The sequence below is a fragment of the Lactuca sativa genome, chromosome 8 (assembly GCF_002870075.4).
Source record: "Lactuca sativa cultivar Salinas chromosome 8, Lsat_Salinas_v11, whole genome shotgun sequence".
Taxonomy (NCBI): domain Eukaryota; kingdom Viridiplantae; phylum Streptophyta; class Magnoliopsida; order Asterales; family Asteraceae; genus Lactuca; species Lactuca sativa.
In genome coordinates, this window is record NC_056630.2 from 292,401,207 (window position 1) to 292,473,295 (window position 72,089).

Consider the following 72,089-nt stretch of genomic DNA (forward strand, 5'->3'; position numbering starts at 1 on the left):
TCTTAAACTATATTTTGTTGTATTAAACAAACTACAAAATTTGATTATTTACTAAAAATAATTTCTACTAGTAAAATAGTCGTAATATGATGCCACCATTTTAATTGTATAAAAACATAGAGGATTAGACTATATATACAACATATATTAAAATAGACGAGTCCATTAATGATTATTTATAAAAAGTGTTATAAATATTATAACCTAAACGGTATACAAAATAGAATTATACGACAGAAAATTTTGTGTCTCATAACCTGTCCATCATAAAGCTTTTAAAAGTACAAGTTATAAGTTGTATGTCATAAAGTTGTAAAATGCATGTCATAAAACTTTAGTCATAAACTTACACTAGTAATGTCGTTTTCATTATTCCACGAGTGGAGTCAAAGTTTGCGTAAATTAGTTAATTCTCTTTTGAGAATTTTTCTTCGTCGTACCTACCTAGCATAGACCGTAAGTCCTGCGCCATAACCAGAGTCTCCTGGAGGGAGAGCGAGACCATTGTGTATATTTCTATACGGGATTGATAACCCGACATGTTAGTTGTTCGCTACAGTTAGACCGGCGTGTCTAGGGTAACAAGGGTCCCCGCAACTCTGACGATTAAAGAACGTCGTGTTTAGACATATCAGTCACATTAGTTTGGTTATAAGAACTCACACAGGGATTAACATATTATTTCGGTTTATGCGCAGCTTACACTTCATTGGTTTTATTAAACTATAAAGCATCGAATCATTTTCGAGTATTCAGTCTCATACACTTCTAGTCTTAGGGTTTAAGACTACAGTTTTTCATGCATCGGAAAATATGGGGTTTTCTTGGAACAAACTCCTTACAATCGCAAACAAAAGAAAAACAAAGGCTTTTCTGAAATTATAAACTATTTTCTGTACGTTATTCACTTCCATCGTGGTCTTAGGGTTTAAAACCACAGTTCACCTTTAAGAAAATATTGCATTTTTCTGGAGTTATTCATTATTACTTCACAAGGAAAAGATACAAAGGAATTACCTTCAAATTAAGTTCATACTAATGAAAATATTGGATTTTCTGGGAACGCACTCTTTACAAATATAAACAAAAGAAAATAAAGTACACGCATGCATATATTCACAGTTTTAGAACGAGACTTACAAATCATTTTCATGGAAAATATCAGATTTTCTAAAAGTACTACGAGAACTATTCCAATCAACTGCAAGACAATGTTTTTACGAAAATGCTTATGAACTCACCAACTTTTTAGTTGACGCTTTTCAAACGAGATCAAGTGATGCAAACTTATGAAATTTTGCAGGCAATCAGCTCTGCTACGAGATCCAGTAACAGGCGATCAGCTCTTCAGCTCGTTTGTTAGCAGATTTTTTGGGATTTTGACTAGAATTGGGTTGGGATAATTACCATAAACGTTTTTTTATAGATAAAATACAATTTTTTCAATATTGTGTTGGTTATCCTCATCCAATTAGAAGATAGTTATTAAATAATTTGATAATCACTTGTTTATATGATAAAAATACATTATTTGTATTATTTAAAATGAATTATCTTACCATAAATTGAATTAGGTCAAATTTAGATAATCACTAATTATTTGATTAATTAAATTATTTGAGATTTGATCTAGAAGGTTTTGAAAAGTTTCAAAACTTGCCCACAAGTTTTGGAATTTAAATTTTTTATTAATGTTTTAATTTTGAAATACTTAAATTCTAAATGCTAGAAGTTTACAAGTTTAAAATTCAACCCTTATACTATTATAATATTATAAGATTAATAATTATATATATATGTATAAGATAAGATACTCTTACCATTACTAGGCCTCATTCGCGAAGCTGGTCTATAATGGGTATTTAAGGAAGCAAGCTATAAAATGACCGCCATTGGGTATCCACTCTTACCCACTGCACTCTTGACTAGTGGAGGGTCGTTAACCGAACGGGTAGGATAGGGCAAATAATTCCTCATTAATAAGTATAATGATCTATAAAGTAACTAAATGTTTTTTTATAAATTCCCAATCTTAGTTACTTTAGGAAAAATGTGAAAATGATGCTATTCCATGAAATTACACTTTGCACCTTGCCAATTCATTAGTGGAGAGTGTGTGGTTAACTGGTACAATAATTTGGGACTAGAAACGGTGGAAAATGGTGGCTCAATGTTTATCATAGATCAATGGAGCGTGTGTGGTTAACCGTCACATTGTTTAGGTTGTAAATGTCATCAAGAGTACCAAGTACATTTGCATGGTCATTCACACCTTGTTTGTGATCCTCGGTATCCTAGTCACAAACTTGAAGGGCTTATCAAGATTTAAACAAGCCATTGAAAAGTCCAATGAATCTCAAAAGAATTTGTAACATCCATAAAATTCACACCAAATTTAAACTTTTTCAATCATAAATAAAAACCACATAGAATTATTTACAAAATGTTTCCAAATCATTTTCCATCAGAGTGTCCCAAAAATCATAACATAAGGATGAGGAGCGATACGGTCACGCCTTTGCCTTTCCACGATTTCCTGAAGTACCTGAAACAGTAAACTGAAAACTGTTAGCCCAAGGGCTTAGTGAGCTACCGCCAAAAAACAAACACCACACTGACAATACCAAAAAGTAATAATCAATCAATCAACATGCATACTGGGCCATCGGCCTGACTGGACCGCCCTGCCGGGCCTATAGTCTGTCTGAATCTATCCCGAGCCTTCGTCATGATTGGTCTGCCATGTGGGTCGACAGTCTTCCCGGACCGCTCATAGGGTATATTCTCCTTTAGCACAAAGCAGGACCGCCTCAACCCAACCACAAGCAAATAACCATGTGCACGTATAACAGGTAATCACATAACAATCCATAGACAAACCAATCGATCTAGCATATCATAAGGCATAGCAACATCCTAACCAGGATACCGACCTAACCGGTCAATAACATTGTATCATCTTATAGACCAAGACAACGACTTAAACCAGGTCACTAACAAAATACTGTCCTAATTACCAGGAAGCCGATCTAATCATATCAATAAGCACATCAACCCGTACATGTACAAATATTATGTATGACTATCTCACAGATCGTCGATCATTGTAATCTCTCATAACCAAAACACCGACCTAACCAGGTCATTAACATAATAATCCTAACGGATCCTAAGAGCATGACAGCATACTATCTATCTGGATACCGATCTAACATATCATAACCACGTGTAGCATACCATAACAATAACAACTAAAGGTCAGCCTTGGTGTTGTAGACCCTATTGATATAGTGAGGATAACTCACCTCGCACATGTCGACTATGAAGGTAAACTCCAACTCTCGGATTACTCAACACAGCCCCCACCACCTATAACCATAGTTCAATATACGCATAAGTCTTTAACCTTATAAGGTACTCCATAACCCAATAGTCAACCCCTGATCAAGGTCAAAGTCCTCAGTCAAGGTCAACAGTCCATGTTGACCTCAACTCGCTGAGTACACCTAGCTACTCGCCGAGTCCCTTGAAGCACAATCCAACTCGCCGAGTCATCGAGGTGACTCATCGAGTTCCTTCAAATTCCGATCAGACGTTAAGGCCACCCATCGAGTTCCCTCCCTGCGACTTCGATGGATATAATCACGATCATATTCTTGGTTAAAACTCATTCGACTCGTCGAGTTGTTCTTCAACTCATCGAGTCTCATGACAATCTTCATCGGACTCGCCGAGTTGTTCAACCAACTCGTAGAGTTCAATGGCCATCTTCATGCGAGTCGCCGAGTCCAATCAGTCCTCTTTCCATACAGATCCATTTTGAGCCATGCAGTGGCTCCAAGTCACAGATCCAAGCTTGTAGGGCATTCTTATCACATAAAGTTGCAAACTTTACGTGCATGCATGGCTTTAAAGGCTCAAAATGCCAAATCTAAGCTATTGATGGGTCTTTATGCACAAAGGGGAACTCAATCATAACTAACGCTGCCACTTTATGCTTCTAGAATCCAAAGAGAGTCCAGATCTAATGTTACAACTTCAGATCTAACCCATAGCTCATCATACCAACTTGATATTCCATGAAAACCCTAAAACTCACCCAATAAAGGATATCTATAAGGAGAATGATGGTTTGGGTACCTTTTGAAGTTAATATCTGAGATGAGTGTTGATTCCCACACTCCAATTGCTTCAATATCCTTCTCCTCCAAGTCTTCTCCCTCCAAGGACTCTCTTTCAAGCGTCGAACACACACACAAGGCACACAAACACGAATAAGGCTCTCAAGGGTTCTTTGGAACTGTATGGAGGTCCAAGGGAGGCTAAGGTCCCTTTAAATAGGGGTGCAAACCCCGGGAATTAGGGTTTTACTTGCCAGCTCCTACTCGCCAAGTCCCATATGGACTCGTCGAGTAGGTCACTTAACCCGCGATCCTTCTTGCTGTTACTCGACGAGTAGGTAAACCAACTCGTCGAGTATGGCCTAATCCAAAAACTCATATTAACAATACCTAAGAATCGGAGCATTACAACTCTCCCCCACTGGAACTAGACTTCACCCTCGAAGTCCACTAGAATAAACAATGTCGAGTAATGCTTGCGCATCTCCGCCTCCGGCTCCCATGGCCCCCGAGTGAATCGAAAAACAAGACTTATGAGCCTCCTCCATCACTGTATGCCGGACCCCTTCGGACATCGGAACCCAAACCCGACCGTAACGGGTCAAAAATCCACGGCTATCCTAAACAAACAGGGCGCTTTCACCCTTAATCCTCTTCAACTTCCAATTCTCTGGCCTCATGCCCTCAATCTGAGCATCTCTGATCAAACCCACCAGTGAGGAATCCACTGCTATCCTCATACACTTGGCTGGGGTCGAGGACCCAGCTGACTTGCGGCTAAGGGAATCCGCAACCATATTCTCTTTACCAGGTTGGTAAAGGATCTTGCAATCATAGTCCTTGACCACATCCAGCCACCTACGCTGCCTCATGTTCAGGTTCGGCTGATCCATGATGTGTCTCAAACTTTTGTGATCCGTGTATATAGTACAATGGTATCTCATCTCATGCTGCTTCAGCTGCCGCGATGCGTAGGCTACCACTCGTCCCCTCTGCACGAGGACTGCCCCCAAGCCTGTGATGGATGCATCACAAAATCCTCCACTCCCTCGGGGAGTGTCAACACCGGCGCCTCGCATAAACACTGTCAGAAGGTCTCAAACGCCCCCTGCTGCTCAGGGCCCCACCTGAAATACACCCCCTTCCTCGTTAGACGAGTGAGGGGTACGGCAATCTTGGAGAAATCATGTATGAATCTCAGATAATACCCTGCTAAACCCAAGAAACTCCTGATGTCTGAGGGAGATTTTGGAGTCTCCCACTGCATTACCGCCTCCACCTTGGCTGGATCGACCAAAATCCCCTCCTGTTTAATGAGATGTCCGAGGAACTAGACCTCTCGTAACCAAAACTCGCATTTCAAGAACTTGGCATATAGCCGTTCTCGCCTTAGAATCCCTAGCATCTCCCTAAGATGCTCCTCATGCTGCTCTCGAGTCTTGGAATACACCAAGATATCATCTATGAACACAATGACTGAACGGTCGAGCATCGGTCTACAGACTCGGTTCATCAGATCCATGAACACCACTAGTGCATTGGTGAGCCCAAACGGCATCACCAAAAACTCGTAATGACCATAACGAGTCCGAAACACGGACTTTTCCACATCCTCCTCCCTAACCTGACCCGGTGATATCCTGATCTCAAATCAATCTTGGAAATCCAAGACGCACCCTACAGCTGATCAAACAGATCATCTATCCTCGGGAGTGGATAACGGTTCTTCACCGTTAACTTGTTCAGCTCCCTATAGTCAATGCACATCCTGTGCGAACCGTCCTTCTTCCTGATGAAAAGGATTGGTGCTCCCCAGGGTGAACTACTCGGATAAATAAACTACTTGCCTAGCAGCTCCTGCAACTAAGACGATAGCTCCTGCATCTCAGGCGATGCCAGTCGGTACGGCGCCTTGGCGATAGGGGCCGCACCTGGCACTAAGTCGATCCTGAACTCAACCTGCCTCTCCGGAGGCACTCCGGGTAACTCCTTCGGAAACACATCAGCAAATTCCCTCACCACCGGGTCCTCAGAAAGTGAGAGCTGCTCTCTAACCCATGTATCTACCACATACGCCAAATAACCGGCACACCTGTGCTGAATGTACTACCGAGCCCTGGCTGCTAAACAAAACTCTGATCCCAACTTGGTGCCCTGACCATATACTACAAGTTCTCCCCCACTTGGGGTTCAAACTACCACCCGTTGTCCCTCACAGTCGATCATGGCACCAAACGGCTAAGCCAATCCATCCCTACAAACACGCATACATCCCCCATGAGGATAGGAATCAAATCTATCGAGAAGGACACCCTGAAAATCTCTAACTCGCATCCCTGGTAGACCGAAGAAGCAGAAACCCCATGCTCGTTGGTGATCAAAACTTGCAACGGATACTCAAGATCATCTATCGGCACACTGAACCCTCTAGAGAAGGACTGAGATACAAACGACCGACTCGCCCCCGAGTCAAATAATACCAAAGTGGGCAAAGAATTTACTAAAAACGTACCTAATCACAGGTACAATCAATAAGCATAACACAAATACAATAACTGAGATAGAGAATAGTAATGTACCAGCAACCACATCTGGTGCTGACTTAGCCTCCTCGACCGTGAGCTGGAAGGCGCGACCCTGAGCCTTCGGAGACTCCACCTTGATTGGCCTCCCATCTCCAATCCTCGCAGCAGCTGGCGTGGAACCCTGCATCGGCTTGGCGACGAGCTGCGGACAGTTGGTCTTCACATGACCAACCTGATGACAATGGTAACAAATCCTCATATCTGCGGGAGGGGCGGACTGACGAAAGTCCCTGGCATAGTGACACTCCTTGCTGCATTTGTGGCACCCACCTCCTGCTCTACAAACTCCCGAATGAACCCTGCCACACTTTCCACAAGTGCGGGTTTGCTGACCCCCAGACCGTGTATCAGTAGTCTTAGACCGATTAGGTGTCGGCTGAGATAGTGTCAGTGCCTGACGCTGCTCCTTCAGCTGCAGCTCTATCTCCAACTCACACCGCCTCGCGGCTTCCTAAAGGTCCAGGAGGGTATCACGTCGTTGTGTAGACACGAACTGTCGAATATCAGTCTTGAGCATACTCGGATAATGAGTCATCTGATACTGCTCTGAAGCGAACTCCGGGCAAAACATAGCCCTATCCGTGAACATATGGGTAATCTCCAACACAGATTCCCCATCCTGTCTCAAGGTCAGAAACTCATGCGTAACCCGCTCCCGCTCAACGCGTGGAACGTAGCGGGTGAGGAACATATCTCTGAACTGCTCCCAAGTAACAGCAGCCCGCTGATCATCAGTATACAACCCAGTCGCCAGTCTCCACCAGTCCTTTGCCCCAATCCTCAGTAGGTTCAGAGCACACCTGACTTTTTGGTCAGCAGGACATGAGCACGTGAAAAACAGCCCTCCACGTCAGATAACCACCTCATAGCCCTAATCGCATCCTGTGTACCATCAAACGTCGGGGACTTTGTATTATCGAACTCCCGGTACTGGAAAGCCCTGCCGCCTCTTCCTCCAACCCTTGCCGCAGTTACAGCCGAAGTGGCTGCAGCGGCAGCTATCTTTGCTAGAGCTACATATCGCTCATCTAAATACTCAACAATCGCGGTCTTAATCGGCCCAAACATCTCTGGCAGCTACGCTCGGAACGCAGCCGCAATCTCGTCGTGCATGATCTCCCGGATCCTGGCTTCTAACTCCTCTGTCCCTATTTGAACCACGGTCTCGAGTACTACCGTCACCTCCAACCCTCCATCTCCCGACCCTGATCCTGATCCTAATACGGATTTCAAAGCAACACGTCTCGTCACCACCATACTAAAATATATACAAGTCATCAGATACATAACATAATGTTAGGAGACCAAAACCCAAAAAGCCTAGGGGTTGTGACTTCCTTGGTACGCGTATGGGTCCTATGCTTTCAGTAGTATGGGCCAATACTACCTTCCACACCTACCCATATTTGTCTCAAGTATCACCACAACGCCCTAACAATATCATCAAGATAGGAAATGCGCTCAAGCCTCATTCTAAGGGAATACCAAATACCTCGCATCTAAACTTACCACATAACACGACTCTCACATCCATGAAACTTCCATCATCCCCTGCAGTGCTAATGCACGCTAGCTACACATAACGTTGGACCCTTATAGACTTTCGAATATCCGATCCTACCCGAAGGCCGAATCAACATTCTCAGGCTATAAGGTCTTTATTATGCACAGCCGTGATGCATACACTAAACATCTACAGTTATGATGTCAATTCCACATACAAGAAACCCTAGGCTAATAGGCATCATGCAATCAGGCAAATCTATCATGTGATTCCTGAAGATCCCTAGCCTAGCACTAGCATGTTGTTCTAACATAACAAAATATCAAATAACTGCAAGGTAATTTTGGGGTTTACTTACAGGCTTTGGCTGATCGCACCGTCTACATCCTCCATCCTTTATTTTGAAAACCATTTTAAAACTTATTTCTGAAAATCTCCTTGATTTGAGACTGGATTCACACAAGTGTTCCTCCAATTCACTCAAACCAAGGCTCTGATACCAACTTGTAACATCCATAAAATTCACACCAAATTTAAAGTTTTTCAATCATAAATAAAAACCACATAGCATCATTTACAAAATGTTTCCAAATCATTTTCAATCAGAGTGTCCCAAAAATCATAACATAAGGATGAGGAGCGATACGGTCACGCCTTTGCCTTTCCACGATTTCCTGAAGTACCTGAAACAGTAAAATGAAAACTGTTACCCCGAGGGCTTAGTGAGCTACCGCCAAAATACCAACACCACACTGACAATACCATAAAGTAATAATCAATCAATCAACATGCATACTGGGCCATCGGCCTGACTGGACCGCCTTGTCGGGCCTATAGTCTGTCTGAATCTATCCCGAGCCTTCGTCATGACTGGTATGCCAAGTGGGTCTACAGTCTTCCCGGACCGCTCATAGGGTATATTCTCCTTTAGCACAAAGCAGGACCGCCTCAACCACAAGAAAATAACCATGTGCACGTATAACAGGTAATCACATAACAATCCATAGACAAACCAATCGATCTAGCATATCATAAGGCATAGCAACATCCTAACCAGGATACCGACCTAACCGGTCAATAACATTGCATCATCTTATATACCAGGACACCGACTTAAACCAGGTCACTAACATAATATTGTCCTAATTACCAGGATGCCGATCTAATCATATCAATAAGCGCATCAACTCGTACATGTACAAATATTAGGTATGACTATCTCACAGATCGTTGATCATTGTAATCTCTCATAACCAAAAGACCGGCCTAACCAGGTCATTAACATAACAATCCTAATGGATCCTAAGAGCATGACAACATACTATCTATCTGGATACCGATCTAACATACCATAACCACGTGTAGCATACCATAACAGTAACAACTAAAGGTCAACCCTGATGCCGTAGACCCTATTGATATAATGAGGATAACTCACCTTGCACATGTCGACTATGAAGGTAAACTCCAACTCTCGGATTACTCAACACAGGCCCCACCACCTATAACCATAGTTCAATATACGCATAAGTCTTTAACCTTACAAGGTACTCCATAACCCAATAGTCAACCCCTAATCAAGGTCAAAGTCCTCAGTCAAGGTCAATAGTCCATGTTGACCTCAACACACTGAGTACACCTAGCTACTCGCCGAGTCCCTTGAAGCACAATCCAACTCGCCGAGCCATCGAGGTGACTCATCGAGTTCCTTCGAATCCCGATTAGACCTTAAGGCCACCCATCGAGTTCCCTCCCTGCGACTTCGACGGATATAATCACGATATTATTCTTTGTTAAAACTCATCCGACTCGCCGAGTTGTTCTTCAACTCATCGAGTCTCATGACAATCTTCATCAAACTCGTCGAGTTCAATGGCCATCTTCATGCGACTCGTCGATTCGACCTTGCGTGGCTCCAAGTCACAGATCCAAGCTTGTAGTGGCTCCAGTCCTCTTTCCATACGGATCCATTTTGAGCCATGCAGTGGCTCCAAGTCACAGATCCAAGCTTGTAGGGCATGCTTATCACGTAAAGTTGCAAACTTTACGTGCATGCATGGCTTTAAAGGCTCAAAATGGAAAATCTAAGCTTTTGATGGGTGTTTATGCACAAAGGGGACCTCAATCACGACTAAAGCTGCCACTTTATGCTTCTAGAATCCAAAGAGAGTCCAGATCTGAAGTTACAACTTCAGATCTAACCCATAGCTCATCATACCAACTTGATATTCCATGAAAACCCTAAAACTCACCCAATAAAGGAGATCTATTAGAAGAATGACAGTTTGGGTACCTTTTGAAGTTGATATCTGAGATGAGTGTTGATTCCTACACTCCAATTGCTTCAATCTCCTTCTCCTCCAAGTCTTCTCCCTCCAAGGACTCTTTTTCAAGCTTCAAACACACACACAAGGCACACACACACACGAATAAGGATCTTAAGGGTTCTTTAGAACTGTAAGGAGGTCCAAGGGAGGCTAAGGTCCCTTTAAATAGGGGTGTAAACCCCGGGAATTAGGGTTTCACTTGCCAACTCCTACTCACCGAGTCCCATATGGACTCGTCGAGTAGGTCACTTAACCTGCGATCCTTCTCGTTGATACTTGACGAGTAAGTAATCCAACTCTTCAAGTAGGGCCTAATCCAAAAACTCATATTAACAATACCTGAGAATCGGGGCGTTCCAGAATCTAGGAATTTCAGTTCATTTAAAACTTAATTGCCATTTTTGTTTTTCAACATGGAAATTGGTAGATCGTCATTTACCTACCTTCAAATTATTTGGAATTAGATTACAAAATCCCTCTTTTGAATTGTAAATAATTGTATTGGGTCCTAGCCCTAATTTTTCATTTGGGTGTTAAATTGGGGATTCTTATCTAATCTAAACTTTGTCTCTTTTCTTTTTCAAATGTCTACTCCTAACAACAATGCTTTTGGCTCAACCCTTTCTGGCTCATTCTCACTCAAGAACTTGTGTGGGAGGGTGATATTTGATGGGTCCAACTTCAACGATTGGATACGCAACATCCGCATGGTCACCCGATACGAGGACAAGGAGTATGTTCTCAATAAGGAGATGAAAGAGATTAACACCAACATTACTACTCCTGAGGAAATTGTTGCATACGAAACTCATGAGCGAGATGCTACGAAGGTTCATTGCATCATGCTCACAACAATGACAACTAAACTCCAAAAGTCCTACAAGGACTATAACCCATTCGAGATGCATTAGGATTTGATGGAAAGGTACCATCAAAGTGCTAGGCAGGAAAGGTATGAGATCAATACTGCGATGATCACTTCTAAAATGAAGGATGGAATGTCCATCACGGGCCACCTACAGAAATGCAAAGGTAGTGGACCGTTTGCTGAAGTTAAATATCAAATTTGATGAGGATTTGGCCACAGATATCATTCTACACTCCTTGCCTCCTTGCTATGACCAATTTCGTATCATCTATCACATGAACAAGGAGGAGGTCACTCTAAGCAAGTTTCAAGGCCTGCTAAGGACTGCTAGGAGTAGTCTAAAAGTCAAATATATTGCATCTACTCCTACAATTGCTGCCCCTGTCTTGGCTATTAGGCAAGGAAAGGGAAAGAAAAGGAACACTCCTTCTAAGAGCCATAATGGAAATTCCCACAATGGTACCTCTTCTAGTGGAACCAAAGTTGGTACTGCCGCTCCCTCTTCCAACCCGAAGGATGCAGAGTGCTTCTACTGCCACGACAAAGGGCATTGGAAATGAAGCTGCTCGAAGTACTTGCAGGACATTAAGTATGGGAAGATAAAGCCCACCTTCGTAGGTATTTATTTCATTCTAATAACTCACCGCATGCTATGTCTTGGGTCCTCAATACAGGATGCGGTTTTCACATTTGTTCTGATTGGGAGCATGGGAAGAAAAACTTGATCATGGGGGATACAAAAGTGTCGCTTGTCATAAAGATTGGAGTTTACTCTTTAGTGCTTAGTAGTGGGTTAGCTTTAGATTTGAATAATTGTTTCGATTCGTCAGAAATGACACAAAACATTATTTATTTTCATTATTTGTATAAACAAGGTTTTAGATTTTCATTTAATAATAAAATTGGTTCTATTAAGCTTTCTTTAATGGTACTTTCTATTTTGAAGCATTTCCTTGTAATGGAATATATGAAACTGTGATGGTTGTAGACAACTTAGGAAATGATGTGTCACATATCGATTCTTCCAATGGTTTGGATAAAGCATGCCTGTATCAATTTCGTCTTGGACATGTCAATAAGAAGCGCATAGCCCAACTCCAAAAGGATGGAGTTTTAGAGTCATTCGAGCTGAGGGACGATGACACGTGCAAGTCTTGTTTGCTTGGAAAGATGACCAAGTCACCCTTCACTTGTACTTTTGAAAGGGATGAGGGTCTATTGGATCTCATACATACCAATGTATGTGGGTCCTTTAGATCCACCACAAGGGATGTGAACCGCTTCTATGTGACTTTTACCAATGATTATAGTAGATATGGTTATATCTACTTAATTAAGCACAAGTTATAAACCTTTGAAAAGTTCAAAGAGTTTAAGTAAGAAGTGGAGAATCAACTGAGCAGGAAGATAAAGATGCTCCGATCCGATCAAGGTGGTGAGTATCTTAGTATCGAGTTCCACGACTACCTCAAGGAATTCGGAATTGTTTCATAATTAACTCCACCTAGGACACCGCAGTTGAATGGTGTGGCTAAGAGGTGCAATCGAACCTTGTTGCACATGGTTCGTTCCATGACGAGTCGAGCTTCATTACCTATCTCATTTTGGGGGTATTCCTTAGAGACTACCACCTATATCCTTAATCTAGTTCCAACTAAAAAGGTTGCCAAAACACCTCACGATATGTGGACAGAGAAAGCTCCCTCGTTGGCACATATCAAGGTTTGGGGTTGCGAGGATTTTGTAAGACAAGAGACTCACCACAAGCTTGAGCCTCGTAGTGAGCAATTTATTTTCATCATCTATCTGCAGAAGTCCTTTGGATATCTCTTCTATATACTGAGTGACAATGTTGTCTTCGTTGCGAGGATAGGGTTTTCCGAGAGCGAGAATGCATATGCTTAGAGGACAGTGGGTGGCAAATTGATCTTGAAGAGCTTCAAGAATCAAATGCTGAAGGAAACTTTAACGGTACTCAACCCGAGGAGGAAACTCCTGTTGAACCAATTTACTAGTCCATACCTCTTAGACGTTCCAGTAGAGTTAGTATTCCACCCATATTATATGGTTTCCATATAACTGTTGAGGGTGATACGTTTATTAGTGATAGTACACTGATAAATTTTGATGAATCTACCAACTACAAGGAATCCGTGGCAGGACCGGAGTCTATCAAATGGAAATAGGCTATGGACAGCAAGATTCAGTCCATGTATGACAATCAAGTTAGGAACTTGGTTGACAATGTGCTAGGTCGTAAGACGGTCGGGTGGAAATGGATCTTCAAGAAGAAGACTGACATGGATGGGAAACTACATGCATATAAAGGGCAATAGGTTGTGAAGGGCTTCACTCTAACTCCCGGTGTTGACTATCATGAGACCTTCTCACCAGTGGCGAAGATTAAATCTATAAGGGTTATGCTGGTCATAGCAGCATTTCATGATTATGAAATATGGCAGATGGATGTCAAAACCGCTTTCCTTAATGGGAAGTTGGCTAGAGATGTTTACATGAGTCAGACAGAGGTTTTTGTCAATATAGAGCACCCTAATAGAGTGTGTAATCTTGAGAAATCCATTTATGGATTAAAACAAGCACCTCACAGATGGAATCTTTGTTTCGATAAGAATGTCAAATAGTTCGGTTTTTTGAGAAGTGAAGATGAGTCCTGTGTATATGTCAAAGTCAGTGGAAGTATAGTTATCTTTCTTATTTTGTATGTGGATGACATACTGCTCATAGGAAACGACGTCCCAACCCTGTAGGAGCCTAAGTCTTGGCTTAGGAAGTGCTTCACTATGAAGGATCTCGGAGAAGCTGCTTATATTCTTGGGGTAAGGATACTGAGAAATAAGAGTAAGAGACTAATAGGACTTAGTCAAGGTACTTACTTGGATAAAGTGTTAAAAAGTTTTAGCATGGAGAATTCCAAGAAAGGGAAGTTACCAATCCAAAGCAATAGCAAGTTGAGTAAGACTCCAAGCCCGAGTACCGAAGCCGGGATAGCAGAGATCAGTCGAGTAAATTATGCTTCCGTTGTTGGCTCGATCATGTATGCTATGACGTGTACTCACCCTGATGTGAGAGTGAGAGGGTATAGTGACACCAGTTTTCAGACCGACCGAGATAATTTTCGCTCTCAGTCGGGCTTGGTCTTTACCCTGAATGAATGAGCAGTGACTTGGAAAAGTTCCAAGCAAGAGACCGTAGTTGATTCAACGTGCGAATCAGAGTACATACCAGTGAGCGAAGCGTAAAAGAAGGCAATATGGCTAAAGAACTTCATCTGAGACCTTGGAGTTGTACCGGCCATAAAGGAACCTATGGATATTTTCTACAATAATGAAGGTGCAGTTGCCTTGACCAAGGAACCAAGGGATCATGGCAGATCCAGGCATATCGACAGAAAATATCATTTCGTTAGACATCGGGTAGAAGAGGGACTCCTCGTAGTAAAGAGGGTATCATTAGAAGAGAACCTTGCAGATCCCCTTACGAAGGGATTGGGTATGGTTAAGAACCTACAGCACGCTAGGAGCATTGGGCAGAAGGACGATATTAGTTTTAGTGATTAGATAGCTTTTAGAAACTTGTGATAGATAAATTGTAATTAACATTTAATGATTAAATAAAGGAGTTTTATTTATAAGTAAAGTTATTGTCTTGTGTTAATTATTTACTATTGTTTCACTTTGCATGTTTTGACTTCCTAAATAATAAGATTATTTATCATACATTGGAAGTAAATATGAAAGAAGATTGTCATCAATCGGCTTGTAGATTGTCTAAGCTTTTAGACATAGCAAAGGTTTGTTGCAACGTTCATGAGTGCTCCTGAAATAAGATTTGAGTATTGGATTAAACCCGAGCTCACATGAATCACTTCATGGAATTTAATCATTAGTGATTGTGAGACGATAATATCATATAGTCTTTAAACCTACATATATGAGTTGTTATTTACGAGTTGCCTGTGCATTGATAATGCGTAAACACATCAGTAACTTGATGTTATAAAACGTATTGTTACGTATGATTTGATGTTATAAAATGTATTGTTTTGTTCCTTTTCTCCTATGAGGGTAAAAGCGATATCTTGGGCCCCTCTATGATTTGATTTGACATATGTGCCGGGCCCGGTCAGGATTGAATTGATGTGTTCAATTAAGTTCTACGTTAGAAAAATCAAAGATCGAGAAACAAACTGCTGGATAATAAGTATGACTATGTTCCATGTAATTGTCCACACGATATCTTAAGAACGGGGGACTATACGATCCCTTATCTAAACTACATGTCAGAGTTCGACAGCAGCTTATGAGAGCTACGATTGCTAATTGGATTTTGAATTCTCACTTGCATTTATAGTTATTAGACTTATCCAAGTGGTAGATTTTTGGATTACGTGTCTAAGCCCATAACTATATTTGGTATGTACTTGTCACGATTGTAGCATGGTCCTTTTGGGTTGCCTTCACTAAAGCAACTTGACTGGAAGAATAATGGAGAAAGAGGATAGATGTGATTTAGCAATATATTATATGAATAATATATTAAAAGAGAAATCATATTGTTTAATTAACATTGGTCAAGAATTAATTTAGAATTAATTTTGTGGTCAAAAGAGGTTAATTGAATTAAGGGGACAGAAGTCGTAATTATAAGATAATTGCAAAATGGGCTGAGAAACCATTTGGAAAGGGTTGGACGAAATCTTATAGGGGCTCATAATAATTTCGTCTAAGAGCTAGGGTTCTAGAAGATTCTTATGGGCTGCTTAGAGCCTAAGCAACAGGATTAGGTCTTTAACTGAAACCCTAATTCCTTACATATATAAAGACCCCTTGGGCATCTAATTTTCGGCCACTTGAACCCTAAGGATCTTAGAGTCGATTTTAGTATCCCTCATCCTCTGTATCTAACATTCTCCAATTTCTTACGGTGTTTGTTATCGATTAGAGGTATTACAGTTGTGATATAAAGCTCTCGAGGCAAGGATCTTCAATCTTCAATTGAAAAGTAACATTCTTACTTTTTATTTATGTTGATTTCAATTTTGGTATGCTAGTTTTAGGGTTTAAAACCTTTGGATGACTATTCCATGTACAACTAGAAAAACCTAGATCCAAAGCATTAGGGTTTGCATGTGCACCATAGGATTGATGTTTTGCTTATAACCCGACACATCGAACCCTGGAAGTCCTTGCTAGGATTGGTTCGGTGGCTTATGAACTCCAGTTACCACCTAAACTCAGCAATGTATGCCCTGTCATTCATGTGTCCAATCAAAAGAAAGGCCTGTCTAGTGAAACTCTCACTGTCCCAGTTGATTTGATTAAGTTAGATAAACACCATCATTGCATCAAGGAACCTGCAGAAATACTAGACATAGAAGTGAAGCGATCAAAGCAAAGCTACATTCCAACCATGACGACCCGATGGAGGGCCAAGTGAGGGCCAGAGTTCACCTGGGAACACGATGACCAAATGATGCAAAAGTACCCCCATCTATTCTCTAGTTCTTAAGGGCTACTCTGGAGTGAATTTTGGGACGAAATTCCCTTTAACGAGGGGATGATGTCGCAACTAGCAATTTAGGGTTTAAGTGATGGGTTTTAGCCATAAGAACTTTCCTATGTGCACATGCAAAACCCTAATGCTTGGATCTAGGCTTTCTAATTAAACATGCTTTGAATCCAAGACTTCTAATAACTAATTAGGTATAAGAACAATACTAAATCAGATCTAGAATCATACCTTTGAATCTCTTGTTTGATCTTGTTGTCTTGGAGCACTAGAGTCACAATTGTCACTCCTCTAATGGCTTACAAACACCAAATAGCAAGGAGGATGATTTGGGATAGAGGATAGGGGAGGAATTTGGCCAGGGTTTCTCTACTTTAGATCAAGTGCCGATTTGCCTTGCCCATAGGGTCTATTTATACTTGTAGACTCCTTAAGGGTTACAACTTAAACCCTAGTTGGATAATCTTCTCTTAAAGCAATCCAAATCCCTTCCTTAGATAACCTTGGATGATTTGAAGCTATCCATAGCTTCTAGAATCTGTCCACTATCTATCCAATATGGATTTACAGTCTAAAGTTTAACTATCAAACAATTGACAGTTTATACCCTTTTATTCAATTAATCTCTTTAAGTCACCAGATTAATTCTAATTAATCATGACTTATATTAATCAAATAACAATATTATTATTCTTTATATTATTCTCATAATATATTAATAATATTTATTCTCTCATAATAAATCATCCTGTCAAGTTGCTATGGTAAAGGCAACCCAAAAGGACCATGCACAACCGGGTCAAATACTTGCCTAATATAGTTGCAGCCTTAGACACTATTCCAACAGTCTCCCACTTGGATAAGTCTTGTAACTATATGCACAAGTACAATTCGATTTGCAATCGTAGCTCTCTAAGACGCTGTCAAACTCTGATCTAATCAATCTTGTCCTTTAGATAAGGGATCGTACAGTCCTCTGTTAGATATCATGCTGACAATTCTATGGAATGATTAGTCGCATTTAGGTTTCTTGATCTCCGATTTATTCGACATAGAACTTAATCGAACACATCAATTTAGTTCTGACCGGGCCCGACACATAAGTCAAATCAAATCATCGAGCGGCCAAGATATCGCTTTTACTCTCTTGGAATAAAAGTTACAGATAAACTTCGACTTATATGCATTTACTTATTCATTAACCAACCATACACAACAATGCATTTTATAACACCGAGTTACTGATGTGTTTTCGCATTATCAATGTACAACTAATTAACAAATAACAAACCATATATCTAGGTTTTAAGACTATATGATATTATCGTCTCGTGATCACCTTTTATATCATATTCCATAAGGTGATTCCAGCAAGCACGGGTTTGTTCCAATGCTCAAAACCAGTTCATAAGCACTCATGAATGTTGCAGCAACCTTTTGCTATGTCTAATACCATTTAGACAATCTACACACCAATTCACAACAATCTTCATTCATATCTACTTCCAACATATGAACGATTGTGGATAATTTGAATAATTCGATTATTCTTAATAAACTCAATTATTCTAGAAGTCAAAACATGCAAAATGAAACAATAGTTAAACAATTAACATAAGATAGTAACATTAATCATAAATAAAACTCCTTAATTTAATCATCAAATGTTAATTACATTTATCTATTACACGTTTCTAATACTATCTAATCTATGCTAATATCATCCTTCAGCCCAATACTCCTAGCATGCTGCAAGTGCTTAACCCTACTCAGTCCCTTCGTAAGCGGATCTGTTGGGTTATCTTATGATGATATCCTCTTCACTACGAGTTGTCCTTCTTCTACACGATGTCTAATAAAATGATATTTCATGTCGATATGTCGTGATCTACCATAATCCCTCGGTTCCATGGTCAATGCAACCGCTCCTTCGTTATCATAGAAAATCTCCATGGGCTCCTTTATGGCAGGTACAACTCCAAGATCACCGATGAAGTTCTTTAGCCATATTGCCTCCTTTGATGCTTCGCTCGCTGCAATGTACTCTGATTCGCACGTTGAATCAGCTACGGTTTCTTGCTTGGAACTCTTCCATGTCACTGCTCCTCCATTCAGAGTAAAGACCCAGCCGGACTGCGAAAGGTAGTTGTCACTGTCGGTCTGAAAGTTGGCGTCACTATACCATCGCACCTTCAAGTCATCACCCCCTCCGAGGACTAAGAACCATTCCTTCGTTCTCCAAAGGTACTTAAGGATATTCTTCACCGCAATCCAATGGGCTCTGCCAAGATTCCCTTGATATCTGCTAACCAGGCTCAAAGCAAAGGGTACATCAGGGCGAGTACAAGTCATAGCGTACATGATTGAGCCAATTGCGGAAGCGTATGGTACTCGGCTCATTTCTGCTATTTCAGCTTCAGTACTCGGACTTTGAGTCTTACTCAACTTGGCATTACTTTGTATCGGTAATTCTCCCTTCTTCGAGTTTTCCATACTAAAACGTTTTAGTACTTTCTCTAAGTAAGTGTTCTGACTAATTCCTATTAGTCTCTTACTTCTTTCTCTTACTATCCTTATTCTCAAAATGTAAGAAGCCTTTCCGAGGTCCTTCATAGCGAAGCACTTCCCAAGCCAGGACTTAACTTCCTGCAGATTCGGGATGTCGTTTCCTATGAGTAATATGTCATCGACATATAGAACGAGGAAGCTAACTATACTCCCACTGGCTTTGACATATACACATGATTCATCTTCGCTTTGTACAAATCCAAACTCTTTGACTTTCTCATCGAAGCAAAGATTCCATCTGCGAGACGCTTGCTTAAGTCCATAAATAGACTTCTCAAGCTTACACACTCTATTCGGATGCTTCGGATCCACAAACCCCTCTGGCTAAGCCATGTAAACATCCTCAGCCAACTTCCCATTAAGGAAAGCGGTCTTGACATCCATTTGCCATATCTCATAATCATGAAATGCGGCAATCGATAGCATCACTCTAATAGATTTTATCTTCGCAACTGGTGAGACGGTCTCATAATAGTCAACTCCGGGAATTTGAGTAAAGCCCTTCGCAACCAATCGCGCTTTATATGTGTGTACGTTTCCATCCATGTCGGTCTTCTTGTTGAAGATCCACTTGCACCCAACGATCTTACGTCCAGGCACATTATCAACCAAATTCCAAACTTGGTTATCATACATGGATTAGATCTCGCTATCCATTGCCTCTTTCCATTTTACAGATCCCGGGCCTGCCATGGCTTCCTTATAGCTATTAGGTTCATCAAGATTTATTAGTGTACCATCACTAATATATGTGTCCCCTTCGGTAGTAATATGAAAACCATAAAACTGGGGTTGAACTCTATCTCTGTCGGAACGTCAAAGAGGTAAGGATTCATCAATCGGTTCAACCGGAGTTTCCTCCTCGGGTTGAGTGCCAGCGGTAGAGGTTCCTTCATCTATCGACTCTTGAATCTCTTCAAGCTCGATTTGCCTCCCACTGTCTCCTTGGCTTATGAGTTCTCGCTCTCGGAAAACTCCTCTCCTCGCAACGAAGACAACATTGTCCTTCGGTCTATAGAAGAGATATCCAAAGGATTTTTGCGGGTAGCCGATGAAAATACATCGCTCACTTCGAGGTTCGAGCTTGTCGTGAGTATCTCGTCTTACGAAAGCCTCGCAACCCCAAACCTTGATGTGTGCCAACGAGGGAGCTTTCCCTGTCCACATCTCGTGAGGTGTTTTGGTAACCTTCTTAGTAGGGACTCGGTTAAGGATATGGGCGGCAGTCTCTAAGGCATACCCCCAAAAAGAGATAGATAGTGAAGCACAACTCATCATAAAGCGAACCATATCCAATAAGGTTCGATTACGCCTTTCTGCCACACCATTCAATTGTGGTGTCCTAGGTGGCGTCAATTGTGAAACTATTCCACACTCCTTGAGATAATCGTGGAATTCAAGACTTAGGTACTCTCCTCCTCGATCGGATCGAAGCATCTTGATTTTCCTGCCCAATTGATTCTCCACTTCATTCTTGAACTCTTTGAACTTTTCAAAGGTTTCTGACTTTTGCTTGATTAAGTAGATATACCCATATCTACTATAATCATCGGTAAAAGTTACGTAGAAGCAGTTTCCATCCTTCGTGGTTGATCTAAATGGTCCACATACATCGGTATGTATTAGGTCCAGTAGACCCTCACCCCTTTCGCAAGAACCAGCGAAGGGTGACTTAGTCATCTCTCCAAGCAAACAAGACTCGCATGTGTCATCTTCCCTAAGGTCGAATGACTCCAACACTCCATCCTTTTGGAGTTGGGCTATGCGTTTCTTGTTGACATGTCCAACGCGACAATGCCACAAGGATGCCTTATCCATACTATTGGAAGAATCTATATTTAAAACATCATTTCCTAAGTTATCAACAATCATAACAGCTTCATAAATTCCATTACATGGTATAGCTTCAAAATAAAAGACACCATTTAGATAAGCTAAAATAGAACCATTCTCATTATTAAAAGAAAATCTAAAACCTTGTCTCGCATTTTGGTGGTATCTCTCCAATAAGTCTTGATGCATTTCGTACGGGTACATGTCCTCATAGGACTTTTGGAATTCGGAGTTCATGGTGGCTATCATGATGCAATGTACTTTCGTTGCATCGCGCTCATGGGTTTCAAAAGCGGTAATTTCAGCCGGAGTAGCGATTTCAGGGTTGATCTTCTCGAGCTTCTCATCGAGGACATACTCCTTATCCTCATAGCGAGCAATGGTGCGAATGTATCATATCCATTCGCTAAAGTTCGTTCCATCGAAGGTGACCTTTTGACAAAGGCTCATCAACGTGAAAGAACTAGCAGCAGCGTTCTTAGCATTCGACATCTACAAATAGAAAGGATAAAGATAGATTAGAATATGAATCCCTAATTAACACCCAATAAGAAAAATTAGGGCTAGGATCCAACAACAACATTTACATATTAGAAAAGGGATGCCGTAATCTAACATGCAAATAAATTGAAGTTAAGTGAATGACGATTCACTAATTCTCCACCATAAAACCTAACTATTAGTCCTAAATGTATTGAGAATTCCTAGGTTCGGATGAGATTCATTGAAACTATTCAATGGCATGTTTAAATCTCGATATGCCCCTCTAGTTTGTGACTGGGATACCGAGGATCACAAAGAGGGTGTGAATTACCATGCAAATTCACATGGTGCCTTCATTGTAACGATCACCTATTCGATGTGCCGGTAAACCACACATGCTCCATCGAACTATGATAAACAATGAATCACCCTTTGCCACCTTTGCTTAGAACCAATTAGTGTGCCGGTAAACCACACAGGCTCCACTAACTTCTTAGCAAGGGTGCAAAGTGTAATTTCATGGGATTGCATCAATTCACTTTTCCTAAAGTAACTAAGATTGGGAAATTTTAAAATATGTGTAGTTACTTTGTATTACTTATTATACTTTTAATGAGAGGATGGGGTTGCCCTATCCTACCCGTTCGGCTAACGACCCTCCACTGATCAAGCAAGCGGTGGGTGTGAGTGTACACCCATTAAGCGCCATTTTATAGGCCGCAACCATATACCCACCTTATAGATCGGCTTCGTGAATGAGGCCTACTAACGGTAAAACTAGCATTTTAGTTATACATATATATATATATATATATATATATATATATATATATATATATATATATATATATATATATATATTAATCTTGTAATATTATACTAGCATAGGGTTTTATTTTAAACTTTTAAAATCAAGGGTTTGAAATTTAAATTGTCTAAATTAAAACTTTTAATCACAAAACATAAATTTCAAAATTTGAGGACAAGTTTTAAAACATTTAAAACATGGAGGATCAAATAACAAATAATTTCAATTAACAATTAATTTCCTAATTATCTATATTTGATTTATTCAAGATTTCATGCAAGATAATTACCAAATTAATCAAAATAATTAATTAATTATCATATAAGGAAATTAAATATTTTATTATTTGATAAATATCTTTAATTAGATCAAGATTATGTTCATATATATCAAAAAATCAGATTAGGGTTGATCTAATATGATTAAGGAAAGTTTCCATAAGATAATCATGAAGAAATCCCGAATCTGGCCTTTCTTGACGCTTGGACTCGCCGAGTGCACCATGGTACTCACCGAGTCAGGCCTACTCGCCGAGTCCACCATGGGACTCGCCGAGTCCATGACTCAGAAACACAAAAAATCTAATTTTGCAGTTAAGAAACAAACAATCAAGCAACAATTTAATAGAAACCAAGCTAGGCTCTGATACCACTGATGGGTTTTAGCCATAAGAACTTTCCTATGTGCACATGCAAAACCCTAATGCTTAGATCTAGGCTTTCTAATTAAACATGCTTTGAATCCAAGACTTCTAATAACTAATTAGGTATAAGAACAATACTAAATCAGATCTAGAATCATACCTTTGAATCTCTTGTTTGATCTTGTTGTCTTGGAGCTCTAGAGTCACAATTGTCACTCCTCTAATGGCTTACAAACACCAAATAGCAAGGAAGATAAGTTGGGAGAGAGGAGAGGGGAGGAATTCGGCCAGGGTTTCTCTACTTTAGATCAAGTGCCGATTTGCCTTGCCCATAGGGTCTATTTATACTTGTAGACTCCTTAAGGGTTACAACTTAAACCCTAGTTGGATAATCTTCTCTTAAAGCAATCCAAATCCCTTCCTTAGATAACCTTGGACTATTTGAAGCTATCCATAGCTTCTACAATCCGTCCACTATCTATCCAATATGGATTTACAGTCTAAAGTTTAACTATCAAACAATTGACAGTTTATACCCTTTTATTCAACTAATCTCTTTAAGTCACCAAATTAATTATAATTAATTTATGACTTATATTAATCAAATAACAATATTATTATTCTTTATATTATTCTCATAATATATTAATAATATTTATACTCTCATAATAAATCATCCTGTCAAGTTGCTATGGTGAAGGCAACCCAAAAGGACCATGCACAACCGGGTCAAATACTTGCCTAATATAGTTGCAGCCTTAGACACTATTCCAACATTAAGATGCGAAGCTTGCTCACAACAAATCCCTTTATGTAACCTTGTTGTGCCTTACTAACAAATTTTAAACTACAATGTTATTCAAATTCATATGTGCATACACTATGATTTAAGTCGAAATAGCCTCATGCAAGTCCAAAACTAGATCCAATAGCTAAGTCAAATCAATTTTGGGCCTTAGCCCAAGGATTCTTGGCCCAACACCCTATTGGACCAAAACCTTTTCATTATGCCTTATTGGGATGAAAACGTTTCTTTGGGCATTATAGGGCCGAAAACTCTATTTGGGCCAAGTCATAACCAAACACCATTTATTTTGGGTCGAGAACCCTAGGTTCGATTATGCTTAAACAAAAAGAAAGAAAAGAAAAGAAGAGAAGAGATAAAGGAGTGGATTAAAAGTGTACCACCTCATTATTGTCCAACATACATCCATGCCTTGGACTACCATGTATCTATGAAGGTATCACATCATCCATCAAGAAGTCAAACAACCTCTCTCCTTCCCCTTCTTATCCTCGGCCAGAACACCCGTCAAACACACATCAAAATTTTCATTTTCCCTCACTTAGTCTGAAGAACTCCCCCCACTTCTTCCCTCAAAATATCGAGCTTCATCACCACAAAAATCTCACTCATTTCAGTCTTAAACTTCTCTCCTTCTTCCTCTAAAATTCATGTGTTCGTGTGTGTGTCATCCTCAAAAGATCACAAACTTGGTAGGCTCTTATGAAGCAAAAAGTGTTTGTTACATATTTGTCCTAAGGATCACTCCATTCACCCACCATTTTCGTGTGTAGCTCTAAGAGCATTCCCATTTTCGAGAACCACTCCAAGACACAAGGCTAGGCTTGAAAATTTCCTTCTTCTTATTTTACCACTCGAAATCAACCAAGGTGACCTTCATACCCCCCATATTTTTGTATTTTTCATGTTTTCGGGGGGGGGGGGGGGGGGATATAGAAATCAAATATTGTTTAACTGTTGGATATTTGCATGAACATGGATTTTACGTTATACATCTTCATAGAAATCATGAGAAATGTGTTTGCTAATATATATATATATATATATGTTGCATGAAATCTTGTGAATATGGGTTGTACATTCAAAATTGACAAAATTATGAGTGTTGTGCTCAAACATGTTAACTTTTGGACATATACATTTTTAAACACTTATACTTACACAAATATTAGAATATAGTAAACTTCAAGGTTTCTATATCCATTTTTGCGAACACCGTGACATGTTAGAGTCACGACAACATAATATCTTTTGTGTTACAAAACTCTTAAACTAAATTTTGGTGTATTAAACAGACTACAAAACTTGATTATTTACTAAAAATAATTTCTACTAGTAAAATAGTCGTAATATGATGTCACCATTTTAATTGTATAAAAACTTAGAGGATTAGACTATTTATACAACATATATTACAAATAGACGAGTCCATTAATGATTATTTATAAAAATTGTTATAAATATTTTAACCCAAACGATATACAAAAAAGAATTATACAACAGAAAAATTTGCGTGTCATAACCTGTCCATCATAAAGCTTTTAAAAGTACATGTTATAAGTTGTATGTCATAAAGCTGTAAAATGCGGGTCATAAAACTTCATTCATACATTTACGCTAGTAATGTCGTTTTTATTATTCAACGTGTGGAGTTAAAGTTCGTGTAAATTAGTTAATGCTCTTTTAAGACTTTTTCTTCGTCATACCTACCTAGCGTACACCATAAGTCTTGCATTATAACCAGAGTCCCCTGGAGGCAGACTGAGACCGTGTGTATAGATCTATATGGGATTGACAACCCCACACCTCCGTTGTTCGCTACAGTTAGACCGGCGTGTCTAGGGTGACAAAGGTCCCCCCCGGCTCCGACGCTTAAAGAACATCGTTTTCAGGCATATCAGTCACATTAGTATGGTCATAAGAACTCACACAGGGATTAACATTCTATTTCGGTTTACGGGTAGCTTACACTTCATTGGATTATTAAACTATAAATTATCAAATCATTTTTTGAGTATTTAGTCTTTTACACTTCTGGTCATAGGGTTTAAGACTACAGTTTTTCATGCATAAAAAATATGGGGTTTCTGGGAACAAACTCCTTACAATCGCAAACAAAAGAAAAAAAAGGTTTTTCTGAAATTATAAACTATTTTCTGTACGATATTTACTTCCATCCTGGTCTTAGGGTTTAAAACCTCAGTTCACCTTTAAGAAAATATTGCATTTTTTTGGACTTATTCATTATTACTTCACAAGGAAAAGATATAAAGGAATTACCTTCGATTTAAGTTCATACTAATGAAAATATTAGAGTTTCTGAGAACGCACTCTTTACAAATATAAACAAAAGAAAACAAAGTACATGCATGCATATATTCACGGTTTTAGAACGAGACTTACAAATCATTTTCATGGAAAATATCGGATTTTCTGAAAGTACTACGAGAACTATTCCAATCAAGTGCAAAACCATTTTTATACAAAAATGCTTATGAACTCACCAACTTTTTAGTTGACGCTTTTCAAAACGACTTGTATTCTTAGGGATCCAGTAATAGGCAATCAACTCTGCTACGAGATCAAGTGGTGCAAACTTATGAAATTTTACTTTTGTCACTTTTGTGTAACTGATGAGCAACTACAATATATAAACAATGTAAGTTTGTATTTTGAATGTATGTCACTTGTAATGCTATGTTTCATTCATATTCAATTGTTGTGGTACTATACAATGACGTCATCCACCCCCGAACATTTTCGACGTCCTAGTTCAGGGGTGTGACAGCACTTCATAGAGGAACTTGTGGAAATCATGGACAGTGAAATCAAGAGAATGAAGCAAAGTGGAATACCAATAGCGAAGGTCTGCTGAAATGCCAAGCGATGACCTGAATTCACTTGGGAACGAAATGATCAAATGAAACAGAAATACCCATAACTTTTCTGCTAGTTGCAAGAACCCGTCTAGGATGCTAATTTCGGGACAAAATTCCCTCTAACCGGGGGATGATGTGACAACTGGACAATTTCGGGTTAAGCAAGCTTTAAAATGTATCTATGTATAAGTACAACCACAATTTAACCTTGTTGCAATAAAACTTTGAAAGCCAAAAGGTAATTGTTTGTATAAGTATATATACATACTTTGAAAATAATGTTCGTAATAAACACTTAAAAGTCAAGCCAAGTCAAAATAGTTAGGACTTGATGCATGATTTATGTCATTCCTTTGAGATTTCAGTTTTGGGGACCCAAGAACATAGGATTTCGGTTGTGGTGGGCCAAGATCACAAGCCTAGGCCGAAATCACCCCTAGGCCAATAACACCCAAGATCCAAACCACTAGGACTAAAAACACAACCTGTAGAGTAATTACGACTGAAATCATATGGGGAACAAGGTGATTTCGGTCATACCTTGGCCGAAATCACCAATTTGATCCTTCCTAAGGTGATTGCGGTCGGAATCAAGTGATAAGAAGTTGACTTTATGACTTGATACTTCACCCTTTTCCCATGAAAAACAATATCCAACATATATCAACACAATTAACCAACAGTTAACCAAGAAAATATCCCATCAATTTCTACTCCTTATCTTTGGACAAGATTGTTAGGTTTTGAGCATTCTAACACTCCTAAGTGTACATGCAACCCTAAATACATTGGATCTATGTTTTCTCTATTACATATGCAAATATGAACTTTCCAAGGTATTCATCCTAACTAGCATAATAACATTGATTCATATGAATATATCAAGTTAGAATTACATACCTCTTTGATGTAGAATGTCTTCATGAAGCTTGAGTGCCTAATGCCCCAAGTGTGACACCTCAAATGGTTCACACAACACCAAATACACTTGGAATAGATTAGAGAGAAATCCACACTACATAAAAATTGGCTAGCCCTTTCACATATAATCTAGTCCTGACTTTGTTAACAATAAGATGCTTATATAGTTAGTGACAATTAGGGTAAACCCTAATTGTCATGGCTTTCCATTTCCTTGGATCCATGGGTTTAAATATACCATGGAGCATCTTATGGATTTTAGCCCAACTTGACAATCCATGAAGCATTAGCCCACTATACAAGTATGGATGATTTACACAACCAACCCATATATTTAATTAGTCTTCTTCTGATCACTTAATTAATCCTAGATTAATTCTTGATCAATAATAATTAAATAATCTTATTAATATATTAGAACTTATAATATATTAACAAACCTTAAGTGTTATTTCTCTCATTATAGTCTATCCAAATGCATGATGCCATGCAACCCAAATGGACCATGTCGGGTCGGGTCAAGTCTTACCAATTATAGTTATGACTTAGACATTAGTTCAACAGAGATCAACTCCATGAACCCCACCATTTCTAGTTTACTTCCAAATACTCCATTTTCTCTCACGAAAAATCAAGTCCAAGCTTCCAAGTTCAAAAAATATCCAAGTTTATCCTTAGAGTTTTGGTAATATTTCTTGTTAATCTTGTGTATTTATGCACTATCAGGATAGTTTCATGTTATATACACACATTATTATGTGTTACAACTCTTAGGGTAGTATCATCTTCAAAGAGTTCATCGACCACATTCAAGTGTTTAGGCTTAGAAATCTTCACATCATCTCTTCAAACAATCCACAAATCCACTCAAGGTGAGTTCATATCCCTATATTTTCGATATTTTCCATGTTTTAAGGGGGTCGGAATACAAGTCAAAATTTGTTTATCATACAAATACTTGCATGTTTCATCTTTATGTTGAAGTATAAGCCATTATTTGCATAAGATATGGTTATCACTAACTTTTATACATATATTTGTGTTATATTAGTTTTCAATTGTAAAACTAACAAAAGCAAAACATGATCTATGTTATAAAAATCATGATCAAAATTACGATTTGTAAAACTACAAGGTTTTTGGAAGCTTTTTACCAAAGTATAGCTTTTCTAATAACAAAGAGCACATTCTAGTTATCTCACCATTTTGTGGGTTACAACCAAAAATATAAATGTTTTGACCATATAAAAGTTTATACAAATAGTCTCAACAAACAAACAAGATAAACTATAATTGGTATAGTTTGGGAATTACAAAACTACACTATCATTTCAGAAGAAAGATATAATTATTTAAAGGTATAATTATTTCGTTTACAAGAAAAAGGAGTGTTCAATTCAAATAAATCGATTGATACTGGTTGTGAGACATTTGGCTTCACTGTACCTACCAGAGTACACATACTAAGACCTGCATTATAACCAGAGTCACTTGTAGGGAGAGCGTGATACTTGTTTATAGATCTATACGAGATTGACATCCCCACACCTAAACTGTTAGCTATAGTTATATCGGAAGGTCTGGGGTGACAAATGTCGTAACAGTTCCGACGGCCAAAGCACGTTGTTCAGGCCACTAGTCGTATTAGCATGGTTATAATAACTCACATAAGGTATCAACAAAACATTTGATTTACGGTGTAACATACATTTCAAGTAGTTTTATATAAAGATAAAACTTCATTACATCATTTTACAGTACAATATTACTTACATCTCTAGTCTTGGGACTTAAGACATACAGTTCATTTTTAAGAAAATATTGGATTTTCTGGAAGTATACACTATCATTTTCATGAAACAGTTACAAACCTTTTTCATACAAAATGCTTATGAACTCACCAACTTACTTGTTGACACTTTTCAAAATCACTAGTATTCTTAGGAATTCAATAGCAGGTAACCACAAGAGTTTTTGGTGGATGGGACATCATCATATCACGTCATTCATTTTTGTCACATGCATTTGATATCATGTAAACAATTTTTAAATACAATGTAAACTTTTAAATTATCAATATAATGGTTATAGGGATTTGATTCATTTATATTTAATTGTTATGATATCGTATAATGACCTCATCCACCCCCAGACGTTTCCGTAGATCCGGTTTGGGGGTGTGACATCTAACCCCTTGGGGTCCTTCCTAACATCAGCCTCCACCCTCTTGTGCCTCCAACTCGAAACCCTAACACCCTAGATTAAATCTGGACCCTTACTATGTGTTTTGAGTGCGTTTTGGAGGAAGGAGAAGTTCAAACTTGTTGATTGTAGAAGCTCAAGCTTATATATCAGAGCCTATATAGGCTTCCTTAACTCCAGAAGGTATAAAGCTTAAATCTTGATGAAGCATTTGTTAGATCTAGCTAGTTTTGGGTTTTATGGGCTTTTTGGTTACTTTTCGCATAAAATTTAGATCTTGAAAGTATGTGACCTTGTTTTGGATAAAGTTGGAAACTTTATCCATCTAAACATCATATGGATTCAGGTCTGAAGGCTAGAGACGTAGACTTAATGGATTAAGTTGAGACAGAAGTATTTTTCATCCCTTTGAGACTTAAAGACTATATCTTGGTTGTTTGGACCATCCTAATGGATAAAGTTTGGAATTTTATCCATTATGAAGCTATTAGGAGTCATAAAAATGTGATATGGGTCCCTTTCTTCCCTCCATGCACGAGTCATGATGCTTTAGTATGTGTATTAAGTTAGGATTTTGGTGTATTGACTCCTTTTAGCCATTGAAATCCATAAAGTTAGAAACTTTATAACTTTGAATGTTATTTGGGACTAGATTTAAGTTTTGGACTTGAGATCTTAATGATATAAGCACTTAACGAAGGTAAATGGAATTAGTCGAGTATGTTAGGTGTACTTGGTAGTACGTTGAGCATACCAGGATGAAGTCCCATAATCAGGAAGGGTTCTACTACACTGAGCGTAGTCACTGAATATGCTAGGTGCACTTAGTCTGTGTTGACCTCCTTTGACATTTTGACTTTTTGATTTTGACCAAGTTTGACCTAAGGGTATTTTAGGTAATTTGAATAATAGTTTGAGATTTGGGTCCCTGTTAATTGTATAAGTGACCGGTAGCAATAACTTTTGGAGCAATGATCGGTGTAACTATTCTTTCGAACTGTAAGGTGAGTCTCCTCACTGTACTTATGGGTTGAAGGCACCAATGTCGGCCCATTGGATTTTGTTGTAGGATAGTAGTGGTCTTTGTGACATTGACTGATATGTTTGTATGTGCTTGCTGTCTTTGTGACAATTACTGGTATGATTGTATGTTATATGTATAGAGTCAATCTGGGTTAGGAGTCATTATGGACTCAGGGTTGATATAGACTCGGGGTTGATACGGTCCAGACACAGCTACATGTTGTTACATGGAGTCATTATGGACTCGGGGTTGATATGGACCTGAGGGTTGATATAGACCCAACACAGCCACGTGTTGTTATATCCATATATGTGTTGTATGTGGTACTTTGGGGAAGTCACTAAGCTTTGTGCTTACAGTTTATGTTTATGGTTTTAGTTACTTCCGCTATCAAAAGGAAGGGCCCGAATTGATCGCACTACATCCTCTGGAGTTTTATTCCACGCTGAATGTTTACAAATTACTCTGATGTTTTGAAAATAATTTGACTATAATCGTTTTCTAGAACAATGAATGATTGGATTTAACTTATTTAAAATGAAATTTTTTTCTTGTTATTTTTGGGACATTACATTGAGTAGCGAGTATTGAGACCATGGTTAGCTTAATAGCTTGCAACATGGGTTAATTATCTTGGACAATGCAGGTAGTGGTTGATCTGTTGATTGGATACAGGGTTCAGTGTATGTATTTTCATATCGGATTCGTTCAAAATATATGAGATCTTTGGGTTTAGTTTTTCGGTTCCTTTCTGATCGATTGCTCATTCTGCTCCCCGTCAGCATCTACGGTTTGTTCGAAGGTTTTGAGCAGTAGAAGTTAAAGTCACATTTGGTGTGTCAACCCCCCTATTAGAGTTTTTTTAGTCGTGTACCTAAGTTTTTGGGTGTGTACCCTTGGTTGTTTGGTTGTAAGATCTTTATTTCTAGCAGGTTCAGATTTGGTGGTTGTATGTGAATAGTGAATGTTTGGATGCTACAACGACTTTATTCGACTTTTCAGGTGTGACTATAGGTCTACGTAGAGTTCAGTTTGGGATGTCATATCTACATGGTTGGCAATTAGGGACAACCCGATAAGGGTTTCGACAGCACTTTGAGTGACTTTGGAATTTTCCTCCGAGTTTGGAAGTTTATTGGATTATTTGCGCATAGGAGGGATCTGGTTAGTTTATTTAAGGTTGGGATTTTGTTTCAGTTGTTAGGAAAAGGTTTCTGTTAATGGATATGGTTCACTAATAAGTTAGATTCAATTCTAGTTCACCTTTTAGGTAAGGTTGTGATGAAGAAGGAGCACAGTTGACCTGAGAAGCGTTGTATGTTTATATGGGAAGCATGAAATTTTGACAGTTCAACAAATTTTGTCATGAGGGTGTAATTTAAGCAGGGGAGAGTTGTAACACCCATTTTCCCGATTTGATTAGTTGAAGGCTTAAAGATGTCAAAGATAAGGTTTTGTGGCAAAACCTTATGTCACGGCGCCAGTAGGTTGCTGACCACGGCATGGCCACATCATCAAAATGAAGAGCACATTTGAACATTGACCACGACGTAGTCAAGTATTCACCACGACATGGAGACGGAAGCTTCCTAAACCCTAGATTTTAGGCTTTAGGCCCTATTTAAGCAACATGTTGGTTAGAGTTTCACCTCATTTCAGCCTCCCTCTCCCCAAAAGCAAATCCTAATCCCTCTTTGAGTGTTTAGTGAGAATCTTGGCATTTTGGTGGAAGGATCAAGGTGTTGTGGTACAAGAAAGTTAGATCCAATGATTGTGCAACTCATTATTCAGTCCTAGACCTTGGTAGGCATTCAAGACTCTACCTGTATGTTTCATTTCCTTAGGATCTAAAAAATCAGCAAGTTTCCTAGTGTTTTGTAACTCTTGAAAGGTTGGAATTTATAAAGTTGGCAACTTTATCATTTTCCGGGGTCTCTAGTGCATCATATGTTTCAAATATGAAGTGAATCACTTGTTTGATGCCATGCATGAAGGTTTGACTATGTTTTCTCCATTTTGACCTAAGTTTGGGGAAGGACATGTATGTCCATAAAGTTATGATTTTTATGGTTCTTCATGATGAAACGAAACTTTCTGGAAAGTACTAGAAATGGTCTTAAAGGATTAGGCACTTAATGAAGAAAAAACTTTTTGACCGAAACCACAACATAACTAAAGAAGTCCCAAAATGTGGTTGTGCGATGCAATGCGTCTATTTTGTCGGGACTTGGCCATAGCGCAGCCAAGGTCTCGCTATGGTGGTCGTTGACTCCTATTGATTTTTACAAGTTTGACTTTTAGTCAAACCTTGGTAGAATTGAGTCTTTAGCTAAGGACTAGTTTTGATTTCGCTTTAGGTGGCTTATGTTAGTTGTTTCTGTTGCTCAAGTTGCGGTTGAGCTTATGCTGTTTAGTTCAAGTGAGTTTTCTCACTGTGTTACATATATCATGTGTTGTATGTGAGTTGTTGATAGCTCAGGGATGCTGATAACCTAATTTGATGTATCTGTGATGCATATAGCTCGGGGCTACCGATAACCCAATTTACTGCATGTGAGCTACTGATAGCTCAGGGTTGTTGATAACCCAAATTAGTTTATTTGAGTTGTTGATGACTCAACAATGTTGATAGTCCATAGGGTTATGGATAACCCATAGCTATTATATATGTTTTGTTGTGTTGTGATGTATGTGATACTTTGGGGAACTCACTAAGTTTCGTGCTTACAGTTATAGATAAAAATGTTTTCATGTACTTGAATAGTTTGTAAGGATGTGAATGCATGACTGTACACACATCATCTGTTTCAACATTGGAGATTCCGTGAAACTTTCGTTATCACTCTGCTTTATGGATTTCAATTTAAGAACAAATTGTTTTACTTTGAATGTATCTTTATGAAAATGAATCTTTATGAAAATGAATCTTTATGTTAGTTTAAAAATGAAAAATATATTCTAAAAATTAGGAAGTTACACGCACACACATTCTTATAAGTTAAGATAATCTGCTTTTATGATCTTAGTAAATACTGAATTACAGTAAATTAGTTTATTTCTGCCAAACACAGCCTAAACATGGCAACTCATATCATATAACGTGGCAAATAATATGTTGCCAAAGGAGAGTGCAAAATGTAGTTTATGTCTTTTTTTTCTTTTTCACCTGGAATGCCTAACAAACAATCGGGAAAATACCAATACACATATTCTAAAGGTGTGTTCGACACACAACTTTTGGAAGCTTATATCTTTTAACTTTTAAGAAAAAGCTCAATAATAAATGAAAAACTTTGTTCGACAGTAGGAGCTTATTGCTTTAGGTTAAACAATAAACTCAACTTCAAAAGCTAGTGTTGTGCTTAATAAAAAGATCTTTTATGTTTTTTCAAATTCACTTAATTGCGTTTTAAAAAAATTATGTCTCTATTTTATATGTTAAAATGATATCGCAATTTTATATATTTTAAAAAAGTCTAACAATTTTTATCGAACGTTAATTTACTCAAATAAATAAAGGTTTTTTTGTCACATAACATACTTTCGTTCAATTTGTCAAATGTCATTTTATAGTTATTTTGAATTAATTTTTTTCCCACGTCATTTTATAAGTTTTTTCTATTTTAATAAATTCTACATAATATTTTAATGTAATAATTATAATAAAATGTAGTAATAAATGAATATTAATTTCATTAATTGATTTACCTTTGTATTTCAAAATCCTAAATTAAAGCTTATTAGTTTATTTTGTTTATTTATTTTAATTTAAAACAAAAATCAATTTTAATAATTCATTATTTTTTTATTTTCTTATAAATTTAAAGTTTCTACGTATTTACACCTTCATATTTAAATTTTTTTAATTAAAACATTGTAAAGATAACAAGCTACCAACTCTCTTGACTGCTTCCGACTAATTTTAGAGAACATTCCATAGTGGTTGTTTGAAAGACTTTCATTGAATTTCAACTGGGTTGGCGACCCTAAGTATTCAAGCTTTATCAGCTTATTCTAACTTTCTTTAATTTTCTACACGCAAAAATCATATATGTAGAACTGACTTTACCCTTCTACATAATCCAGAACCCCACTAACTAAGAACGAAACGAAAATTCCATCCTCTCCTCTTCGTTTTCACGTGAAAGAGGTATGTATACTATCTGAATTTCTTTCACTTTTATACAGTTTTTAACGGAATTAAAGTTATTAAGATTGTGGTAATATAGATTTTTTGTTAAAATTTAATGCTTTGATTCGTCCATGATGATAATAAAATCATCGGAGCCAAAAAACGAACTTGATTTGCTTTTTTGTTTTAAAGTCTTACGAACTTTAGAGGCTTAAGAAACTTAGGAATTATTGTTTACTGAATCTCGTCACGTTCTTCAGTAAGTTTATTGCTATTAATTCGGTTCTTCATTTATTTCGTTGTTTAAATTTTAACAAACTCATGAATTTTCTATCCAGAACTGATTGTTTAGTATGAGAATTGAAACCGAACTGGACATAAGCTCTTCAAATACTTTAAACATCTCAATTGCTTATTCGATTATCAATTTGATGCTTCATTTTTACCGATTTTCATAACTAAAATATTTGTTTAGGTGCTAATAAAATTGCGTTTTTCATTTGAACACGTAGTAACCTCAAAGGAAATTTCAGTTCTTGTACTTTAGTGGAATATAGATTTTATTTTTTTAATTTTTAAAATTTTCTTTTTTGTACTGGCATGAATCATACGCCACAGTGGGCCCACAACTTTTGAAAATGGATATAGTTATTAATTATGATCAAGATTTAAGAATAGAGTGGAGTGGCCGCTGTTCGACTTTTTTATTCTTCTCTCCACTTTGAATTATATGCATCATAAAAACTGCATCAAAGATATCAGTGGGAAGGGATGAATTTTGATAGGTTGTAGGTTAAGAAAATAAAATTAAAAGGAGAGAAAAAAAAATATGACACCACATTTCGGTTGGTAAGAATGAACTCAATCTTGAACAAAATGAAATTGAATGTCACATCATCATTCATCATCATTCATTATGGCTTTAAAAATCATAGACCCATTCACAACAAAGTTGTCAATATCTAGATCATATATAAGATGGTCTTGTGTTATGAAAAATCATGGTCGTAAGATCAGATCAGGATCGAAAGATCGTATCAAAATGTTAAGTTCTTCAAATTTGCTTTCAAGGTCTTGTTTGTGTACTACCTATTAAAACTTGACATTGATTAAGACATAATTGGTAGAGTTAATTTTAACTGTTTATGCATGAATCATAATTCTTGATGTTGCAAATAGTAAAAGCTAGGAAGAAAACATCTTAAGCAAAAAAGAAAAGAAAAAATATTATTGTGACCGTATACAATTTAAAAGATTAGATCACAATGAAAATAACATGGCTGTCAAGATATTTTACCTAATTCGAAATGAAATTTTGTGTAATAAATTTCGGAGTTATTTAGCTTTAGCTACGAAATATTATTGCTTTTTTCTATGAAATGTTTTGGTAGTTTAATTGAAATTTTCTTGTAGTAGATGTTCTATGAGACTTCTTACGACTTGCAATAATCATCTTTGAGTTGAATGGACGGATTTTTGAAGCATGACTATATGATAAAGTACTAAAGAAGTAGAGAGTGTTAAGATTTGAAGACCCTATTTAGGATCATAAGATTGTAGTATAAATCTTGGATCAGATAGACCCTAATATGACCGTGATTGTTTTATTCTTGAGATTGTAAGATCTTAAGATCAAGATCAGAATCTTAACAACTACCTTTCAAAAAACAACATATGAGATGCTCTTAGTGAAGTAGTTCACTTTTTGTTTGTTTTTTCATTAATAAATGAAAATTAAATATCCTCCTACTTTTTTTTCCTACATATAATCATCCTACCTAATTAAATGGTGACATATGTAATATTTAATGTTCATTTAATGAAATTTAAATATATTTTAAGATAGAATATGACACATGTCATTATTTAAATGGGTAGGAGAATATTTAATTTCTCTTAATGAAAATATATCTTATGTAAATCACAATGAATATTGGGGTTACCGGCTATCAAAGATGTGTAAACATACCTAATTAATTGAATTTATTTTAAGTCAACGAACCTATAATTTCATGTTTTGGGAATCATATAAATGTCTTTATTTTCTGATATTTTTATTAATATTTCCTTTATTACTAAAACCAAATGTTTTGGTCTTTGATATCCTAAGCTTTTAATCGTATCTTTAATTGTCTAGTTTGAAATAAAGTTAGGCAAACTAAATGTTCTTTCTTTTTCTTCTTCTAAACTACAACAAAACTTTGTTATTTCATGTATCCAATAAGGCGCAACCCTATAATCTTAAGGGCATAAAAGAATGGTATCTTTAGATCAAATATTATTTGGTTCTTTGATTTCTTTTATATATATACTAGGTGTGAAACTCGTATATTACACCGGTTGATTAAAAAAAATATATCAAAGTTTAAATATTAAAAGAATTTCAAAATAAATAAACATATTCAACTAATGAATAAATAGAATCACTATTAGAAAGATCATCGATAATATCAATGATTGTTGTCATATTCATTAAATTTATTATCATATTCAATGTATTTTAATATATCTTATATATATATATATATATATATATATATATATATATATATATATATATATATATATATATTAATTAGATTCTTTGCATTTATTATCACATTAAAATATATTTAATACTTTACATATATAAATTTAGTATTATGTGGCATATTTATTGATTTAATTCAAAAAAAAAACACAAAATGACATGTGCATTTAAATTTAATCAAAAATTTACAAAATAAATGTGGCAAATTTAATGAGAATATGACATTTGGCAAAATGATCTTCAATTATATATATATATAAGTGTAATATATTTTACAAGCGCTTTATAAACATTAAGTTCTAAGCTATAAATTATTTTATTTCTTGTTTCAATTTATGTTTAGTTACATCTTTTTTTAACCCTTTTTTTGTAATATATTTATTGTTCTAAAGAATAGCTTCATAGAAACATGAAGAAGCAAAACAACAACGATCGATAGCATTTTTTCTTTTTTTACTCCCCCCCCCCCCCCCCCCCCCAACTAAAAGTCCAAAGTTTTTTACAAAAATTAGCAACATACTTTACTTTTCATCATTACTAACAAATTTATATACTTCAGATCTAACATAAGATGTACAAAACATCGCTCCTGATTGCTTCAATCACATTTTTACTACTTGTATCAAGCTCAAATGGGGATGCGAGAACCCAAGTCATCAAGTTGTTTTGTGACGAACAAATCCATGAGGATGACACATACTTCGTCCCAAATTATGTCCAAGCAATGGAAATAGTTAGCACCCAAATGCGAACATCACATAACGCAACAGTAGAAGTAGGCACGGGATCCAACACAAATTACGTACTCTTCCAATGCTACGACGATCTTTCTTCACAAGATTGCGTGTTATGTTATGCGGAAACTCGTACTGTTTTTCCAAGTTGCTATCCACGTAATGGGGCTCGAATTTTTCTCGACGGTTGTTTTATGCGGCTTCTAAATTATAGCTTTTATGAAGAGTATACGGGATCTTATGACACAATTGTTTGTGGGAATATAACGAGGGAGAGTATAGAGTTTCAAAATTCGACGAAACAGGCAGTGTTGAATGTGGTAGCAGATGCATTGAGTAATGATATGTATTTTGGTAGAGGAGAGGTGGTCGCGGCGCGTGGTAATAAGTCAGTTTATGTGATGGCGAAATGTTGGACGACTTTAAGTCTAGGGGATTGTAGGAAGTGTTTGGAGAATGCGTCTGAGGTGATATCAAAATGTTTGCCATGGTCGGAGGGTAGGGCGTTGAATACGGGGTGTTTTATGAGGTATTCCAATACGGATTTTCTAAATCCTCTACCATTGACAAGTGGCTCGAAAAGTAAAGGTAAAAAGATTGGTATTGAATTGTTTTTTATACGATTACTTAATTATGATTTATATGTAAAAGGTGGTCAATGGCTTAATGGAATTATCTCTTGACTGCAATGTTATCATGCTCATTAATGGATGATTTGTATACCAACCAAATATCTATTAAGAGAAACGATTGCGTTAGCTGCAAGAAATAATAGTGTGCTTCCATATATTTGTTAATTATAAATGTTACTTTCTTTTATTTCTACTTAAACATTGTACTTTGAAACTTCTAAATAAGTATAGCAGTGTCATCCGAATACATTGCAATTTTTAGTGCTATGATTGTGTAAAAGTTTCAAAGTACATTGCTATAATTGGATAGATTTTTCGGTTGATACTTTTTAAAATTTTACTCTTACTACGAAATTGTGATTTGAAAGATATATAAAATTATAAAAATGACATGCATATACAAATGAATATCCACCGCTATAATTATGAAGATTTTCATAGTATAAAGCTATAACTGGGTGAATTTTTTAAAGTAAAATTTCAATACAATGCTTTAATATTAAAAAAAAAGTTGCTAGAATAAACAAGTAAGTGAGAATAAGTTGTTATTTCTTACATATAAACTCTAAAAAGGAAATGTTAATATATACACAAATAGCTAAATACATTGTTCAAACAAAAATATCTTTATGTTAAAATCAATATGATAATAACCAAAATATGGAATCTTCAAAATGAGTGTTTGGCATGTATGAAACTTAAGTGCAATCCTAACATATTTTGATCATTTTTAATTTGTATGTTTTGTAGGGAAGACGGCAACAATTATTATTTCCATTATTAGTTCTGTGGTGGTTTTGGCTGTTGCTTTGACGATTGCTTTATACATCAGGAGACGCAGATATATACAGCAGAGGAGAAGAGGTACAACTCATTCAACATAATTTAAATATATTCTTTAGTGCCAACTATAAAGCAAGTCGTTTCCAAAGAAAACTATAAAGCAGGTTGGTGGATTTGTTAAAACAACCCTAATAATTTATAACTCCTTCAGGCTCTTATGATTCTGAGAAATTGGCTAAGATTCTTACTGACAGTAGCTTAAACTTCAAATACTCCACTATTGAGAAAGCCACAACAAATTGGGATGAGTCTAACAAGCTTGGACAAGGAGGATTTGGAACTGTCTACAAGGTACTGATTTTGGCATGCATTGGATTGAGACTCAGACTGTCGTTTCCTTCATAACAAATAGGACCCCCATGTTTTATTTTATCATAGACCCTTTATCAAACTAATTTCGGCATTGAAAATTTCACTCAGGGGGTACTTTCAGATGGAAGAGAAATAGCTGTGAAGAGGCTCTATGTCAACAACAAACTCAGGGCAGCTGATTTCTACAACGAAGTTAACATAATTAGCAGTGTTGAACACAAAAACCTTGTCAGGCTTTTAGGATGCAGTTGTTCAGGACCCGAAAGCATTCTTATATATGAATATCTTCCCAACATGAGCCTCGACCTCTTTATTTTTGGTATGTTCTTAAATTTCCAATATCTAGAATTCAAGATGTATTTATGAATATGTGAACATTTCTATAGATGCAATAAAAGGAAAGAAACTAAACTGGGAGAAGAGGTTTCAAATCATTATTGGCACAGCAGAAGGCCTGGTGTACCTTCATGAGAATACCAAGACCCGAATTATTCACAGGGATATCAAAGCTTCTAACATCTTGTTAGACATGAGACTTCGTGCTAAAATAGCTGATTTTGGATTGGCCAGATCTTTTCAAGATGATAAAAGTCACATCAGCACTGCCATAGCAGGAACACTGTAAGTCATTCTTTTTGTATCAAGTAAAAAACAAACATCCATATACTTCTTACCGGATTAAGTATTGTTCGATTAAATATAAAAGAAACATTTTCTCTTTTAGTTTACTTTAGATATAAAAAGTACTAAAATAACATATTAATTTTTATTTCCTTTTCACCAGTGGATATATGGCTCCAGAGTATCTAGCCTATGGTCAGTTAACAGAAAAAGTAGACGTCTATAGCTTCGGTATTTTACTTCTGGAAATCGTCACAGGAATGGAAAGCAACAGAAGCAATGCACTAGAATATACCGACAACCTAGTCTCTACCGTAAGTAAAAAATCTTCACAGGATACATAAAATATTTTTCTCATCATAAAACCGTAAAAAAGTAATATTAACAAAAATATAAAATGTCATGATAGAATTGGTCCCCATAATTTACAGAATTGGTCCCTGTATTGATAGGAAAATTACAGAAATTGTCCCTGTCAGGATATTTACATAAGCACCTTTGAAATTAGTTTTACAGAAATGGTCTCTAAAATTGACAAAAATGGTCCCCATAATTTACTCTTATGAAAGTTACAAAAATGGTCCCTATATTTAACTAAACTATAGAAAATAGACCCTGATAGTAAAGTTACAAAGATGATCCCTTTTTTTCTTAAAATTTTTAAAATATCCCCTGTATTTTACAAAAGTATAGAAATGGTCATTATATTTCACAAAATTATAGAAAATGTTCCTATGTTTCACAAAATTATAGAAATGATCCCTATTTAATAACGAATTGCCATAAATGATCCATATGTTTCATAAAGTTACAGAACTGATTCCCGACTAATAGAAAAATTACATAATTTGTGGATGAATAGGCATGGGAGCTCTTCCAGAAAGGTATAGTGGAGCAAATCTTTGACCCGAACCTCTCGATGGATGTTCACCCAAACACCATTTTCAAGAAAGTCGCTATAAAAGTGGTACATGTAGGACTTCTTTGCACCCAAGAAGCTCCATCTTTAAGGCCAACAATGTCAACTGTACTAAGAATGTTGGCAAAAGATGATGAACATTTACCCCTCCCTTCTAATCCCCCTTTCGCAGACGAAAAAACCATGGAACTCAACAACATTACACAAAAGTTGCTTCATGATCATGAGGGAGAAAGCTCTTATTCAGTTGCTACAGTTTCTCATAGTGAGTTCTATCCAAGGTAACGATAGTGATCTATTTTTGATAATGAGGTCATTTACGTCATTTGTGTAGACAAAAGATCAAGAGAGAGCCATGTACTCACACCCCACCTTTTTGGGTAGGAAAAAATAGAACACATATGTCCCATTGACATCAGTTCAAAGCAAGACAAACACAGTACAACATGTTCTGTCATATCTCATGATATCAATGTGGGTCACTATGAAATCACCAGTACGGTCCCTAGTCTCAACATTTTGATATCATGAAGAAAGGGCAAATTTGTTTGTAGGATTATTTCCGGATTTTATGTATTTTAGTTAGGTAAGTTGTTTATTTTATTGGTAGGTTATAATTTTGTGTATAAAATTGCTAAGTAGGTGTTCCTAATAAACATAAGTTCGAATAAATGAAGCAAAATGCATGTACGTAAGAGTTTTAATAGCAAATTAAGCCTTTTTATTACAAATCTCTTGTGACGAAAACGAATAATTAGCAACATTTATGAGCTTGCTTTATCGTGTAGCAACCAAGTTGCCCATGAGTCCTCCACTAATTTCATAATGTTTTGCACTTGAAAAACCTGATTCCAATGCAAGATGCTCCAATTCCTCACCTGTTTGTAAAAGAATTTGCAAATTATATAAAAAAAAAACAAATATCTATTAGGTTAAATACAACACATAGCTACATACTTTCCTTTAATTGTTTATTATATTATAGCACCCTACTTCCATTTCTTCTTATTACATGACTACATTTCAAGAAATCTACCCAATTATAGCAATGTCATCTAAAGATTTTTCAAACTACAATAACCTAATAAAAAAATTAAAGTACAATGCCTTATAAACAAAATTACTTTGATATTTCTTGCATCTTGCCTAACTCTATGTAATATTTTCATGTTGTGGGTCCCATCTATATGTCAAAAGAATATGCACATGTTGTCAGAATACAACAATAAGAAACAAACCTGTTAAAAATTCTTGAATTGAGCTCTTTAGATATCGATACTCCTCTGTAAGACCATATCCAGCTGCTACAGGCACAACTATATTGTCTATCATCCATCCCTGTCACAAAGATCCAAAATTTATAAATAAAATGGATTAAATTGTTTTTATCTACACGTTTATTTATTAAAAGTAGTTCCACATTTTTTAAACAAACCTGAATAGATGTTCTAAATTCATCAGTGCTTTTATTGAAGTCAAGTATTGATGCTTTAGAACCTGGTTTTAAAACTCGATAAACCTCCTTCATTGCCTTATATTTATCAACTACATTTCGTAGCCCATATCCAATAGTAATTGCATCAAAATAACAATCAGGATATGGCAAATCAACTGCATCGCCTTCCACCCACCTATAAGACATAACATAATTACCAAATTAGCCCTGAAACCCAAAAAAAACAAAAATTCTCTATTACCATTTACCAATACATACAAACGAGAGCTAGATATACCAATGCTCACTTAAGATTACAATAGCAGGCTTTTGCACGTAATTGTTGTCTCTTTGAAGCGACAATTAGTTGTTCTCTAGAGAAATCAAGGCCAGTAACCTACAAATTGTGGGAAAAAAGAACAAGATATAATGGTCAGTAGCTTTTTTATAACAACTTTTGCAACAAATCAGATTAATTTCATATTTAGGGTACAAGATTGAGGTGTATAAAAGCATAACAAAAGGTGTTAACCAAATGATGAGTGAATGCAAGAGTGAAGAAGGGGAAAGAGTGAAAAACAAACCTGGCCATTGAGTCCAACCTTTTGAGACAAAAGAAATGCCAAATCCCCACTTCCACAACACAAATCCAACACATTATTCCCTTCTTTTGCCCTATCATTTCAAATCGATATTTATAGCGAAAAATTTTCTGATACTGGAACAGAATGTGGGTAAATCGAAAAATCGAAAGAGGAGTTGAGGGATTTAATGGTTACCCACTCCAATTAACTGCCATTCGTTTCCATATGCGATGTTGCCCCAAACTCAACACGTCATTCAACTGTGTAAATGTAATCGCATATGTAAGAAATTAGGTTGGGAGATAAATTTTTAAAATTGGAGTGAGAAAGATGAAACTTTTTTGGCGTACGTTATCGTAGACAGGTGCGATGCGACTGAAGAGAGCCTGGCGGTCGGCTGAGGAGCGAATCTGTTGCCGTCGTCTGGTGGGTGGTCCGGCTACCGGAGCAAATGAGAATTGAAGCACTGTAGCCAATGCCATACTCACATTGCGGAATTCTGTATTGGTTGCTTTTAGGATAACGTTTCCCTCGAAACTCTATCGCGAAAGAAAACCAGGCTAGAAACTGTATGATACAACTCAAATCAAAAAAATCTTTTAAAAAATGAAAAAGTCTTTTTTGTTTTTTTTTTTCCTGTGTTTCTCTCTTTCATTTTGTCATTTTTTTTTCCTACTTGTCATTTTTTTCGAGTTTTTTCATTCTTACATCAAATTTGCAGTTATATATAGAAAAATCTCCAGAAAATTCTTAAAATTTTAGTCAATTTATGAAAAAGTCTCAAACTAAATTTTGTTTATAGAAAAACACAAAATACCGGCTAAAACTTCGAAAAAACCCTGTTTGCCCGATTCCATAGATTTAGCCGGTATTCTGTCATTTTTCGTTAGTTTGCTCAAAATATTGAGACCTTTTTGAAAATTACCCGATAACCAAAATATTAGGACTTTTCTGAAAATTACTATAGAATTAATGGATATTATTTATAAACATAACAAATATTTTTATTATAAACAAAGGAAATACATTTGTTTCTAATTTCTAGGAATAGAATGATCGACTAGGCTATTATTTGTTGACCACTTCAAACTCCTTATATTTCTCCTACGTATCGTTGTGGGTGTCATATTGAGATGTATTATGTAGGTTTCTTCAATTAAATATAAGAGCTAGTAATATTTATTAATACATAATCAATAAATGTCTACTTTCTATTAGGTGTGATGTTATAGGATCACATGTTATTAGAAAATATCATTACATAATGTTTTGGAAGTCGCTAGAAGGTTCACTAGGAACTAGGCTGGACATGAGTACAGCCTAACATCCGCAAACCGACGGACAAAGTGAGAGGACTATTCAAACCTTGGAAGATATGTTGCCAGCCAGTATGATAGACTTCGGAAAAGCATGGGATATTCATCTACCCGTTGTCGAGTTCTCCTATAATAACAGTTATCACACGATCATAAAGGATGCTCCATTTGAAGCCCTCTATTGCCGGAAGTGCAAATCGCCTCTGTGCTGGGCTGAGGTGGGTGACACACATTTAGCTTAAGGAAAAGTTCCTAACAGTACTATCACAGGTCTGAAGATCATTCCAAAAACGACAGAGAAGATCGTTTAGATTAATGACTGATTGAAAGCCTCCAGAGACTGACAAAAAAGCTACGCTGAGAAGTGAAGGAAACCATTGGAATTCCAGGTTGGTCACCGTGTTCTATTGAAGGTCTCACCCTGGAAGGGTTTGATATGCTTCGGAAAGTGTGGAATGCTAAATCCAAGATACGTAGGACCTTTCGAGATTCTCGCTAGAATCGGCCCTGTATCTTACAAACTCAAACTACCTCAAGAACTTAGTAACGTACACTCTACTTTTCACGTTTTGAACTTGAAAAAATGTCTATCTGATGAGGCTCTTGTAATCCCACTTGACAAGATCTAGATTAACGAGAGCCTCAACTTCGTGGAAGAACAAGTAGAGATCATGGACCGAGAGGTCAAGCAAATGAAGCAAAGTCGTATCTCGATAGTTATGGTTCGCTGGAATGCCAAGCGGGGACCTGAATTCACTTGGGAGTGCGAGGATCAAATGAAACTGAAATATCCTCATCTTTTTACTTAGTTATTTATAATTGCTTAAACTCTAATTTCGTGACGAAATTCTCTCCAACGGAGGGATGATGTGACAACTCGTACTTTCTATCTTGTAAAGCCGTTCAATTCAATCAAAAGTTAGACTTGTTTCTGCTATCTTTTAGCATTTTTAAGGGTCTATTTGAGTGTTCAAAGCCTAGTACATTCAAGGATTGGGTGTTAGGAAGTATCTGCTAGAGTTCCTTATGCAGCATTCAAGGCAAAAAACTCCATCATATGGAGTTTACGACCGTAAACTAGAGCTTACGACCGTAAGCTCTTGTTTGGCCGTGAACTAGTCTCTTAATTATGATATTCCTTTATTATTCTTCACTTCTCACACTTCCAAGTCAAGAACACTCATTTCTCTCTCAAGTATCATCAAGAACACTTCCATTTCTCGTCAAATTTGTAAGTGATTCTTTCTATATTAGTTTATATCCTTCTTGATCTAGTAAAACCCCATGATTTCATCCATGAATTCATCTCTTTTTGGGGTTAGATCTTCAAGAACACCAAGAACACACACTAGTTCTTTGGGCAGAAATCACCCCTTTTAGCTTCCAAATCGTAAGTATGATTTCCATATACTTGATATTCATTAGAAGCTCTTGATCAGGATACAAGAAAGAACCATTTTAGGAAGAATATCAAGAGTTTACAGCCGTAAAACCTTGCATGGCCGTAAACCCTTCTTGATTTATGTTATGGCAGTGAACCCTTTCAATTCTTGGCCGTAAACCCTAGCTATTTCATGTGTTGGCTGTAAAATCATTGGCCTTGAACACATCTAAGCCGTAAAACACACACTTGTGTGGTCGTCACACCCGATTTCTGGTACACAGTTAGTTCAACCTTTCTTGTGTTTTCTCTGGGACTCGACGAGTTGGAGGCCCAACTTGTTGAGTAGAGTCAAGATCCACGGACAGTTTAAGTGACCTACTTGACGAGTTGGAAGACTGACTCGGCGAGTAGGTGTTGTTTGGGTAAAACCCAAAATTCAGGGTTTGCACCCTATTTAAACACCTTATCTCACTCTCAATTGTCCCATATACTCCTAGAAGACATCATATCGAAACCCAGGCCATTGTTTGTGTGTTCTAAGGCCATTTAGGTGCTTTTTGGTGGATTGTGAAGCTTGAGAAGAGGAAAGGAGCTTGTGAGACCAAGGGGAAAACAAAGAAGATCCAGAGTTTGGAGCTCATTTTCAGCTTATTGGTGGTATGAAGTTGAACCTTTGTCTATAGATCTTGATTTGTGGGCCTTTTCCATCATCTTTCTAACCCTAGAGAGGTTGTATTCGGGATTTAGTGTTGGAAGTCAGTGTATGCTTTAGATCCAGGTCTATTGGGGCTTTTATGGCATAAAGGTGCCCATTTTGTTGCCATGAACACCCCATGCACCTTGGAGGCCATCTTTTATGGCTTTTTGAGCCAAAGACCCCTTGCATGCGTACCAAGTTTGTAACTTTACATGTAAAATGGACATTAGGAGGCTAGATCTATGGTTTTGGTGTGTTAAGTCCCACTGAAATCGACTGTATAATATTGGCCAAGGAGAGACTCGGCGAGTCGAGACGCTTTTTCCCCCAAAAAACGTCTTCTGGTTGACTTTGCCTGGTTTTGGCATTGACCAGGGTTAGGGTTGTGTATTCTGTTTGACGCCTTGAGGGTTCTCGTATAGGGATTAAGGAGTCGAGGATAGCCGACATTCACGGCAAGGACAGTTCAGACACTACACGGCATCGAGGTGAGTTACCTTCCAATAGAAGTGGGTTAGTTGGGACGATTATCTTTGTGATAATTGTCTGGTCTGTTATCGTGGGGTATGTGAGTATGCTAGATTGCTAGATATGTGAGTATGCTAGTTTACTAGTTGCTATGTTATGTGAGATAGTAGCAGTAGAAGGGGGACTAGTCCTCGATTTGGTCACTAGGACCAATGGGTAGGTAGGACACCCCAGATATGTCTGACATCATGATTATGATATGATATTATGTGTTAGTAGTAGGGGGTGAAATAGTCCCCGTGTACGGTTGAGATAAACCGGAGGGTAGGTCAGCACCCCAAAATGGCTTGACATGGGTAGGTCAGCACCCCAAAATAGCTTGACATGGGTAGGTTAGCACCCTAGAATGGGTTGACATGGGTAGGTTAGCACCCAAGAATGGCTTGACATGGGTAGGACGGGTGCCCCAGAATTGCCCGACAGTATGTATGCTTTGTGATTGTATGGTATGTGGTATGATAGGGGAACTCACTAAGCTTTGTGCTTATAGTTTTAGTTTCAGGTTTTAGGTACTTCTTTGTCTAAGTGGAAGTAGTCGGCGTTGTAGCAGCGTATCACACACACACACATGATTTCCGCTTAGAGTTTTCTAGGATTGTACTCTGCTATTTTGTTACTTCAAGATGATTTGGTTTGAAACATGATATTATCTTGGCAATGTTTTGATAAACAAATGTATAAATCACTTAATCAAAGAAACAAAATTTTTGGCCTCAAATTTTGGGATGTTACAAGTTGCTATCAGAGCCCTGGTTTGACGAATTCGGACACACCCTTGGGGGTGTCTGGACTCAAACCGAGCAACTAAGAGTTTTTTTTTTCACAAAGAAAAAGTTTCTAAAATTTTATGTTAAAGAATTTTGAAGAAGGACAAGGTATGTGATGTGTGCAACCGGCTGAGCTCAAGTAAGTTTTCCCGAAGATACCCATACTTGTTATGTTATGTATATGATTTATGATTATGAGAACTGTATTCTAGATTATGGTTGAGGATCTAGGAGGATTCCTTGAATGCCTGTTGTATGAGTTGTATGTTAGGGCTGCTTAGCCAGTGGTAGGATAGCCTAATTAGGTTATGCCTGATGTGGTTTCTCAATGCACAAATGCTGCTAGCTTTGTGCTAAAGGGGTCCCGGCTAACCTTAACTAACTAGTGGACGAATATGTAACAGTATTCGTGAGCTAGTTAGGGAATGAAGGTAGGGACTCATAGTGCAGCTGATGGCGAAGAGTAGGTCGGAGGGTGCCCTAGGAAAGCCTAGGATGAGATCAGTCGGAAAGGGATATTGGTATGGGCACTTGGTGAAGTTGAGGAAATCCTTGAGGAAAGTACGAATAGATGTGAAGGGTAGTATGGGCTCGTACTACTGCAAGCAGAGGATCCGTACTCGAGTCAAGGAGGGTCGTGATGGAACCAGGGAACGGGGGGATTATCGAGCTGATGGAGGATTGTCTCTGAGCATTCAGGAGAGATTTGGTGTCTGGCCAGGCGGGTACACGCACACTGTCGTTCAAGGACTTCAGAGGGAGTGGTGCACCGGATTTTCACGGGGTGAAGGACCTCATTGCAGTCAGGAGATGGATCGCAGACATTGAGTCTGCGCAGTTGACGAGCTTCTGCCCGGAAGAGTCGAAGGTTTGCATTGCTGCAGGATATATGAGGGATAGGGCTAGAGACTGGTGGGAGTCGATTGGCGACTCGTTGGGAGCCCCAGCCGTCGAGGCTATGGCGTGGTAAGATTTCATGACCAGATTCAGGGCTGAGTTTGCGCCGGCTCTGGAGCTTCAACAGTTGGCCAGGGAGTTTCTGGATATGAGGCAGATGACTGAGACAGTGGCGGAGATCACTGCCAAGTTCAGGGAGAGGGCCCTGTTGGTACCCGAGTATGCGGGGGATGAGGAGATGCGAAAGACCCGCTATCACAATATGTTGAGGGCTGATATTCTGGAGAATGTCAGCTATTCAGCCTGCCCAACCCTGGAGTCCATGATTGCCAGGGCGTGGGAGAGGGAGCTCGATTTGGAGCACGTCCGGAAGAGGAAAGCATAGACTGAGCCGGTGACAGGGGTTTCGGGGAAGAAACCCAAGGGATCCGACGTTAGGTCGAAGGGCCATCCGGGCCAGAGTCGTTGCAGGAAATGCGGCAAGCCGCATGAGGGAGCTTGTAGAGCATGATCGTCGGGCTGCTACAAGTGCGGAAAGACGGCGCACTTTGGCAGGGATTGTACTTCCCCCACCCCCACAGTGCATATGTCATAACTGATTTGTTGTCATTGCAATCAGAGGGGCCATAAGAAGGCCAACTGCTCTAGATTGACAACAGCGACAGCAGCAGTGCCAGCGGCGTGCCGACCCCAGCGTCAGCACGGGTCATGGATGGCAGTAAGGCCAAGGTAGATGCTCCAATGGTGAGGAGTTGAGAATTTCAGTTGACAGCCGAGGAAGCACGCGTTGCACCTGATTTGGTGACGGATACGATTTCCTTCTTATGCTTTTATGTTATGTCGCTGTGATTTTGATATGTTATGTATGTGCTTTGTTTAGGATAGTTCCATGTGAACGGTATCCCAGTTCAGGTATTGTTTGATTCGGGAGCTACCCGATCGTTTGTCTCTAGAGGTTGAGATTACAGACGACCGGTCAGTGCGAGCATCAGAGGTCTACCGAGATTGTGTTTTGAGGCTGTTCGAGGAGCGTTATCTTGTAGATCTGGCTCCTATACCTTTTCAAGGGAACAAGTTTATTATTGGTATGGATTCACTAAGCCCTAATGGGGCAGTGATTGTGACAATAGTCAAATTCGGGTCAAGTCTAAGCCGGACAGGGTCAACGAGTCAAACCGGTTAACTCAAATTAGACCTTGTATGATAGAGTTTATATTATGTAATTACTGTATAACTCACTATCTTAATGAGAAAACATCACCTGGAAAGTTCATGTGTTTAAATTTCTTTAACCTTAGTGCTAAACAATGAACAAGAACAATAAAACAATGTTGCATACTCATAGGGAGTGTGTAAGATCCTAAAACATGGCACAACGGGGTCTAAGGACCTTGCATTGCGAAGCCGGACACTCTCATTCATCACACACGAAAACGCTCTCAATCGTTTTCACTCTATCTCTCCAAGTATGTCAAATCTCTCCCAAATCTCTCTAAGTATGTGAAATCTCTCTCAAATATCTCTTTGTATGTGAAATCTCTCCAAGTATGTGAAATCTCTCCCAAATCTCTCTGAGAACGAGGAATCTCTCTCAAATCTCTCTCGAAACCTCTCCCAACTTTCTATAATCACTCGGGACATCCCGACCCTCGAATTTGGCGAAAATAACCCAAAAACGGAAGTCTACGCGAAAAACGGACTTAAGGAAACGAACCCTCCGAACCGAAAGTACTATTCATCAACCGAACCGAGAGTACTGTTCATGAACCGAACCGAAGCTGCTGACCTATGAACCGAACCAAAGGCACTGTTCATCCGAGCCGAACCTCGCATAGAAGGAAGGTCTGAACCGAAAGTATTGTTCATTACTGTTCACTACAGTCCCTTCGGTTCTGGCCTCACTTCGGACCGAACCCTCGCCTTCGCTTCAGACTACTTCTCGGACCGAGCCTTCGCTTCGCTTCCTGCCTCCGGATTCAGCCTCTCGCTTCTGAACCATGCACCCTTCTGACCGAACTTCGGCCTAGGGACCGAACCTCGGCCTAGATCCGAGGGGTCTCGCTGGGAAACTCATTTTTCTCCCGGTTTTCGCGTAATTTTGCGTTTAAGGCCCGTTTTTAATTGTTTTGACATAGGATTTTCACCCAAAACTTTATTTTAAATTATAAGACCCCTAAATTAATGATTTAATCACATTTTAAGGATAAAACCTTATCCAAAAAGGAGTTGGTAAAGTACAAAAGTAGAGTGTTGACCTTACCTTAGTTTATGACGCAAGCAACCCCCACACCCACTCCATGACAACCCACACTCCTCCCCACCATACCTTGTACCTTTTACTCCCTTTCACAAGTCATCCCCACAATCTAAGGGCTGATCATACAACCTCTCTCCTCATTCTCTTCAAACACTCTCATTACACCAAAGATTGAACTCCAACTTTTTCTCTCCAACTTCTCTCTCTAACTCACGATCTCAAGGCTGATCATCAAGTGTTCTTCCACTCTTGGTAAGTGTAATCCACCCTCCTTGTGATTCTTACACTTCATTCTACTCAAATCATTGATAGCTCATACAAACTCCATAACTATCATGCTAGATTCTCGAAAATCTTCAAGACATTTCCAAGTGTCCTTGAGTTAAACACCTCCATTCTTCAACAATCATCTACTGAAAACACTTAAGGTGAGTTCATACCCCTACATTTTTATGTTTTCTTAAGTTTTTAGGGGGGGGAATACAAGTTAAAACACCAAGAACATAACTAAATTTTTCTAACAGCTTTCATCAGAAAAGTTGGACTCCATTCACGGACTGTTTTGGACGACTTAAACATTTTTGTTTGAAAAACTGTTTTAGGTGTAAGTAGTTCCAGTTCTTAGCTTTAAAATGACTACTTGCACATCTCCATACGATTTTTCTACAATTTATGGTGAATTTTACAAAACTGCCTATCATTTCAAATACAAATCCGGACCAGTCTGTGATTATGGACTTGGTTACACAAGTTAGAGGTCCCTAAAAATTATGGGAGAATTTATGAACCAACTAGACTCATTTTCCAAACACCCAGAAGTTACAGAACTTGATTTGGACACTTTATGATTTTTCTATAAATTTTCTAATAACAGTTACAGAAAATGTTATAATCAGAAAAGCACTAGCAAGTTCATTTCACCTTGTAACATGTTGAGCAAGGTGTATATTATTACGTGTTTATGTATATTTGTAATATGTGGCATTCTTGTGATAATATCTAGACATAAACCTGTTAACAAATGGATTTTTACTAGATAAAGCATAGATTACATAAAGCGTTATTATTGAAGTATACCCATTACACGCAAACGTTAAATAAACTATGTTAAGTAAAAATTACGTACTTTACTGTTACTACCTTCGTTTTGATAAACTATAATAGGTATAGTTTACGATGGATTTCAAAATGCATACATCACAAAAGGGAAACTTTCTTTTTGAAGTGTAAATTCGTTAATGACTTTGTGAGACATTCTCTTCGCATAAATCATAAGTCCTGTATTGTAACCAGAGTCTCCTGGAGGGAGAGCATGATAGTTGTATATAGATCTATATTGGGCTTGACAACCCACACCAGAGCTGCTTGCAACAGCTAGACCGGCAGGTCTGTGGTGACAAGTGTCATTTCAGTTCTACGACGCCCGAAGAACGTCGTTTTCAGGCCACCTAGGTCATAGTATGGTTATAATAGCTCACAGAAAGTATTAACAAACTTAAGAATTTACGAGAGTTTCACTAATATCATATGCGTTGGAATTGAAATAAACACACATTATTTCTGTAAATAAGGAAGATTACTCATACATTACAGTCTTTGGATACAAGACTACATTATTCATTTTAAGAAAAATATCGGATTTTTCTGGAACAACTATACAATTACATGACGAGCTTCTTCATAAAGATATACAAAAACTTATGAACTCACCAACCATTGTGTTGACATTTTTTTCAAACCGCTTGTATTCTCAGGAAATCGCTAAGCAGGTAACAAAGTACTTTTGAGGATGGGACGTTGAGGCGTCAAACTTATCATATTTTGTCAACATATTGTAATTGAATTTGAAACATGTAATTCATACAATGATGTAACTCTTTCAATTATATATATGTTGGTTGTGTTTACTTTCATCACTATTACCATTGTTGTTATGATACTACACATGAAGTCCTCCACCCCTGGACGTTTCCGCCATCCTTGGTTCGGGGGTGTGACAGTGATTGACTGCACGCATCAGTTGGTGTGTATCAGGATCCCAAGTGGGGGAGATCTGGTAATTTAGGGCGAGAGGCCACAATAGGGACCAGCTTTATCTTTAGCAGCGAGAGCTAGGCGCTACCTTCAACAGGGTTGCACAGAATTTGTCGTGTATGTTATGGATACCCGGGAGGCGGGTAAGGCGATGGTGGGCGATGTGCCTGTGGTGCGAGAGTTTGCAGATGTGTTCAACGAGGAGTTGACTGGGATACCTCCGGAGAGGCAGGTAGAGTTCAGGATCGACCTAGTCCCTGGTGCGGCTCCGATAGCCAAGGCACCGTATCGGTTGGCTCCTCCTGAGATGCAAGAGTTGTCTACACAACTATAGGAGCTGTTAGACAAGGGATTCATTAGACCGAACACTTCACCTTGGGGAGCCCCGATTCTGTTTGTGAAAAAGAAGGATGTGTCGCATCAGATGTGTATAGCCTACCGGGAGCTGAATAAGGTAACGGTGAAGAACCGTTAACCACTCCCAAGTATTGATGACCTCTTTAACCAACAACAGGGAGCGTCTTGGTTCTCCTACATTGATCTACGTTTAGGATATCATCAGATGAGGGTCAAAGAGGAGTATGTGCAGAAGACTACGTTTCGGACGCGTTATGGTCACTATGAGTTCGTGGTGATGCCTTTCGGGCTCAACAATGCTCCTTCCGCATTCATGGATCTCATGAACTATGTGTGAAGATTGATGTTGGATCGGACTGTGATAGTTTTAATCGATGACATCTTGGTTTATTTCAAGACATGAGAGCAGCATGAGGAGCACTTGCGGGAGGTTCTGGATACTTTGAGGAGGGAGAGCCTCTATGCTAAGTTCTCCAAGTGTGAGTTCTGGTTGCGCGAGGTGCAGTTTCTTGGGCACCTTGTCAACCAGGACAGGATTTCAGTTGACCCGGCCAAGGTGAAGGCCGAGATGAGGTAGGAGGTACCAAGGTCTCCATTTGAGATTCAGAGCTTCCTGAGACTAGCGGACTACTGTCGGAGATTCATTCAGGACTTCTCCAAGATAGCCGTGCCCCTGACCCGGTTGATGAGGAAAGTCGTGGTCTTTTGTTGGGGGCCTGAGCAGCAGGCTGTGTTTGAAACATTGAGATAAATTGTGTGAGGCGCCAATCTTAGCCCTGCCGGAGGGCATGGAGGATTTTGTTGTACACTGCGATGGACAGTGTATGAATGAAAACTTTGGTTCATCCACCAATGTACAAACTCATACCTTTTTAAGTTTATTTGAAAGACGTGTTGATTTAGGGTTAGGGTACATCTGATATAGATCTCCCCAGTGGATTCTGTTTTCCCATTGGCCAATTCCACCGTAAAGGTTTCATTAAGCTTATGGGGTTGTTGTTTTAACAAATGCTTAAACTTATTGCTCACAAAACTTCGTTCTGCTCCGGTATCAAATAGGACTCTATGGAGCGCCTTATGACAGTAGCGAGATCATATGTTGAAGTGCTGAGCCAAAAACTGAGCCATCTTAGTCATTTCTCCAATGACCTCATCCCTCTCATGCTCAGTTCGCACTTCACGTGCTTCCATGGCGAATAGTTGTTGCCGCAGGGCGGCAATCTCAGCTTCGGGGGAGCGATTCTCCCTTGCGGGATTCACTGGTGGGGTGGGATGGTCTTGATGCGCCTCGCTGTCAGGTGATGTGACGGAGTCCTCACCTGAGTCTTGTCCTTCCTCCATGTCATCATCGGCCTCATCGAACTCGTAGTTAGTGTCCGTGTACTCGTCAGGCCCAACGTCGTGTGCTCCCCCTTGATCTTCTTCAGGCTCATCTTCGATCATCCCGTGAGCCACTAAGACCTGATGAAACTGAATGGCCTGCTGCTCCCCTTCCATAACGACTGAGAGAAGGTATACGAATAAACTATCATTAGTCCTATGACTCTACAATTATTGTATAGATTGAGCGGATGTTCTCTTCTTGGTGATAAAGGGGTATCTTTTTAGGTTCCTTAGCCATCACAATTTCCTCGGGACATGTGATAGTTGTACCTTGGAGGGAATGTAGTTGATCAGGCTACATCCACTCCTTGATATGACTATGAACAGTCCTGGCTTAATCGAGATGCTAGCATTATCTTGTTTGGTTCGGTATTATGTTCTTTTTCCTAATTCACAGAAGCAAGGATGTTTTATCGTTGTGTTTTACTTGTTTTGTTCAGAGTTGTGTTAGTCCCTATTTTTGGTTTATAGTTGCATATCAATGTGTGGTTAGATATGCTAGTTCACTATAAACAGAGCTCTGATACCAAACTGTCACACCCCCGAACCAGACGGCGGAAACATCTAAGGGCTCTTGTGACTTAAATTGAATACCATCACAATGAATATATATATATATATATGAATCATAACATAAATCATCACCATGCATTGAAATATTACAATTGATACTGTTTACATCTAGTATATTGTTTTAAACACTACAATTTCATAACATAAACTGTCTGATAGATATCATAAGCAAAACACCCTGACATTACTTGGTACTTATTCTTCGGTTTACCTGTTACCTGAGAATACAAGTTAATTTTGAAAAACGTCAACATATGAAATGTTGGTGAGTTCACAAGCAATGTTGTGATAAAATGATTTGATGTAGTTTGTAAAACCCAGAAAATCCGATATTTTCTGAAAATGATTTTAACCCAAAATTTATTTTGATGACAGCTTCAGCCCTTCGAGAATAGTGTTTCTCGGTTAGAGCCCTATTTTTCACAACTTTTACAGTTTTGGCCCAAAATCTAAAAACTTTACATTTCTGGTCCTTTTTTATAGTGAAAACCATTTTTGACTCATAAAATGATTTTGTCATACTAGTTACCCCCTGTTTTACAGAAAGTTTCATTTCAGCCCCTTAAATTTATCATTTTTCGCATTTTGAGGCTTATTGGGCCGAAAAGCCCAAAATTAGCCCATTAAGCTAAAAATTTACATTTTAAGTCCCTTGAAAATTCTAATATTCAGAAATATGATTATAGAAACTGTTTTGACCCTTTTGACCTTTAAGAAACCATGACTTGTCGATTTGTATCCCAAGTTTTGTATTTTTGACAATTTAAGCCCAAAAATGGGTTTTATGTTAGAATATGTTCATCATAACCTTATAAACTATTATTCTTGACTTGTTTAGTGTAAAATAGCTTAGATTATGTTTGTTTCCTTTCTCATGTCATAGATCTCGGGTTTACACCCTTTTTGGTAACATATTCCTCACAAAACACATGAAATCACACACATACATGCATCAAATCACACATAGCATACACATACACATAGATCTACACATTTTCTTGTATTATCCCCCATAAAACTCATAAAAACCGAAAAGAAAGGGGTATGAAGCTCACCTTGAGTGTGGTTTCGGTTTTTGAAGGAAAAGGTGAAGAAGATTCGATCATAGCAAGCTTTCTTGGAGGATCTCGAACTTAGATGTTTCTAAGGTGCAAGATCACAAGTTTTGTATGAGATAAGGAAGATTGTTGTTAAAAAATGAAGAAGATATGTTACAAATCAAAGAGATAACTTACCAAAGATGTGAACTACTTGATGAAAACCTCTTGAATCACAAGCAAAATTCGAGATTTTTGGATGAAGAAGAAGAGATGTGTCTTAAGTGATTTAGAGAGAATTTTTGTGAGGTGTGTGTGTGTTTCTTTGTGACTTTGACCAAGAGAAGGATATAGAGGGGAGAAGAAAGAGTGAGGTTGCTTAGAAATATGAGAAGTGCATGGATATTTGAAGTGTAATACCTAGTTATCCCACAAACAAAAATGATGTGGCATGCAAAAAGTCAACCTTTCCTTTCTTTTGGGCTTGGGCCGAGAATGGAGGGGGGAAAAGGAAAGAATTGGGCCCTTAAATTCTTAAGCCCAAATTATAGATAATTTAGATAACTTTTGGCCCAAAGTAAATCAAGAAATGATTTTTATGGCCTATTAGTGCTAATTAGGTTAGTTATGGCCCAGTAAGGTCCATTTAGGTATTTTATTTCATTCTAGGCCCAATATGGTCCAAAATATTTAAAATATATGGAAGTGGGTCCAATTAGAGCCCATTTAAGAGTTCTAAGCCCAAGATAGTCAAATTGGAAGCTTATTAGCCCATTGGGCCCAATAAGAAAATCCTAGTCTAGAATGGACTTAAACCGGGATTTCTAGGGTTTCCAATTCTTTGTTGACTATTTGCAGTGCTTGTATGAAGTGTTTGATTGAAATTCTGTTGTTGTTATTATTGAATAAGCATCCTACATGCTTTCACATTGTTGGTTCCCATTTGTTATCATTGTTAAATGTTCACAAGGCATCGAATTTCCTGGTTGTGACATTTTTAATGAGCAAAACTTTACAACCTTATAAAAGAAAGGAAAAAAATAGTTATTAGTGATTACTAATTAATAATCATAAGTTGAAAACTCTTGAGTTGTAACTAATAAATATACATAAATTAGAAAACTCTTGAGTTGTAGTGTGAGTTTTAAATGAATACAATACTTGGAAATGTGTATTTATTATTATTATTATTATTATTATTATTATTATTATTATTGTCTAAATAATTGGTTTTGATGCATCATTTTAATCCCTTCAATTATTAAACATAAAGATATTTAATTAAAAAAATTATAACATACATAGGTGCATATATATGTCAAACAAATCACATATAATATATATTTTCGTAAATGTCATATGTAATTCTTGTCGTAGTAATATGGATAAATTACTTTCATATGAAGAACATATCATGATAAGTCATCATAATTACATATCAAATGTTAAAAATTATGTTATCTTTTAAATATTGTCTTGTAAATATGTTGTGTAGGATAACCCAACAAAAAGTAATATAAAATAAACATAATCAAAATAGAAAAACTACAATCAAATAAATAAGAACATTGGGTGATTGAATATTTTAATAAAAATGTTACATAAATATACGTTTAAATCAAAAGAAAAAAACTAACATTCGTCTACTTTGTTCAAACAAAAAAACCTATATCCGTTGTCTGAATCTTCTTTCTTTATTGAACACCATTCAACCATAGAAACTTGATGACAATTCTTCACTAATCTACAATCAAAATGTTTTTCTTTTAAAAGAAGAATGAAAAAGATATTCCAAGCAAAACATTGATGTTTGGAGAGTCACATTCAAGATTGAATAATACATACAAATCACATATAAAGGTCAAATGAGAAATTGAATATAAAGAAAGAATAGAAAAAGCTTCATTTGTTTTGGTTGAAAGAAAAAATCATATTACAATTACCATCGATGCGACATAACTCATTTCTTCAAATCATCATATTTGGATCGTGAATGCTTCAACTATATGAAAACTTTTGAATCATAATATTTTCAACCAAATGACGACTTTTTGTAAGAAAAATGTACTAATATAACTACATATATAATGAAGGTGAAAGGGTGTGGGACTTTTAAATGCATGAGGTGTTGAACTTATAGAGTGTGTGATTTTCTTGGAATGAGATTATGTGTGATTAATTACTTTGAAGGTGAAAGGGTGTGGGGGTTTCAAATGCATGAGGTGTTGGCAAATTTTTATGGGGGTTTCAAATGCATGAGATTCAAGAAAAAATGCTAGCTTTATAAGTATACTAGGCAAATGTCCGCGTGTTGCACAGAAGCATCCATATAACTGAAATATTTACATGTTTTTTTAAATATAACAATAATGTTATTGTTAAATTTGATATAATAATTCGTATACTAAGGAGATATAATATATTGATTATTTTGAAGAGTAAATTACACGAATGGTCCCTATGGTTTGGGGTGATTTGCGTGCTTGGTCCCTAACTTATTTTTTAACTCGAAAGGTCCCTACTATTTGTTTTTGTTACGCGCTTTGTCCCTATTGTTTGTTTTTATTTAAATAAGTTAGAAAATCAAGGGACCGTTCATGTAATTTACTCTATTTTGAATTATATGAATCTTTTGAATGACCTCTATCTGCGGGTTACTAATGAATAAAATAAGATATAATATATAGTTTAATGTTATTTATAGTTGTAGTTATTATTGTTTAATTTTTAAAATTTATCTTCTTAATGTCTTAATTTCTATCATTGTAATTATTTAAAACATCAAACAATTTTTTTAAAGGTAACAATATAATCATTTATATAGAGTTATTTTTAACTATTGTTGTTCTAAGTTATTTTAAGCTAATTATTTGAAAGCTACAAACTGTTCAAAAGTTGTGGCTTTAAATTGATAATGGTTTACATACAACAACATATTAAATCTAATAAATTAAGTATAATATGTTAAAAGTTAAAGACATAACTTTATAAGTAGAAGTAAAAATATTATTTTAATATTGAAATTTAGTTTATTTATGATTACACTTTAGGTTTGATACTTATTTAACCCTATTAACCAACTTATAATCATTATTAGAAAGACACTACAATTGATCACTTTTAACTATTTACAAAATATTCTTTAGGTTGTTTTAAGTTAAAATAAAATTTATATTTAAGTTGATCCTATAAGGTTATATTTAAATTAAGAATTTAAGTATTTTATATAAATTGTTCAAAAGTTGTAGCTTTAAAATGATAATGGTTTACATACAACAATATATTAGACCTAATAAATTAAGTATAATATGTTAAAAGCTAAAAACATAACTTTATAAGTAGAAGAAAATATGTTCTTTTAATACTGAAATTTAGTTTATATATGATTACACTTTAGATTTTATATTTATTTAACCTTATTAACCAACTTATAATCATTATTAGAAAGAAATTGAAAAGTCATTAGAGTTTCAAATGAATGTGGTGAAAGGAAAAATGAATGGGAGTTTCAAATGAATGTGGTGAAAGCAAAAATGCTAGCTTTATAAGTATACTAGGCGAATGCCCTCGCGTTGCGCAGAAACACCTATATAGTTGAAGTCTTTACAAATATATGATTTTTTGAATATAACAATAACGTTGTTGTTAAATTTGATATAATAATTTGTATATACTAAATTGATATAATATATTGATTATTTTGAATTATATGATAATATATACATTTGTTGGGTCGTGTTTTGTGTAATGAGTTGCGTCTATTGGGCTCGTTAGCTAGTTCATTTTGTATCTCCGGTATGGGCCTGTCCATCCGTGAGTTTAGTAGGGTTTAGTATATATAGGAGCTTGCATGCATCCTAGAAGGTAACTATAGAATAGAACGATCACAGTATTATTTCAGCATGTTTATCGTTATCGTTCTTGTAACCCAAATATCCTCTACAGCGGAAGCTCTTAGTCGAGCTCTGCTGAGGATTGTTTGATCTAATCATTCGACACATATTGATCCATACTTGTGTTATTTACTGCTTTTGCATCCATCACATTACCTGTTAAGAAGATCTAATCGATCTTTAAGTTTATTAATAACTTATCAATTGGTATCAGAGCAGCAGGCTGTGTAATTCATACACATCTTTTCTGTGAAAAAGGTTGCGATTAGGGTTATTCCGCATTAACTAATATTTATTGAGCCGTCATCCCATAATTGACGTAACTCAGCATTTATTTGTTTTGCCCTAATCTTATATATATTACAAGTCTGATCTTTCAAACAGGTTACGATCAAGCATGGACGAGTCACAATCAAATCCCATAAACATCTCAAATAGCATTGGATCAACGACGAAGATTCCTATCCTTTACACCCAGGATTACGAAGTCTGGGACATCACTTTGAAGATTATGTCATTGGATCTGAAGACAATGGATACCTTATCTGGGAAGCAATCGTGTCTGGACCATTCGCTCATTCAGCAACGTCTAGAATCATTAAAATACAGAAAGAGTATAATGATCTATTGAAGGACGTAAAAGATATTGCTCAAGACGAAAAGGATAAGTTTCAGTGCAATATTAAAGCATTAAGACTAATCAGATTCGCTCTTCAATCGAATACTTTCAGGCTAGTGAGTTCATGCAGCACTGCCAAAGAAATATGGGATAGGCTACAAGAGTTATATTCCACAGAGGAAGATCTGGAGCATTCCATTCAGACCCTACTATTATCTGAGTTTGGAGAATTTAAGCAGAATCCCGAGGAAACTGTTACTCAGACATTCGATCGCTTCAATCATCTTCTCAGTAAGATGATTAAACACGATATTGAAAGGAAGTTGATTGAACAAAAAGTTACGTTTTTGAATGGTCTTAGATCTGAGTGGAGAGTGGTTGTGTCCACTGTTAAAGCTCATGAGCAATTCAAATCTTATTCACTAGCTAAGCTGGTAGGAATTTTGAAATCCCAAGAAAAGATTGTCTTGCAGGAGAAGAATGTGGTTTCAAGCTTGGGTTCCTTGGCCCTTCTTTCAAAAATCAAAAGTGTGATGGAAGATGAAGACATTAACTTAGAAGACTATGACCTTACCTCTGAAGACTATGAAATGAGGGTGTCAAATCCAAAGAGGTTTATTAAGAAAAGGTTTCCTACCAATAAGAACCGAAATTGGCAAGGAAGCTATAGTTCTGAAAAGGTGAGGGAGGAACCGAAGGCAGAAGAAGCAAAGAAAGAGCCGAAAGCTGAAGGGGATTCTGGAGTGAACTGCTATTACTGTGGAGGAAAGAACCACTATGCTAAAGAGTATGTCCTAAAGAAAATGGCAGAAAAGGATGAAGAAAAAGATGAAGAAGCTGTGTTGATGAAAAAGCTGGAAGAGATCAAGAGAAAGAAAACTGCTGCTAACCCTTCTATGAATGCTTTAATTGTGCAGAGTTTGATAGCGGATGATGAGTTCAGTGGCGTGGAGGTCTGGTCAACCGACTCTGAGGATGATGAAGTCAGAAAGCCATCCCATGGAAAGGCTTGTGTTGCGAAAGGTGAAGGAAGCAGTGGAAAGTGTTTGATGGTGTCAGATGTATCTCAAATGAGGGGATACAACACAGACGGTGGGAATGAAGACACGAAGGAGCGAGAGGACTTGTGCTTCATGGCAAAGCCCTCAGCGTGCAGTTTAATGAGCTGGATGAATTAATCAAGAAGGTACAATCCATTTTTGTTTCATTCAAAGTCCCACAAAATTCATATGAAAAAGAACTAAAAAATGTAAATTCAAGAATCTCTCATCTAGACAGCAGTTTAACTCAAACACGGGTCACCAATTCTAACCTGACTGACCAATTAAGCAGGGTGTCTTCAAAGAGTGAGGAACGGAGGATGTGGATAGAGCTGAAGGAGTCGGAGTTGATCAAATCCAAAGACGAAAACATTTATTTACAAAGAGACAATTTAAAACTTTTGAAACAAAGAAATGTGTTCTGTTTGATTGCTAAGCGTCTTTATTCTAACATCACTCAACTTCATCTTAACTGTGAAATAGGACAGAAAATTCATCGCATGATTTTTCCCTTTCTTGAGTTTAAGGAAGATGAAATTGACGCAGAAGCATATAATTGCGAAAGTGTAGTTTCGTCTGAGGATGTAAATCCGACGTATATGTATGGTCTAGACAAAATCGAATCTTTCATAAAGTCCAAGGACCATAAGGACATGCTGAAAAATCTTTTGGATGAAAATGACAAACTGAAACTAAGGACCGAAACCATACAAAAGTTTGACTCATTGAATGCCAACTTGAGCTCAGAAAATAAAATTGATGTTGAAAATGCATCTGAGCTTACTGAGGATGATGATATGAGTGAAATTTCTGTAGAGGATGAAATTGACTGTTCTGAGTTTGTCAAGAGCGAACCCGAAAACCACAAAAATCTTATTTCAGAAAATTCTGTGGAGTTTGCTCGTTTGTCCCACCAAAAGTCCCCGATTCTTGAAGAAAAAGTTGTTGTATACCAAAAGGTAAGGACGACTCCTGATGTGTGTAAATTCAACTATTTTTATCCCTACATTTTATTAATAATTTGAGCACACAAAGGCAGTGAACCTGTCTTTAAGTGGTATAGATTGATAAGTGAGGTATCGAACTCAGGGAACGGGCAATTAAACTAATAGCTAATTTTAACTAAAACAAATAATAAAAGTAAAGGGTTTTTCTCTAGTTTTGCAAGACTAGAAACTTAGACAAACTAAATTAACCAATTAACTAAAGCAACAACTATTCACCAAATTTGATAAAGATGTTTCTATTTAGGTTCAACCAATTCACTCCTATGGTTATTTAAGTTAAGGTGGGTTAATTGCTATTAGTTACCAATTATAATAGTTAGGTTCATATTCATTACTCCTAACCCTTAGACAATTAACTAATTTAAGCGTTGATCAAGTGTTTAAACTAATTAATTCCCTAGATTAATTATTTGGATTAAATAAGATTTGTAATGGTTAATTAAGTTATTAATTCAATTAACCTCTTGTTGATGGTTTCTCAAACAAGCTCACACATTAATCTTCCTATTTTATTATTAATCTTAGTTTCATAATCATTACTTCTAAGCATATGTTTTAGCATTCACATAGACATATGAGGTTGACAATTAAGTGATGTTCATGCAACCTAATTGCCTTCCAATTAACAGAAAATAGTAGTGATTAATACATAAGGTTCTTTAACAAACTTAATTTAATAAATCACCAATAGACAATTAAGCAAAAATTAATAATCAAACCATAGGAGTTCTTTGGTATTCCCCAAACAGAAACAAAAACGAATTTAGCTCATAGTTGCAGTAGAAACAAACACAAAAACAAAGTTTATTAATGCAAACATGTTTAATTCCTAAGTCTAAGTGGTAGAATTCACCTAATTGCTTGAATTCTTCCAACTCTTGAAGCCTAGGGTTCCTTAGCGCCTTCTGAACCTTTTAGTCGCAGCTAATCCTTCAAAAATCGCCAAGAGTCTCTTCCCATGGGATAAGGATTCGTCTTTTATAGATATCCCAAAACAGAGGGTACTCGGCGAGTAGCAGAATCAACTCGCCGAGTAGGTCCATACTTATCCGTCTTGAATTAGCAGTCGTATTTATCTTCTGGCATATCGTCGTGTACTCGCCGAGTAGGGTCGATCTACTCGCCGAGTAGATCTCCTTCTTTCACTCTTTAATCTTCACTTGCTTTCCTTTTCTCCTTTGTGCCTCCAAGCATATCTTTTGGACTGAAAACACAATTCACAACATTTTAAGTACCTTTTGTCCACATTATTCTCATAATTAATCAAAAATAACTAAGAATATATGTTAAATAATTAACTAATTATGCACATATCAAAATACCCTACACTTGACTTTTGCTTGCCCCCAAGCAAAACTAAATTTTAAACACATTAAAATCACATTAATAACTCCAATCCAACCCAGCCATTATGCCAAGACCGCAACGCATGTATTTGTGTCTAAAATTCCTAAAAATCCCCCATACTTCAAATACTCACAATCCTCATAAACATTCGCCCACTCACCCCGAACTATGCTCATTTTATGCAACCCTCCGAATCCATCATCAGAAAATCTCTTTACCCTCAAGGTATTTTTAATTGAGCAACCCAAGCATACATATTCTAGAATTACAACTTTTCGATACCACTATGGAATTCTTTGAATTCTTCACTTTCTTGATAATTTGATCTTTGATATCTTTGAATTCACCAACTTGTATTGACTTTTGGTATCTTCAACTTTTTGGATTTTTGGAATTTTGATCTTTTGATCTTCACTTCATTTGCTCCAAAATTCTTACAACTTTTCTTGCAATTCTTTTTTTTTTTTCATGTATTTCTCAATATATTTTTTTTCACTCAAATCCCTACATGCTTAAGCAGGGGCGCTCAATCTCAACCTTTATTGGCTAATGATAAAAACTTTCCTGGATACATTTCAGGTTTAGGCTGCTAAGCATATTGCATCCCTCAGGCTGAGCAAGGTCGTGTTTTTGTCTCATGATTTCACTGAAATAAGGAAGCCACAAATGCACTAGAACGTATATAGGTTCAACTAAACATTTGGGTTTTCATGCAATTATTAACACAATTCTAGTATGGAATCCTAATTTTTACCAAAATTTTCTAATTTAAGACCTAAGCATTTTTGATATGCAAAATTTTTTTTAAAAATTAGCCTAAATTAAGATTCTAAGTGTTCTAAGATGTGACTAACCCCCTACCCCACACTTATTTTATGCAATGCCCTCATTGCATATTATAACAACTAAAAATGCAAATAGAGAGAAAGTTGGAACAAACTCCCCTGGGGTAGCAGTCGCTAGGTTGACACTCTCTTCTTCAACTCCTTCTTCTAGTGACTTTAACCATGGCAACAGCTCATCCATGGCACGGGCGTCATACGTCTCGTGTGGTTGATAGCTCGAAAACTCCAAGGAAAAAGGGTTGTTGCACAATCCTCAGTAGTAATTCTTAAAGAGTGTATGAATGGCGCAGAAAACTAGCCAGAACAAATCAGAAACTCCTCTTGCAGCAGGCTACTCGGTGAGTAGGTGATCAAACTCGGCGAGTAGAACTCGATTGGCAAATTAGTTCGTGTAAAAGCAGATGTACTCGCCGAGTAGTGTTAGTGCACTCGGCGAGTAGAGCTTATATTTCTAGAGTTTTATGAACCGTTGTCTCTCCTTACGCTAGTGTTGACATGGAAACATAAATGTACTCTCCCGTGAACTTCCTAAGCAGCAACACTTCAATAAACTCTCGATTCGTACGGACTCAATCCTAGGAACAAGACTCCATAATCACTCATAAAGACTCTCATTCCTCTCTTGACCCTTCCTAAATAGCATGCTTCCTAGCTTCAATACCTGAAAAGAAAACTAAAAGTAACACTAATATGCCAACCACATAGCCAAATTCAACATGTCCATAATTGTCTTACAACAAACATCATAACCAAACAAAACAAAATAAAATAAAATCTTTATTCTTCCTCTTCCATCCCGGCTCCTCCAGCTCCACTACCTCCTTCTCCACCCCTTCTTCGCATCCTTTCGTCCCAATCCATAATGTAAGGGTAGCCGGGTCCCGGTCGCGGGTCAATATGCATTTGTTGGAAAAGATACTCGAAGGATTGATTGGTGTAATTAACCCCTCGCCCTATATCATCCAAGTAGTGTCGATACTCCACTTGGTTCCATCCCTCGTTATCCTCCACCGGAATAACCGGTGGATCTTCTCGTACCCGCTCGCTCCTTGGCCTAACCCGCCTTCCCGGCTCCTCGGGGACCGCCGGCTCATCCTCATTCGGGATAATAAAAGAATCACCAAAATTTTCAACTATCCAAGCCCTCCTATAAAGTGCAGTGTTGAACGGAGGAGGGTGGATAATTGTTAGCGTTTGAGCTTGCGGCAATTCCAAGATCCCAAATGATCTCGCAAGCCGAGTAATGAACATGCCCCCATTGATCTTCGAATTTATCTTCTCCTTAACCGCTCCCTCTGCAAGAAATTTAGCCACGTGGTACGGGAGGTTGCAGAAGACATCGGGAGTGATGATACTCCACAAGTAAAAGACATCAAGGGTGGGAACTTTGTCCCAATCCTTCCGCATGTTGATCGTGCTTGCAACGAACCGGTGAATGAGTCGATGGATTGGAGAACGGATATGACCTTCTTGAGCAGTGGAAGGTATGTAGACCCGGTTAGCAATTGTACTCCACCATGTCGACGCCACCACCCCCTCGGGAAGTTCTTTGTAGGTATTCTCCAAGAAGGCTTCAAAGTAGTCTGTCATCGACATGTCTTGATCGTAGATGCCCAACCGCCAAGAGAACTCAACCATGCTGCATTGTCGCAACTCTCCTCCCAAAGAAAATGAGATCGTGTTTGGATTGTAATACTCACTACCACCTCGGAATGAGATGGTAGCAAAGAATTCCCAGCACAACTCCGTGTATACTGGCTCTTGGATTTTAAACAATTGCAACCAACCATCACAAGTGATGTTGGCATAACCCAAGTTACAATCTTTTACCAAATATGGAGTAAGTTCCTCTTCCAAGCCGACATTGCCCATCCATCCCCAATCCACTGCATTGGGCAAGTGGATTTCTTTCTGTCGCAGCGCCTCCAACCTGTTTAGGGCTCGAGTTTTGGAGGATTTGGAGGTGATTTGTTGAAAGGCTAACCATGGCATATCACCATGGTCTCCTCCACGTGATGACTGTCCTCTTCTTGCCATGCTATCTGCATAAACACAGCAACAAACAACACCCCATAATTAAAACAGGAAAATTTTTGATCTTACTAGGACCTACTCGCCGAGTACACGAACATACTCGCCGAGTAGTATGAACTTTTTGACAGATCGAGATCGGATCTGTGTAATCTGTGTAATAGTCCAATTTGTTCATAGGGTTTTGTTGTTATTACTTATCTAACCATACATCTTGAAGAAATTACTCCAAACAACCTCTAATTCATGAGTAAATCAAAGCCCTAAAAATTGGGAAAAACTCCCCAAATCCGAAATCATAACAAATATGGGAAGATATGTGATAAAGATTGGACCTTTCATAAAATTAAAGGGTAAAGATGTTACCTTGTTGCTTGAATGAAGAGAAAGAAGAAGAAAATTGAAGAGATCTTGAAGAATACTTAGAGATGCGGCTGAGAGGATATGCTCGGCGAGTGTAGGGATGAATTGGTGAGTAATAATAATTTTTACATGTTTTAATTTACTGGGTTTTAACCGGCTACTCGCCGAGTAGAATGGATATACTCGCCGAGTAGACACGCGTGTTATCGACTTTTGGCTGTAAATGGACATCTACTCGCCGAGTATAGTCGATATACTCGCCGAGTAGATGTCTCAGGTTGAAAAAAAAATTTTAATTTGCCAATTTTACTGTCTGAATTCCTTTGTTTAGCCCTTCCACCCCACACTCACAGTATAGCTTGTCCTCAAGCACTTAGAGAAATAGAATAAATGAAGAAGAATGAAAAAAAAACAATATGAAAAATAAAGAAAAGGAAAGAAAATGCAAATGTGAAACTCGGGTTGCCTCCCGAGAAGCGCTTCTTTTGATGGAGTCATTAGCTGGACTCCGCCCCATCTACGTGTTTGCGATTCCGCACAGTAGCAGCTCCTCCAATCCTTCATTTCGGGGGACTCCTTCTTCATATTTCTTCACTCTATGACCATTGACTTTAAATAGTGTGCCGTCTCTTGAGATCAATTCTATAGCCCCGTGAGGAAACACCGTCTTGACCAAAAAGGGACCATCCCACCTTGATTTGAGTTTGCCCGAGAAAAGTTTTAATCGGGAATTAAAAAGTAGTACTTTTTGGCCTTCATCAATGTCTTTGCTTTTGATTCTTTTGTCATGCCATCTCTTGGTCTTTTCTTTATAGAGCCATGAACTAGAATAAGCCTCATTTCGGAGTTCTTCAAGGGCATTCATTTGCATTAGACGGTTGGTCTTCAATTCTTCCATGTCAAAGTTGCACCTCTTTAACGCCCAATATGCCTTATGCTCGATTTCAACCGGTAAATGACATTGCTTTCCATAAACTAACCTATATGGTGTAGTACCAATAAGTGTTTTGAAAGCGGTACGAAATGCCCATAGCGCGTCATCCAATTTATCCGACCATTCCTTGCGGTTGCTTTCCACCGACTTCTCTAAAATACGCTTCAAAGCTCGATTAGTCACTTCAGTTTGTCCACTCATTTGCGAATGGTATGGCGTGGAGAACTTATGGGTCACCCCATATTTCTTGAGCACCTTTTCCAATTGATCATTGGCAAAGTGTGTGCCCCGGTCACTAATTAGGGCCTTCGGAACACCAAACCGTGAGAATAGTTTTTTTAAGAATCGTACCACTACCCGTCCGTCATTTGTAGGTAAAGCCTGTGCCTCCGCCCATTTCGAAACATAATCTACCGCCACTAGGATGTACTTGTTTCCTTTGGAGGTGGGAAAAGGTCCCATGAAGTCAATGCCCCACACGTCGAACACCTCACACACTTGAATGCTATGTTGTGGCATCTCATTTCGAGATGAAATGTTTCCCACCCTTTGACAAGCATCGCATTCTTTGACATATTGGGCTGCATCTTTGAAGATTGTAGGCCAATAGAACCCAATGTCAAAGATCTTCTTTGCGGTATAGTGTGCTCCATGATGTCCTCCCGTGGGCCCGCTATATTCATTACTCCTAACCCTTAGACAATTAACTAATTTAAGCATTGATCAAGTGTTTAAACTAATTATTCCCTAGATTAATTATTTGGATTAAATAAGATTTGTAATGGTTAATTAAGTTATTAATTCAATTAACCTCTTGTTGATGGTTTCTCAAACAAGCTCACACATTAATCTTCCTATTTTATTATTAATCTTAGTTTCATAATCATTACTTCTAAGCATATGTTTTAGCATTCACATAGACATATGAGGTTGACAATTAAGTGATGTTCATGCAACCTAATTGCCTTCCAATTAACAGAAAATAGTAGTGATTAATACATAAGGTTCTTTAACAAACTTAATTTAATAAATCACCAATAGACAATTAAGCAAAAATTAATAATCAAACCATAGGAGTTCTTTGGTATTCCCCAAACAGAAACAAAAACGAATTTAGCTCATAGTTGCAGTAGAAACAAACACAAAAACAAAGTTTATTAATGCAAACATGTTTAATTCCTAAGTCTAAGTGGTAGAATTCACCTAATTGCTTGAATTCTTCCAACTCTTGAAGCCTAGGGTTCCTTAGCGTCTTCTGAACCTTTTAGTCGCAGCTAATCCTTCAAAAATCGCCAGGAGTCTCTTCCCATGGGATAAGGATTCATCTTTTATAGATATCCCAAAACAGAGGGTACTCGGCGAGTAGCAGAATCAACTCGCCGAGTAGGTCCATACTTATCCGTCTTGAATTAGCAGTCGTATTTATCTTCTGGCATATCGTCGTGTACTCGCCGAGTAGATCTCCTTCTTTCACTCTTTAATCTTCACTTGCTTTCCTTTTCTCCTTTTTGCCTCCAAGCATATCTTTTGGACTGAAAACACAATTCACAACATTTTAAGTACCTTTTGTCCACATTATTCTCATAATTAATCAAAAATAACTAAGAATATATGTTAAATAATTAACTAATTATGCACATATCAACTCCAAATCAGGTATATAAGGTCACAGGAGTAACCGAACATCAGACAGCCGAACTCACAGCCATTGTAAATGAAGATAATGTTGATGGCTGTGATGAGTTCTTCTGGTCTGCCCCCATCGACAATGCTGATGAAACCGTTGGTCTGTCGGAACGGACATCCTGGAAAACCAAAGGCAGATATGTGCCAGAGCCTTTGAACAAGCCTGATAACTTCGACGTGCCAAGTACTAGTGGTACAAAAGACGTTCCTGAAGAGAAAGGAGTTCCTGCAGAAAAAGTCACTCCTTCAAGCGAAACATCATCAGTTCAGAGTGAACCGGCAGACAAGAAGCAAAAGCAAAAAGCCAACATCCATCGACAGCCGAAGCAAGTAAAGAATCAAAAGCAGCAAAGGAATCAGAGATACAAGAAAAATCTCTCTGAACGAAAACATTTTTGGCGATCTCAAAACACCCATTTCTCTTATCATGACAGAAATTCAACGTCAGAGAAAAATGCTGTTAGGAAGCAAGAAAGTAATAACAACCGAAAGGAAAGGTTCGGTTCTGAGGATCACAATAACCGAAAGGAAAGGTTCGGTTCAGAGAACACCTGCTACCGAAAGCAAAAGTTCGGTTCCGAGAGCAAAAGCAATCAAGGTTCGAGGTTCGGTCCCACTAATAATCAAAAACAAAAGGGACACCTAGAACCTCAAGTCAAGCAAACTTCTCAGTCTAACATCTCTCATTCTAATTCCTCTCAACCTCATTCTAAATCCAATTCTGTTCACACTCAAAATCCAAAATCTTCAATAGATTTGAAAGGAAAATCGAAGGTTTCCTCAGTCAAGACTGATCAAAAGCATTCCAATGTCCCAGTGCCTAAACATGAATCCAAACCGTCTGTAACAAATCCCAATAAAATTAAGGTTTTCACCATTAAAAAGAAAGATGAAACAACTTTAATAAAAAGAACATATCTTGTTGACATCTCTCTTACTATTCCTGTTCCTGTGAAAGGCTCACGTGGACCCAAGAAACTTTGGGTTCCTAAATCTGCTTAATTTTTGCAGGTTATCAGTGACGAGCAGTTTGACGAAGAATGGTATATTGACAGTGGCTGCTCACGTCACATGACAGGAAGGAAGGAAGAGCTGAGGGAATTTCGGTCTCTTTCAAACGGTGGAAATGTCAAGTTCGGGAACAACTCATTCGGCACTATAAAAGGCTATGGAATGATAACAAATGGAGATTTCACAATCAGAAAGGTTGCATACGTTGAAGGACTACAGCACAACATCATTAATGTATCTC

General features: G+C 37.5%; 2 protein-coding genes across 2 annotated transcripts; one reads left to right on the forward strand and one right to left on the reverse strand.

Moving 5' to 3' along the window:
• Positions 1-35,005: 35,005 nt before the first annotated feature.
• On the forward strand, positions 35,006-42,706 carry LOC111902018 (cysteine-rich receptor-like protein kinase 2). Its single transcript, XM_023897889.3, has 8 exons — positions 35,006-35,250; positions 38,322-39,084; positions 39,879-39,992; positions 40,123-40,262; positions 40,392-40,602; positions 40,670-40,904; positions 41,068-41,218; positions 41,767-42,706. The coding sequence occupies exons 2-8, from the start codon at positions 38,334-38,336 to the stop codon at positions 42,106-42,108; spliced, it is 1,944 nt and encodes a 647-aa protein (XP_023753657.2). The 5' UTR covers positions 35,006-35,250; positions 38,322-38,333; the 3' UTR covers positions 42,109-42,706.
• Positions 42,469-44,418, reverse strand: LOC111902019 (2-phytyl-1,4-beta-naphthoquinone methyltransferase, chloroplastic). The gene is made up of 7 exons (XM_023897890.3): positions 44,193-44,418; positions 44,038-44,102; positions 43,843-43,933; positions 43,567-43,655; positions 43,259-43,454; positions 43,062-43,161; positions 42,469-42,701 (listed from the first exon to the last, which is right to left on the reverse strand). The coding sequence occupies exons 1-7, from the start codon at positions 44,322-44,324 to the stop codon at positions 42,601-42,603; spliced, it is 774 nt and encodes a 257-aa protein (XP_023753658.1). The 5' UTR covers positions 44,325-44,418; the 3' UTR covers positions 42,469-42,600.
• Between the last annotated feature and the right edge of the window lie 27,671 nt (positions 44,419-72,089).

What these genes read in the sequence shown, in the direction of transcription:
- LOC111902018 (XM_023897889.3), top strand. Translation starts at nt 38,334, where the DNA reads ATGTACAAAACATCGCTCCTGATTGCTTCAATCACATTTTTACTACTT. An exon ending in AAGTGGCTCGAAAAGTAAAG is followed by an intron (nt 39,085 to 39,878) that starts GTAAAAAGATTG and finishes TATGTTTTGTAG; the next exon opens with GGAAGACGGCAACAATTATT. An exon ending in TATACAGCAGAGGAGAAGAG is followed by an intron (nt 39,993 to 40,122) that starts GTACAACTCATT and finishes TAACTCCTTCAG; the next exon opens with GCTCTTATGATTCTGAGAAA.
- LOC111902019 (XM_023897890.3), bottom strand. Translation starts at nt 44,324, where the DNA reads ATGGCATTGGCTACAGTGCTTCAATTCTCATTTGCTCCGGTAGCCGGA. An exon ending in AATTTAGAACATCTATTCAG is followed by an intron (nt 43,162 to 43,258) that starts GTTTGTTTAAAA and finishes TCTTTGTGACAG; the next exon opens with GGATGGATGATAGACAATAT. An exon ending in AATTCAAGAATTTTTAACAG is followed by an intron (nt 42,702 to 43,061) that starts GTTTGTTTCTTA and finishes TTTTACAAACAG; the next exon opens with GTGAGGAATTGGAGCATCTT.